A 51,106-nucleotide genomic window follows, 5' to 3' on the forward strand; every position below is an offset into this window, starting at 1 on the left:
CTCTTTTATCTAACACATTTATACACAACTAGTTTAAGATACGCCTCGTAACAATAATTATATTATTTAGTAAAAGAATTATATGGTTAATTTAAAAATATATTTTTTAAGTCCAAAAAACATGTATTCCATAGAAACTAAAAAAAAAAATTTGTATTTTGATTATTGATTTCTGGTTAAAAACACGCATGTTTTTTGGTGAAAATAAAAAAATATTTAATCAATGATATAATTTTTTTAAAAATAACATACTTATATGTTACAAAATTTATAAATGTTAAATTATTGTAAAAAAATTGTATAACTAAAACTAAAATGTTAAAAATATTTTATAAAAACACTTATAATTAAACGACATGTGAAAAAATAGAATTGAAATTAGTACATCCAAAGATATTGAAAATTTTGAATTAAAAAAATAAAAAAAATATAGTGAATGGACTAATTGACATTTAATTTTATGGACTAAAATGACTTACTTAGTGCAAAGTTAAAGACCAATTTAGTATATCTACAATGATAACATAGTGAATGACACGTGGACGAATAATGTTGTCTGAAACATGACACAAGCTAATACATGGCCAAATAATATTATGATACATGACACATTCGTCCACGTTAGTATGTTATGTGTCATTGTTCGACTTGTTATCATATCATTATACGTAGCTAAATTATGAAGTGACATATATTACTAATAGTCCACGTCATCAAACCACATCAGTATACCGATAACAAAACATGGATTAAAGATTAATGTACTGCATTTTTGTTAATCTCAAAGACATAATTAATATAACAATTAAAATCTCAAACAATTTTAACATGCAACACTACTTTTAAAAATCACCTTAGAACTTAATTTTACATGCATTCATCGCTACCAGGATGATGATGAGAATGGGAGGAAATAATCATTACATTTTCTTTTATATATATATATATATATAGGGAATGTCTTGATGGAAAAAGAATAATCTAATCCTTTAAGGATCAAATAAAAATATTTCTAATGTATGGCTCAGATTGAATCTGTATATAAATTATCCATAATTACATGTGATTCAATACTTATTCTAATTATAAATTGATACATTATGGTTTGGTTGAACCGATGACACGATAACTGATTAAATTTTTTTTTTTTTTGAAAGAAAACGTTGGTATTTGGTTTAATGGACGGAGTGACTTTTGAGCTTTAAAAAATTTTAATAATCTAAACATAATTTATTTGTTTTGGGTTTTAAACAGCCATAATAATAATAATAATAATAATAATAATAATAATAATAATAATTAAAAAAAAAAACTTAAGTTGCTAGTACCTGTTCCTAATTTTTTATCAGATACCCATTTCCAACTCGTATCTCCAATCTAGATCCTCAACACTCACTGGAACTCAAATACTTCATGATTGGGTTTACGAAACTTCTTTCAATTTCCTTTGGTGTGTTGAGCATATTGTCCATAAAATTCCTCTAGAATATCTTTTTCATATTTCCTTCCTAGATTTTGGGTCACTCAATTTTTATGAAGAGACACCGTAAAACTGCTACATGAAGGAGATGTTGGTATTGCATTTTCTTTCGCCTTCTTCGCTTTTCTGTTCAAGCTCCCGGTTAGCCCTATTCAATACCTTTGCTTTCGAAATCGGTGTTTGTCGGAAGTTTCTATTCAATATCTCATCGCCGCCACTAACACCGCCGAGTCGGACCCACTCTGGATTTTCCGGTAGTCATTCAAATCGCACTTTTCTTATAATTTTTCAATCGCAAAGGCTTTATCTTTACTACTAACCACACGTCAAAAGTGTTCCCTACTTCTTTGGCAACTATCTCCCATGGTGTTCCTATTATTTTTGCGATTAACTGGCATCAACTATTGCTGGTAGCAACATTTATATAGATCAATTTATAATTGCAAGAACTAAAAATATCTGCCGTAATAGAAGACTATGATCTCTAAAAAATTTACGAATTGACATGTTTAGCAGTAACATATGATAAATAATAAGGTTATTTTTCTTCAAATTTATCCAAATGTTACTTTTTATTATTTGTGAACCAATCCTATATTTTTTTATTAACTTCCTTTATTATCTGATCCTTTAAAATTCAGAAGATACTTTTTTCACCCAAAAGAACTTCATATATATATATATATATATATATATATATATATATATATTAATGGTAGTACTTGCTTGCTCAAGCTTGATAACTAATAGAAGCTGCTGTATGTCATATCATTGTATCAAAGGTATAGGCAAGAACCAACCTATCCCTAATATATTGGAGATTTGGAATGATAGATGCTTTTTCAATACTAATTTTAAATTCGAGTTTTGAGTATAAAAAATTGGTATTACAAAATTTATTTCTTAGGAAATCTCATATAAAAAGATATATGCCTATAATTTTACTAAAAAAGTTATTATCGTAATTAGTATCTTTAATATAAGAATATTTAGGCTAAAAAAAATATTATATGTGATCATATATTTATATATAAATATATATTATTTAACTCATTTTAATTTTAATATATTTTATATTTTAGTATGTATTTTATATAAATAATTAATTTATTAACTGATTTTTAGTATGCAAATATTATAATTGTTATTCAAATTAGTATGAACATTTAATTAATAAAGATAATCTAATAACATTATATATCGGATAGATTTTGATATATAATATTAACCTAATTTAATCGTAAAAGCTAACTAAAGAAATGAAGATTGTATGACACTTTTAATAGTATCTACTTCCTTCACCAAATGATTACTAATAAGTGTAGTTTTTCGCTAAGGATGTTTAATGCAAATTGGATAAGAATAGGGTTTGAAAGTTTTCTGACCATTCAGGCCTGCTACACATACAAGTTTTTTTGGCTTACAAGCTATACAAGTTGGTCCAAGTATAAGAAAAAAACATGCGCACCACTCTTTTAGAATCGAGCGTCTAATGCACGCGCCTTAATCACCCTTCCACAACACGTTTACTCTTCCTCTTCTTCCTCAATTAAAACACAAACCGTCAAGATTCAAGCGACATTCGAAACAAACTACAATTCTGCAGAAATGTTCCAACTCCTTGCGAAGAGTAGAAGAAATCAAGAAGAAAAGATACAAATCTCCATAAAAAATCACCAGAAAAAACGAAAAAACATTATTCAAGGTACTGTTTTACTGTTTTTCTAGGTTTTTTTTTCTAGATTGTCTCTGCCATGTGCCTCATCTTTAACCAGCAAAACATTAAAAGATTTCAAGAAGAAATATACTGTCTCCCCCATGTTTTGGGTGTATTTCTATAATCCTTTGGGTGTATTTCTATAACCATTTGGGTGTATTTCTGTAATCCTTTCTGTAACCATTTGGGTGTATTTCTGTAATCGTTTGGGTGTATTTCTAAAGTTCCATTATTTTCAAAACGATTTCAAAACTTGATTTCAGAAACCATAAAAATCGAAAAAAAAAACGAAGCAAGAATATAGAGAGAGAAAATGCATGTAAATGACGAAGAAGAAACCAGTGATAAACGTAGGTAAAACAACGAATGAAAAGGCAAAGAGAGAACGCACGAAGGAGATCCAACAAATTTGGCAAGAAACTCGAAAAAAGAAACGATATCTTTTGAAAAATGAAAGTTATATATTTGCGCGTTAATTGATTTGAATTGATTTAAAAGTCTGTTAAAGAGGCATGTAACATAAGCAGCGCGTTTAGTGAGTTTTGTTTTCTTCAGACTTGTAAAGCTTGTAATCGCAAAACACTTGTATGTAGAGATTATCTGTTCATTTGTGTGATTTCCATTCATGAACTACCAAATTATTGAGCCATAATCTAAAAGATATATCCTAGATGTCTAATTTAAATAAATTTCAAATGTAACATAGTCCTAAATTATGTATAAATTTCTAATTAATTACATATATGCGCATGATCGTTGTAATAATATTAGTTCTATTTTGTTTTACTAATCACAAATACATCTAATTAAATACAATAAAATATTAGTTCGTTAATCTACTTAAGTAAATATTGGAGGTTCAAATTCTATTTTGTGTATGCAACAACTTATTAGCTAATAACAAACTCTTAAATTAAGCTCTGATCTGCAATAATGAATCAGTTCTCGACCTGTTTGAATAATGTGAGAATACTATAAAAAAAAACGTTAAATACCGTAGGATTTACCAGCAGAATAACAAAAATAATCTGCCGGTAAACATATTACCGTTAGATTTATTGTCGAAAACAATTTGACGATATACCGACAGATTCTGCGGCGAATTTTTTGCCCAAAAACTATTTGTTTACGGGCAAAAAATTTCTCCCAGCAACTTCAGCGTCACACTATATTGTCTCTTGCCTATTTATCGTCAGATTTTTTTCCGATAAATCCGACAGTAAATTCATTTTTTTAAAATATTTTTTTTAACACAATTAGTAGTCAAATTTAATTTTTTTATTTTTAAATTTTTTTACATAATTACTAGTCAAATTCTAAATAATAGAAACCAAATAACGATTTTATTAAAGATCAAGTATACGTATAGAATAAAAAGTCAAAAAAATAAAATACAATCGAATAGTCTAAAACAAAACCCTAATCACTATGGATCCTGATAGTGGTCGTTGTCGTCATCCCATAGTTCTGCTGAGGCGGCGGACTAGACGGTGATGTCGGTGCCTCTCCAGCAGCGCTGCTGCCACCAGCGAGCATCTGCTCATGGTACACTACCATCTGTTGTTATATTCGCTGAATCTGTTCCAGCTCTTGCCTAAGCTCCAGCTTGATGGAATATGTGTCTGACACGCGTGCAAGTATCTCGTTATACCTCTCTTTAGATTGCTGCAGCTGTTGAGCTTGCTACTGAAGGCTTTGGATGAGAATCGGCACTAGCTCCCTCAAATTGACGTTGTCCTCAGCTTCAACAGGGCTGGTGGCAGAGGCGAATGAAGCCCTCAATGTGGAGGTGGGGAAATTGTTGGCAAAGAACGATCCCAGACCAACCAGTAGACGCAATTCTTGTACGGCTCAAATGCGGTCTCACACCTAACCATATCAAGATCGACGACTGAATTAGCGGAGTTGTTGCCGTCCTCTCCAGTGTGCAAAGATTGTTAGCTTGCGGCCTCCAATCTCTACGTGTAGGACTCTTATGTAACAAATGTTATGATTAGGACGATAGTTAATTAAAAACTTTATATCACATTATGTTTACTCACATAATGATCCGTAGACCACTAATCAACAAATCTCTCCTTGTTCTCCTTCAAGGTGTGAGTATACTTGAAGGTTTCTGCCATCACAATCTAACGACTTAGACTACACATATTGAAACAATATGTTAAATAAAGTAATAATGACGTTAAATGTCAAAGACAAAATGAACTAAATAACAAAAGGAAACAAGTTATATACCAGCATGGCCATTGTCTTTATGAAAGTCGCTGACCCGTCGGTATAGTTCGACGACCTGGCCGATACCCTGTTAGCTCTGTTCGTGAGAAGGTGATTCCTGAACCCGTCATTAATCTCCCAATGGACATACAGTACCTTCTTAATATCCGGACGGAGCCAAATAGTGAGGTGATCGCGTCTCTCATGTACGTCCTGCATCATCTGTTGAAGCCACCTAACCATCCGATGGTCAAAGATCTTCCTGAGCATCGCATCGTGAGTCTTCTCCCATATAAATTTTCCTGCACAAAGAAAAATTTAACAGTAGTTAATCGAAATTAAACATATAATTAAATAAAATATAAAACATAAACTAGCTAAGGTTTGAATATGTTGAGTTTTTACTGTCCACTTCTAAAACTATCGTTCTCTGGTCTCAGCAGGAATCTTCTGGTAGCTCGGCCATAGGTGGTCGTACATCAGCTTAATGACATTGGTACACTCTTATATACATGTATTATTATTTGGCGCAAACTTATTAATAAAAAACTTAAGATTAGCAAACACATATGTTAAATAAGAATATCAAAAAAATAGATTGCATTTAAAATACATTAAAATAGCACTTATGTCGTCAAACCATCAGGTCAAATCATCATATGTATCACGGATGGTGATAAAACGGCATCTGGTTGGGATCCGTGAGAAAATTCTGGCACTGCGGTGTCTATCGCGGGATGTGGCATCATCATCGAAGTAGTGGGTTATTGAGCAGATGGAGGTGGTGGAGGAGTCCACTCTAGTGAAGCAGCCGGACGACTTTTTGGTGGCGGGGGTGGCGCTGTAGAAGGAGCCATATAGCTGGGTTAGAGACCATGATAAACAGCTGATCTTGTGCACCCATTGCCTATGGCGTCCTAGGAATAGTCAGAGTAGAACAGGATGAATGAGAAGTCCTAGGGATACCAATAGACACCCTCCCTCTACCTCGATCACAAGGTCAATTTCGTGACACATCTGCCTGTTATCATATCTGCAGAAAACATACTAATTAACACCAATCATGAAAATAATATAATAGTAAAAATATGTGCACAAAACCATATACACAAAAGACACTTCAAAGATTAGTGACTCCAACTCATAATCTACAACTCAAATTCTACTATAAAAACACCCCAAGATAAAATACTAATACTTGCAAATATGAAGAATTTTCTAAATCTAAACCGCCTCTAACAAAATTAGATAGAATTAGTTCAAATTTATTTATGAATATATTTCTTATCTTTAGTAGTTTAAATCAAATTTGAACTAATCTATGAACTTTAAATTTGATTATATTTAGATTTTTTAAAAATTTCGGGAGAATTTCATCTATAATTAGAAGTTTTCTCCAAATTTATATATATTTTACAAACCAAATGAGGGTTTTAAAGAAAAATCAGTAGAGTTTTTCCTTAATTCAGAGACCTCAACAAAAAAAATTATAAAATTTTCACAATAAAAACAGTTGCAAGCATTAATTAAAACAAACACGCATTCAAGCAAATATCAATTCCTAATCGTTCTAGTGCGCAACCTCTTATTACTCCGCAATTTTTCAACAAACAAGGGTTACGAAAAAGTGCCACTAGGCAACCTTCTCTCACTTCCATCCTAAAATTCTATCCTAGGAAAAGTAAGTCCGACATAAAACTTAAACAATTCATTATATTCAGAGATAGAGAACTAACATGAGCACTGCACGAACAACCCACAAAATATAATTGTGAAAACTACAAAAGAAACAAACTCCAATGAATCTAAAATAAAAATAACAGTCCTAATAAAAAAGACGACTTATTAAATTTCCTAGGTGAAACTAATTCAAAAAGTTATTTAACTTAAGTAATCTAATGAACCTAATTGATAAAAATATATTAAGTTAAACTATAAAAACTAATTCACCTAAAATAATCTAATTGCTAAATGAAGTTAACCCTAACCACCAAAATTGATTGATTTAACCTTAATAAATCTAAATAAAAACACGAATTTTAAACACAAATTTTTAAAAAATTATAAATTTTAAACTTCAGTTTTAAAACCGATATATCCTAATCAATAAATTAAAAAAAATAGAATTTAAAATAAAAATTAAAAAAGTAAAATTTTAAGCAGATTTACATTTTAAAATAAAAAATCAAATACAAAATTAATAAAATACATATAAAATACAATAAAATTCAAGAAAATAAAAAAAAAACTAAACCTAAAACTTAACAAATTGAAGAATGGGATTCATACTAATCTAAAGGAGGAGCCCGAGGCAACGACAGTTGGAACCCAGCAGCGACAGCAACCCGCAACGTGGTAGCAGCGACGGCGAGGCAACAACAACAATGGCGAGGCAACAGCGATGATGGAACCTAAGGCAGCGACAATGACTCACGGAACTCGGCAATGACGGCGACCCACGAGGCGACACCAGCAACGGCGAGGCAGTAGCGACGGCGATGGAACCCGAGGTAGCGACGGTGACCCACAGAACCTGGCAACGACAGCGACTCACAAGGCAGCAGTGACGGCAACGTCTGGATCTCTGGTGAGAAAGGGAGAGGAGAGGGAGAACCAAGGTGAGAGAGAAGGAGAGAGGAGAGGGTGAAGTTGCATGCAGAAATGAGGGGGAAGGATTTCTGAATTTGAATTTCATTCAATTTTACCGTCGAATTTATCAGTGGATAATTACGACGGTAATGCACTGGTAATTGTCCAAAATGCCATGTTTTATTAATTCACATTACCGTCGGAAATTTTTAACGGCAAATCCCTCGATAGAATTAGCGCGTATAAAATAAATTTCCGCGCCCCTTGTTACCGTCGGAATTAGAGATGGATTATGGAATCCAACAATAATTTTTTTGGCGACGAATTTACACTTGTAACCGTAAAAAAATTCGTCGCTAAATTCGCTAATTACGATGCTCGCTAAATCCGTCGATAAATCCGATAGTATTCAATATTTTTTTTTAGTTAAAGTAAAAAATACAATAAAATATTATACATCGGAAACCGGTTAATTTTTTTGGATATTGGATAAAAATTGGTGTAATCCTTTAATATTGGAAGTTATGGTGTTTTACAAATTTCTGGGGGCTATAGAATTCGCAGAGTGCGAATTGCCAAATCAATTTATTTTTAATTTATAAAGACAATACACAGACTGCGTATTGTATTATTTTAATATTAAATTACAATACGCAGTTTACGTATTGTAAATACACAGTTTGCGTATTGTCAGTACAATACGTGTTCTGCGTATTGTGTTTTTTCAGAACAGCGCCCCCATAACACTGTAAAACTCTATTTTTTGTAACATTAACGTAAAACTCACTCTCCTCTTCCATATTAAAATAAAAAAATCCTCGGAAACCATCTATATCATGATAATAATGTTATTATTACGTACATTAGCAGCAAAATATATGGCACAATTAGAAAAGTATACATCGTTATAATCAGCACAAAATTATCATAAGCAATTAATAGTGAAAGTTGTCATGAATTTATAATGGTAAATTCTTTGTTATTGTCAATATCAAAAGAAAATGCAAAAATGGTACTAAAGATGCGAGATGATAAAATAAAAATTCAAAACTTTGAGTTACTTCAATTAATTGCAATAAATTTTGACCTAGCAAAAAAATAAAAAATAAAAGAATACCCAATAAATTATTGGAATGTAAATTCAAGTAAAACTGTAAAAGAGCTAGCTCTAGATAGATAAAAAGAAAATAGAAATTGTAGAGTGGTCTATGATACTGATCAAAATCAAATTAATTCATTACATTCGCCATATCCCATATATGCATCACTTGATGCCTTTTCACTCTCAACTTGGATGTCTGTTCAGATGTGACCACCTAATAAAGACCTACGGATCTTTGTTAAATACTTCTTTTCTATTTTAAAATGTTCATTTTGAAATTTGTATTTCTTTTATAAATAAGAACAATTATGAAGTAATCGGTGTTGTAGGGGTGTTCAAGATCCAGACACAGAGAATTTTTTTTCGGTCTGGATCCAAAGTATATTTTGGGCTTGTTTGAGTGAACTTTTAAGAAAAAATTTTATTTTGAGTTATTTTTTTAAAAAAAATCTTATGAAAAAGTAAAAGTAATTTTATGTTTGGGTATTTCATACAAAAAAATCTTTTTATTTATCAATTATGTTTGGGTATAATGATATAAAAGTACTTTTTTGTTTATTTATTACATGAAAAATATCTTTTTTTTAAGAAAAAAATCTTTTAAAAAAAGATGTAAATTACAGCTTCTCAAAAAAAAATTTTATTTTTCTAGTGTTTTATTTTTACTATTAGAAATTTGCCAAATACGCTAAAAAAAGATCTTTTTTTATTGAAAAAAGAATTTTTTTATCAAAATAATAGCGCCCAAACAAGCACTTTGTCGAATTTTAATTTGTCATTTTTATCTGGTATTATTTTTGGATCGAATTCAAATTATGCTGAGTCATCCAGTCCGATCTATATATATATATATATATTTTTTAGAGTAAAATTAATGATGTTATATTGTATTTTTATATGTACAGGATTATTTTTGTTTTAAAATATGATATAACAATTGTTAAATTTAATTTTTAAAAGTAAAATTTTATTACTTTAGTGTATAATAGTTACAAATTTGTATATACTAATTTTATATTATATCGATCTGGTTTAACCCGACTTATTTTGGACCACTTCGGGTCGGATCAAAATAGACCTATTGGCCTTTCCCGGCCCATGAACACTTCTAATAATACCTGTACTCTTTATTAGATCTCCAAAATGCTCAAATATAATTGCCTTTAGTAGATGATATTGACAAAGCATGCTTGCTAGAGGGGTTCTTTCATTTTAAGACTGAGAAACATGGAACATGAAGTGTATAACGGTAAAAAGGGCTTAGAATTAGAACCTTGACTCCATTTTATCATTCATCCTCTTTACCAAAATGTTCAAACTTATGCCAATCGCTTGGTGTAAAAACGACACTAGCAAATTTTGTTAAGAAGTTTGCTACTTAAACTCTTATCAAAACTTTAAATTAAACTCAATTTTCTTTAGTTTACACATACATACGGTTATTTTTTGGAGGTAAAAGAAATGTAATAGATATTTGATGGATATGAAGCTGAAATTCATTGCTTACTTTCTATTAGAAAGTCAGAATAGTACGAAAAAGGAAAAAGATCCTAAAGTGAAGAGATTTGTAAAATAAGACATTACTTACCATTTAATTTATAACTTCTATTATGTATTAGCCTTACAACTTCGATATAAAAAGTGAGTAAACTGTCACTTGCAAATGAATGCTTTACTCAGTGGAACAAGTAACAAAAAGCTTGAGGAGTTTAGTGAGCCTCAAGGCCAAGCTATTAAATTACAGAATAATCTATCAAACTCTACCAATATGCCTAGTATATGGAGGAGAATTGAACGAAAATTGAGGCTATTACATGCATAACTCCACCAATTACAAGCACATTAATGCAATCCTTGTGATGTTTTCAATGGCCAATATTATCATGCATGTACAGTTGGCGAAACAATGTCGACTAGCCGTTCGATTGTCTGCAGCTGATCATATGGCGCAATCTGCATTCACAATGCAGGAGTCAAAAAATTAATAACGGAACATAATTGCTTCATATGAAATAATTAAGAATGGTGGTATGTATTCAGAACTGTTTGGTTGCTAGTTGCTACATAATCCTAGTTTTCCACTGTTGAATAGATAAACATGGTGTATCAAAATAAATTCCATCGTATCTAGACATAGTTTATGTATGGATACATAAATTTTGATACACCAAATTAGTGGACAAATTCTTGTGCATAAGCCAGGAATTAAAGGCTCTAGTTACCAAATTAACCAGCAAAATGCAGAGTCAAAGCCTTAACAACTGATATGTTAACAGTATATAGTTCAAAGCTATCTTTTTATTTTCAATTCTAACATTTATATCACCTGACTAAATCCATCAGGCCAAGTTATTGAAACAGCGTAGTTTCCCATTGGTCGAATTTCTTCGGGTTCAATATCTTCAGGAACATCGGTGTATTGCAGTTTCTGCTCCCCAGTCCATTCATCCTGCAATCATTGCATACCAAAATTGAAATGACTTGCAAACCATGCAACATGAGTGTAGTAATGGTGTTGACTTTTCTTCTAAGAAAGCAACATTTTTTGTCTGCTTTATAGCTTAATTATCAGGTATTCAATGTAGCTGGTGTTGACTTTCTGTAACAACTATCTAGTCCCAATAACTAATCTCTTTGAATTCAAGATCAGCTCATATATATGTATAAGCTTCCGTTTTGAACTTTTCTCTTGACTTTGCAGGTCAAAAGGAAATAGCTTTTACTAACCGAATTGTTGTGGCAAAAATGCCACATAAGCATAAAGAAGTAAACTGCTCTAAATTTTATTTGCTTTATAACCATATTTTGTTTTCATTCTTTCTGACTTTATGCATCATCATCATGCATACTAATGTTAACAATACAGAATCCAAGTTATGCATTGTTAACTGTAACTCAATTTTAATCTTTGAATCAAACAAAACTCTTAAATATCCACATACCACACTCTGAGCAGATCGGTCGTTCCGTCTCACCGTCGCAGGATGCAGGAAGAATTCCTCATCTGAATCTGGTACCTTCACTTTGATTGCCTTGATTGATCCATCATAGGTGACAGCTGTTGAAACTGAATTCAAAATATAATGTTTTCAGCTAAGAGAAAGTAGAAATGCTTAATCAGAATTTAAAAATATAAAGGCAATCTTGCCACTCAAATATATATATCATATTTATATCTAAAAGTTCCTACATATCATACTTAACCAACAACTTTTTGAAATGCTCTAACACAGATACCTCACACAAACTATTTTAACTGCACCATATCAAACAGGGTTGGTTTATGTCAAGTTTCCAAAAATAAATGCATTATGTTCACTCATGCTTAAAGCGAAAAGTGCATAATGTTTCTGCGAAAATCATCAAAAGCAAGTGTTGGGAGTCACAAAAATTTGCATTTATATGCTCTATAACGTTGTCTAGTATCATAAAAGGTATTAAACATTTCAACTACCACAAACGGATCAGTGAACTTAGAGCCAGTTATATACAAGTGAACAAGACTTAGTAGTTGTTGTTATACTATAGACAAGCGAAGAATGGCTTTGGTATCTTGTAATTAACAGGTTCTATAAGATACATTTTCAGTCTTCAATTATTAAAAAGGAGTAATATAATACCTTGTTGGCGTATCTTAGCACATTGCTGCACTACACACACTCCTAGATCTTGGAATATCTTGGACGCTTCGCCTTGAGGATCAGCCACCACTTCGGGCATTCCACTATCTCCAGAAGCAGAAAGCTGTTACAGTCATTATTGTAATAAACAGCCTTAGTTTGCAGTAAACAATATACCATGTCTAATATATCATTATCAGTAATATCAATACCATATCTTAGAATATAAAGAAATATCAAAGTCAAGATAAGGTAGATATTCATTATAAAAGTTTAACATGGTCTTGGTATGTTTATTCTGATTACACTTGTACCACAACAGAACTTGTTGAAAAGTAGCAGCAGTAGGCATAATAACACAATTTATCATGCAGATGCAGAGAAGAATAATTTCAAGAGTGAACAATGGCGTAACATGAGACATACAGTTGGTCTAATAGGCATATCAAACAGATGAGGTATTCCAAACTGCTGAACAACCTGCATATATGACCAAACCATCAATATGTGCCACATACAAAAGGTAATTTTTAATGTTCTATATTGAAACAAATAAAGGATAAACAATTAAATAACGTTGTCCGTGCCTGAGAACCTGAACCTCTACCAAACGGGTAATATCGCTTTCCATCAGCATCAAAATGACACATGTTTTCCACAACAGCAACGCAAGGCACCTTATTTGTAAACATACAAAATATACATGTTAGTATCGCATTTTTTAAATTTAAAACAATCAGTTTCAAGCATGAGTAAGAAAATAACAAATTGGAACAGTTACGCCATTGAGTGATAGAAATATCACCTTTAGCTTTGAAAACATCCGAACTCCTTTTGCAACATCAATGAATGACAGCTTTTGAGGAGTGGTAACAATTACAGCAGCAGTTAATGGAACTATCTGGAGTGATACGACCAAAGTCAAATCAAATGATGATTGGAAATCACACATATTTTGGCAAATAACTATGGGGATATACACTATACAAGCTTCATAAGTCAAACATCGTTGGGCTGGTCGGATTTCAGCCCAAAGATCAAGCTGGCTCAAATGTCAACTCGATCTACAATCAAACCAGCTTCAAGCCGGTTCGGTGTAAGCCATGAGCAATGCAATGCAACATAAAATTAGATGGAAGAATCAATCTACTGATAAGAGAATGAAATATAACAAAGAATATCTTAGTCTAGAGCAGAACCTGGCATAAAGTGAGTTGAATATCTCCAGTTCCAGGAGGCATGTCAATAATAAGGTAATCGAGCTCGCCCCTATATTGTACAAAAATTAATATCACAAATCAAGCAGAACTCATTTAATGTTTAGCAGAATTTGTTTTCTGCCTTTTAGAAATGTATACCACTCCGTAGTAGTCAAAAGTTGGTTAATGACTCCAGAAACCATTGGGCCACGCATTATCGCACGTCCTTGTCCAGCAAATCCGAAAGAGACCAGCTTCACCCCCAAGTATTCAGTTGGAATTATGGTCCTCTTCTCCGGATTCTGCAGCAAAATGCTCAACAATTATGTGCGCAATAAATCAGTCAAACTATACTAACAACCAAACCAATTGATTCATCATATATTACCATTTCTAGCAATCGGTTTTCAGGAGAGACCATTGTTGGTAAGCTTGGACCATAAACATCAGCATCAAATATACCAACTCTAGCACCCATATCAGCCAAAGTGTAAGCAAGGTTTACAGCTACAGTTGATTTGCCAACTCCTCCCTACAAATTTTGACATGAAAGGTATTACTGATGCGAACCAAAAGTGAATAGATTCAATCATACTTCTAACTAACTAAAGTTCAGCTTCAAACCTATTTGAAACAGTATAATTGGTACTTGGTAGTATTTTTTTTAAATTTCTTCAGATACATTCAATAGAAACAATACTCATATGTTTAAAAAGAAAGGAAAAGTTTCAGGTGTCATATGTTAAACCAAACGTGAAGAATTACAAAAAGAAAATTGAAGGAAAAAGGTTGAGAAGAAAAAACCTCAACTATGGCAAATAATATAACAAGACCAACATATGATGAAGAAAAAACCTTCCAAAAAGATCAACCTTGCAACTGGACACAGCCACAATACTTGAAATTGTCTGTAGACCTGCGGGAAGTTGCTCTGCAAATAGAGGTCTTGCTGGCTGTGCGGACATTGTGACTTTTACATTTTTTACCCAAGGGAGATTCGTCACCACTTCGTTTGCTTTCTCCTCAAACTGCCATAAATATACAATCAATTAGTCCCTAAAAGAGACCAGACTTTAACATCACATTTAGGGAAAGAGAATGAGACAAAATCAGGTAGGAAACGTGTTACTTTTTTTTTCTTTTACAATGGAAATTCACGCGAATTCGTTTATTTTTATTAGTATTTAATGAGTTTTACAGAAAAAAAGTCCACCACTCTAACCTACATCAGCTGTAGCTCAAACAATGGCAATTGTGTCATTTACCATGTCCTTGATTGGACATGCCGGAGTAGTGAGCTCTAACCGAAAAGATACCTGAGATTCGAAGCAAAAGTAATTTAGTAAGAACATCATCATTTAAAAGTACATTGCAGAAAAGTTTTAGGCCTGTGGTTTTAAGACCTCTCCAAGAGCTTTATCGATCTGGAGATCTTTGACAAATCCGCATGTAACAATATCCGTTCCAAAGTCTGGATCAATAATCTGAGACAAGGCTTTCAACACATCATCCTCCGGTGTTCCAGTTGATACCGAAGAAGAGCCTACTGCACAGTGCAGATAAGGACTAAGTGAAATCAAAATAACATTTAAACACGAAATTTAGTTAACAAAGGCATGAAGTAAACGCATGTAGTCCAATAAATCATTTCTTTGTTTTCTGGTGGCTGAACAACTTAAGACATTAAACTGTAAACAACACTTTCAAATTCTGAACCAAGGCCAAAAGCTTTGGAAAATTCTTCAAATGATGCATGCATGAAACCAAGAACCTTGTCAAGTTTCAACCATGATTCATAAATTCCAAGAAAGGCAAGCCGATTTGGCTTTCCATAAACATTTCATTTCAAGCTCTGCACATTTACCAATCCAGTTAAGATTCTACAACCCCTATCACAGGCCTCATAAGTTCAAGTTTGTTCAAGCACTATATTTACATTCATACAGGCATAAAAACCGTAATTGACACTAGCAATTCCCTTGGCTTCTTCATCAACAAAACTTGCAGTAAATTCCAAACCTTTTTAACAAACAGTTGATGCCCATGAGTTGGAAATTAGCATCAAGGAAAAAAAAACATATAAAAACAAAAAATTACCTTCAACAGAAGTAGCTCTGGTAGCACCAGAACAACAGATGGCCCTTTTGTGATATCTCCATAATGAACTTTGGTTCCTTTGGGACTGAAGAGTTAAATGAATGGCAAACAAAGGTGAAGACTTCAGATGTGAAAACGAACCTGCAACAACAAAGACATAAAAAAATAATGAGAATTGTTAGTAAAGAGAAAGGAAATAATGAGAGAAAGTTGAAGTGGATACCCGATGTTAAGTGTTGTGGTTTTGAGGATCGGAATGAAAGGTTAAGGTATGGTGAAGAAGAAGAAGATGGAGCATGAAGGAGTTGCATTTTTCAGATAGAGAAAGAGGAAGAGAAAGTGGAAATGGAAGGGTGAGGTAAGTGACAGTTTCTGAGCCTCATGTTTTCAGTTGCTACTAGCTACTAATATATATTACTAATTTTATATTTTTAATTTATAATAAGTGTGAGGCATATTTAAATCAATTTTTTTATCAAGAAAATTATTTATAATACATGTAATTCAATTTTTTTAATTTAATTTGTTAACATGATTATACTTTTTTTTTTGTCTTATTACACAGCACACTCACACTGTATACTTATACACACTAAATTAATTCTTTAAATGTATTCTTATTCCACTTCTTACTTCATCCAAATTTAAATTCGGATGTGGCTATTTGAAAAACAGATCATGTGTCACTTAAACTAAGTTTTCAATTATAATGGTAGTATTTATTTGGAGATATTTAGACGAAAATTAGGGGACCTAGATTTAGTATTATATTTATTGACTTAGAGATTGGTATTAAAATTTTTGTTTTTATCTTTAAAATTTTAGTATTTTAATACCTCCAAAAAATAAAGATACTGGAACTAAAATTTTTGAGGACGGAAAATGAAATTTTAATAATATTTTATATCTAAAATATCCCATTCTAATTCATTAATTCTAATTTACCCTTTATACAAATCATGGCTTCAATATTAGCAACTCTCACTCCTTCATCTTCTCATTCTTCTTCCAAGAGTTCGTTGCAGCCTCTGCATCGCCAATGCCAGGACAGCCACTTCGTCGCCGTCGTCGTAGCTGAGTCGCCGTTGAAGTTCATCTTTCTAGTCCTTGTATTTTTTTTCTCCTCATTTTTTCCTTCACGAAACAACAATCGAAAAACTCAACTGCAACCTCTCTCCTATTGCTGTCGAGGTCAACCACCACTTTGTTATCGTCGTAGTTTCTGTGACCTAAGTTAGTTGTAGTCAAATTTTTTTTTACTGATTTCATTCATCTTTTTTATCGTGACCTAACTTATGTGAATTTGGTTATTTGTTCTAATATATAAATTAGTTTGTAATTCAATTGAAACTAAGTATCATGGTTTTCAATCAATTATTTATTTTATCTGGATCTTTTATATACACTTTTTAAATAATTTGAATGTTATTGATAAAATTTAAATCAAATACATAGTTACTTGTGTAAATAAAAAGAACAATATACTTTGTCATACTGAATGAATTTTTAGAAAATTATGTCATTTCTTTCTTTTTTCTTTCTGAAATTATTTTGCTAGAAAATTGACTTTTTTTACAAAAAGTTGATGGTTTACTCTTAAAAGAATAATAGTACGGGTTGACATTTTTCTATCAAAATAAATTATTTAATCATATACTGAAAGCAGGATTATAAAGAAAAAAGAAAAAGAAATTCGAAACATAAAAAAAAAAAACTGATAACATCTGAAGCACATATAGCGATTACAATTGTAATATAGATGCATAGATACATAGATAGCTAGTGTTGATAGGTTGCTTGATGGAAATTGTAAGAGTAGATATTATCCATATTTCTTGCCTCTCGGATTTTTATAATTTGGTTAAAGTTTGGTGAGAAAGCTATACTCTATGTGAATTAAATATTTTTTACCATAGCTGACTCAATCAATTACGATTGGCAACCTATTGTTCTGTTTCTATACCCAACTAGAATTAATAAAAGAAAAAAAATACGTATATCATCCTTTGTTCAAATCAAATCTGAAGTAATGGCTCTTTGGATATGAAAATCGAGTGCTATAAATTTATTATATTTTTTCATTTTTAGCACAATATCAACTATATTTTCTGATAAAAGGAATAATAAGAAAAAGAAAACTCAAGCAATTGACCGGACCTAAATTGATTTTCTTTTCCCACAACATATGTGTTTTCTTTTCTTTATTATTGAGATTTTTTTATCCAAAAATTCTTTTATTAGTATGATCACGAATTTTAAACAAACAAGTGTGGCACTGTGAAAACCTTCTTTTTTTTGAATAAATTGCAAACAGTAGTAATTAAAAGAAGTTAGAAATTTGTTATTCCCTTTTGTTTTTATGACTAAGTGTTAAATGTTAAAAATCGTAATGCTCTAAAACATAACACACAGAAAATTCTCTTCTTTTCTCTTCCGTTTTCTGTTTTGGTTTGGTATGCTTTTAGTTTTCCTGTGTTTAGGGGTGTTATCAGTTCGGTTTGGTTTGGTTTTGGACCAAAAATCAACCGAACCAATATGTTCGGTTCCTATAAATACACAACCGTTCGATTTGCTGCTTTTACAACCGAACCGAACCGAATCGAACCAATAGCGATTTGGTTCGGTCAGTTTTTTCGGTTTTTAATTCCTGATTAACAAAATAAGAATCACAATAACTAGAAGTTTAAAATAGTCAATAAACTGAAATAACAAGGTACATTACATCCAAATTCATTACATTTTCAATCCATTCTAATAACTAAACATAAAATAAACACACAAATAAACATAAAACAAACACACTTAAAAATGTCTAACAAATACAATCTTAAAACCAAACAAACTAACAAACACATTTAGCAACTAAATAACAACTAAACCAATCATAGTTCCTTGTTCATGCACAAGCACAGCAAGGTCTTTAAAAATTTCATTTACTTCACCAATTTGCTGCTGAATTGCTTGAATGCCATGCTCTCTTTCTTCAATGATAGTCTCATTGAAGACAATCTCATTATCTAAAAACAAGACCTCCTGCCAGCAGTAAGATAATGTAATAGATGAGATACTAAATATTACATCAGGTCAAATCTAAAATTGTCAAAATACATTTTGGTCAATGACAAAATTGGAATTCAATATTAGTCCCTAAAAGAATTTGCTAATACCTTCAACCCTAAAATAAAAAATGTTATAACAAGTTAGTACTTCCATTTGGTAGCTTGGGCATTCATTATATTATCATTGAAATGCAATGTGTTTCAATTAAGTATAGATTAGAATTTTGAAATAATTAAATTCTTACAACGTATCTTTACTTAGGAAAATAATAAAGAAAAAAGAAGCATTTTAGCATCAACGTGATTATAGCATAATTTTCGACGACAAATAGGTTACATTTAAGAAGTAATCTGATATACAAAAATTACCTTTTGAATTCCACAAGAAGGGCACACTGTTCTGGAGTCTTACCAGAATTAGCATCTGCTTCATTAGCTGTATAGCTGCAATTGCAAAAAGAAAATCCTAAATAATAAGTGTTATGTGCATAGATGACAGCCAGTAGAGAAGCAAAATTAATAATCAACAGTAACATATTCTTCTTTAAGAATGAGTTCAATATATAAATCGTATCAACATAAGCATTACGCCACACAAATAAACACAGTCTTCCACTGTTAGATTTCACTAATGGTTGATTAGTCACCTGAATGGAGCAGCTTGTGGAACAAATGGGGTTCGGTGTAAGCAGTTTCCCTCTCTACCGCAGGACGCTGTGCCTTCTGAAATTTTTTCAACACTGCCTGAAAATCTTTCGCGAGTTTAGCATCTGCTATCTTCTTGCTGTTAGGAAATTATTTTAATTTCCTAATTTATTTGTGGGCAATACATATATTAATTGTAATCACAAATTATGCTATTTCAAATTAAATGACTTATATAATGATGATCTCATTTATTGTTATAAATGCTAATTGAATAAGTCATTATTACTTTTGATTTGGAATTAAATGAGAATAAAACCAGATATTATCTTTTGTTCCTTAGATAATTATCTTTTTGGATTTTAGATATATTATCTTTTGGGCTTTAGATACTATTTTATTTGGGCTTAAGGGTTTAATGGGTGCCATGCTCAAATATAAATAGACCTTCAGGGTTTCGGTCCCCAATATACCAAAGCCGCCTTTGTTACTCTTTCTCCATCAAAAGAGTTGCAGTTCAGCCACCTAAGAATACAGAAGGCTTTGGTTGAGGAAGATTGAAAGAACCACAAGATCCAAACTCTTCCGATCGTATGATTCATATTTATGAATTCAGGTACGCTTCCGCATTATTTTATGTTATATTTTTGATGATTCGATATGGATGATCTGGATTAATAAAATTAATTTATTCCAACAAGTGGTATTGGTGCACGAATTGTAAATCATACTTTTTACAACTCGTACCACTAACCAGCAAGTGCACTGGGTCGTCCAAGTAATACCTTACGTGAGTAAGGGTCGAATCCCACGGAGATTGTTGGTTTTAAGCAATCTCTGGTTATCTTGTAAATCTCAGTTAGGAGGTCAATTATAATTATCAGTTGTCTTGCAAATGAACAAGGGAACATAAAATAAATACTTGGTATGCAGCAATGGAGAATATGTTGGAGTTTTGGAGATGCTTTGTCTTCTGAATCTCTACTTTCTCCCTGTCTTCTTCTTCACGCACGCAAGGTTCCTCCTATGGCAAGCTGTGTGTTGGTGGATCACCGTTGTCAATGGCTACCATCCGTCCTTTCAGTGAAAAAGGTCCAGGTGCGCTGTCACCGCATGGCTAATCATCTGCAGGTTCTCGATCATGTCAGAATAGGATCCATTGATCCTTTTGCGTTTGTCACTACGCCCAACACTCGCGAGTTTGAAGCTCGTCACAGTCATTCAATCCCTGAATCCTACTCGGAATACCACAGACAAGGTTTAGACTTTCCGGATTCTCTTGAATGCTGCCATCAGTCTAGCTTATACCACGAAGATTCTGATTAAGAGATCTAAGAGATATTCATTCATTCTATGGTGGAACGTAAGTGGTTGTCAGGCACGCGTTCGTGGAGGAATGATGATGATTGTCACGTTCATCACATTCATATTGAAGTGCGAATGAATATCTTAGATAGGAACACACATGTTTGAATGGAAAACATAAATACTTGCATTAATTCATTGAGACACAGCAGAGCTCCTCACCCCCAACAATGGAGTTTAGAGACTCATGCCGTCAAAAGGTACAAAGTTCAGATCTAAAATGTCATGAGATACAAAATAAATCTCTAAAAGTTGTTTAAATACTAAACTAGTAACCTAGGTTTACAGAAAATGAGTAAACTATGATAGATGGTGCAGAAATCCACTTCTGGGGCCCACTTAGTGTGTGCTGGGGCTGAGACTTAAGCTAATCACGTGCATAGGGCTGTTTTGAGCGTTCAACGCCAGCTTTGGATCCTTTTCTGGCGTTGAACTCCAACTTGTAACTTGTTTTTGGCGCTGGACGCCAGACAGCAACATGGAACTGGCGTTGAACGCCAGTTTACGTCGTCTATTCTTGAGCAAAGTATGGACTATTATATATTGTTGGAAAGCCCTGGATGTCTACTTTCCAACGCAATTAGAAGCGCGCCATTTGGAGTTCTGTAGCTCCAGAAAATCTACTTTGAGTGCAGGGAGGTCAGAATCCAACAGCATCAGCAGTCCTTTTTCAGCCTGAATCAAATTTTTGCTCAGCTCCCTCAATTTCAGCCAGAAAATATTTGAAATCACAGAAAAACACACAAACTCATAGTAAAGTCCAGAAATATGAATTTTGCCTAGAAACTACTGAAAATAAACTAAAAACTAACTAAAACACACTAAAAACTATATGAAATTAACCCCAAAAAGCGTATAAAATATCTGCTCATCACAACACCAAACTTAAACTGTTGCTTGTCCTCAAGCAACTAGATAAATAAAATAGAATATTAATAAGTCAAGAAGAAATAATGTCTCAGAGTTTTTGAGTGAAGCTCAGATTCTAATTAGATGAGCGGGACTAGTAGCTTTTTGCTTCCGAACAGTTTTGGCACCTCACTTTATCCATTGAAGCTCAGAGTGATTGGCATCTATAGGAACTTAAAATTCAGATAGTGTTATTGATTCTCCTATTGCAATATGATGATTCTTGAACACAGCTACTTTATGAGTCTTGGCCGTGGCCCTAAGCACTTTGTTTTCCAGTATTACCACCGGATACATAAATGCCACAGACACATAATTGGGTGAACCTTTTTAGATTGTGACTCAGCTTTGCTAAAGTCCCCAATTAGAGGTGTCCAGGGTTCTTAAGCACACTCTTCTTTTACTTTGGACCTTGACTTTAACCGCTCAGTCTCAAGTTTTCACTTGACACCTTCACGCCACAAGCACATGGTTAGGGACAGCTTGGTTTAGCCGCTTATGCCAGGATTTTATTCCTTTAGGCCCTCCTATCCACTGATGCTCAAAGTCTTAGGATCCTTTTTATTTACCCTTGCCTTTTGGTTTTAAGGGCTATTGGCTTTTTGCTCTTGCCTCTTAGTTTTAAGAGCTTTGGCTTTTTCTGCTTGCTTTTTCTCTTTTTTTTCGCTAATTTTTTTTTTCTGCAAGCTTTGTTCTTTGCTGCTTTTTCTTGCTTCAAGAATCATTTTTATGATTTTTTAGATTATCAATAACATGTCTCATGTTCATCATTCTTTCAAGAGCCAACATATTTAACAGTCTTAAACATCAAATTCAAAAGACATATGCACTGTTCAAGCATTCATTCAGAAGACAAAAAGCATTGCCACCACATGTAAATAATTAGAATTTTTCTTGTTAAAAACTCGAAATTTATTGCCTCTTATTCTAAAGATCTACTATTTTATTCATGTTTGCTGATGATGAGAAAAATAAATTATAACTTAATTAAAATTAAAATCAAAATAGGTATGCTAATTACTACTACTTATATCTACTTTCTAAGGTAAACTTCTATAATGACAACTATCACAGAGTTAAAGCAAAAATTAGAATTTAACAACCTTTGTTCTGGGAAGTGGATGTTCCTCTAATCTGCGGGGTGCTTGGTCCTTCAAGAGATAATTTCTGGCGCTTCAATTCCCTTAGATCACGCCCTTGCTCCTCTTGTTCTTTAAGCAAATAGCAAAGAATGCTACTTTGTTCCTTCTGTTCTTTCTGTATTTGTTCCATAGCTTCTTGCATCTTGGTAATGGATGTTTCAAGATACTCCTAGTATTCAGATTGAGGGATTTCTGGAAGAAATTCCTGTGCTTTCTTCTTGATGGGGTCGTCCTGTGCTTGTTTTTCCATTGATGCTTTGGTGATTGGCCGCTCAACTGAGATATACTCAGTTATTCCCATCCTTACTCCAGCATCCTTGCAGAGCATAGAAATCAAGCTTGGATAAGCCAACCTGGCATCTTTGGAATTTTTGTTTGCAATTTTGTAGAATTCAGTTGAAATCAGTTGATGAACTTCCACTTCTTTTCCCATCATGATGCAATGGATCATCACTGCTCTTCTAATAGTAACTTCAGAACGGTTGCTAGTGGGCAGCAGAGAATGCCCAATGAAGTCCAGCCATCCTCTGGCGACTGGTTTGGGATCTTCTCTTTTGAGTTGATTTGGGACACCCTTCGTGCTGGTGGTCCACCTGGCTCCAGGGATACATATATCCTCTAGAATCTTATCCAGGCCCTTGTCTGTTCTCATTATTCTCCTATTGAAGGAGTCTGGATCATCTTTCAGCTGAGGTAGCTTTAAGATCTCCCTGATCTTGTCAGGGTGGGTATGAACAATCTTTCCTCTGACCAAGGTCCGATAGTCATAGATAGCAGATCCAGATAGTCTTTGCCTGTCTGTATGCCACATATTAGCATAGAACTCATGGACCATATTCCTTCCCACTTTCATTTCAGGATTAGCTAGGATCTCCCAGTTCCTGATTCGAATTTGCTCCTGGATCTCCGGATATTCGTCTTCTTTCAGATCGAATCTAACTTCCGGGATCACTGATCTTAGACCCATTATTTTGTAATAATGGTCTGAATGTTCTTTAGTTAAGAACTTCCCTTGATTCCAAAGTGGTTTTGGAACGCTTTCTTTCTTGCCTCTTGGAGTGGGTTGTTTTCCTTTAGGAGCCATGATCTTAGTGATCACGGATAAGCACACCAAACTTAGAGGTTTACTTGTCCTCAAGCAAAAAGAAAAGAAAGGAGAGGGAGAGAAGGAGAGCTAGGTGCAATGGTGGATGGGAGGGGAGGGAGGCCGAACCCATATTTAAAGGGAGAGAGGGGTGGGTTTTCGAAAATAGGGGGAAGATAAGATAAAAGATATGATTTTTAAGAAAAATTTAAGTATGATAAGAAAAGATATAATTTAAAATTGAAGAGATATGAAAGATATTTGAAAAAGATAGATTTGGATTTTTGAAAAAGATAGTATAGAGATTTGAAAAAGATATTGATTAGTTGAAAAGATTTTTGAATGAAAAGAGATAGATTTGTTTTGAAAATTTTGAAAAAGAGTTGAATTGGATAAAAAGAGGATTTGTGCTTATGGATTAAGATACATTTGATGTTTTTAAAATAGAGTTTTTGGAAATTAGGGATTTTAGAAATCAGGGTTCTTAACATGTTTATGCAAGAAATCATGAATTGAAACATGAAAATTAAAATTAGAATGAAAAATATGAAGTAAAAACGAATTCACCTCCTCCCCACCATCCTGGCGTTTGAACGCCCAAACGCTGCATGTTTTGGGCGTTCAACGCCCAAATGCTGCCTCTCCTGGGCGTTCAACGCCCAGCTGTTGCTTCTTTCTGGCGTTGAACGCCAGGAACTCCTTTGTCACTGGGCGTTTTTCTGAACGCCCAGGACGCTGTAAATCTGGCGTTAAACGCCCAGAAGATGCTTCTTTCTGGCGTTTAACGCCCAGATTGCTATCCTTACTGGCGTTCAACGCCCAGTGGATGCTTCTTTTGGGCGTTGAACGCCCAAAACAGACTCTTACTGGCGTTTTCTTGCCAGTGAGCTCTTTTTCTCTGTTTTGTGTGCAGAATCCTTCTGTAACTCTGTGAACTTATACAATTGACTCTTTACCTTAGTATCAGTGAACTTTATATAAACAAATAAAGTCAAGAATAGGGAAAAATGCTTAGAGGAAGTGATGCCCCATGGCTGGGTTGCCTCCCAGCAAGCGCTTCTTTATTGTCTTTAGCTGGACCTTGCTGAGCTTTTAATCTAGCTTCAGCCTTGAGCATTCTTGCTCAACATTGCCTTCAAGATAGTGCTTGATTCTCTGTCCATTAACAATGAACTTCTTATCAGAATCAATATCTTGAAGCTCCATATAACCATATGGTGATACACTTGTAATCTCATATGGTCCCCTCCACCGGGACTTCAGTTTCCCGGGGAATAGCCTGAGCCTAGAGTTAAACAACAGAACCTTTTGTCCTGGTTCAAAGATTCTAGATGACAGCTTTCTGTCATGCCACTTTTTTTATTTTTCTTTATAAAGCTTGGCATTTTCGAAAGCAGTGAATCTGAATTCCTCTAGCTCATTTAGCTGGAGCAATCTTTTTTCTCCAGCTAATTTGGCATCAAAGTTTAGGAATCTGGTTGCCCAGTAGGCTTTATGTTCCAGTTCCATGGGCAGGTGGCATGCCTTACCATACACAAGTTGGTATGGAGAGGTCCCTATAGGAGTCTTGAATGCTGTTCTGTAAGCCCACAGAGCATCATCCAAGCTTCGTGCCCAATCCTTTCTATGGGTACTTACAGTCCGTTCCAGGATTCTTTTTAGTTCTCTGTTAGAGACTTCAGCTTGCCCATTTGTCTGTGGATGATATGGGGTCGCCACCTTGTGGCGAATCCCATACCGGACTATGGCAGAGTAAAGTTGTTTGTTGTAGAAGTGAGTGCCCCCATCACTGATTAGTACCCTGGGGACACCAAACCTGCTGAAGATATATTTCTGGAGGAACTTCAGCACTGTTTTAGTATCATTGGTGGGCGTGGCAATGACCTCTACCCATTTTGATACGTAGTCAACTGCCACCAGAATATAAGTGTTTGAGTATGATGGTGGGAAAGGTCCCATGAAGTCAATTCCCCATACGTCAAACAACTCAATCTCCAAGATTCCTTGTTGAGGCATGGCGTAACCATGGGGCAGATTAACTGTCACAGTTACATACAAACTCTCGGGAATCTCTATAGAGTGTGGGCCAATAGAAACCACATTGGAGGACCTTGGTGGCTGTCCGCTCACCTCCGAAATGGCCTCCATATTGTGATCCATGGCAATGCCATAGGATCCTCTGTGCTTCTTCTCTAGGCACACATCTCTGGATTATTCCGTCTGCATATCTCTTAAAGAGATAGGGTTCATCCCACAAGTAGTACTTTGCATCAGTAATTAATTTTTTCTTTTGTTGCCTGTTGTACTCTTTGGGTATAAACCTTGCAGCTTTATAGTTCGCAATGTCTGCAAACCATGGTGCTTCCTGAATGGCAAATAAATGCTCATCCAGAAAAGTCTCAAAGATCTCAAGAGAAGGGAGGGACGTCCCTTCTACTGGCTCTATCCGGGACAGATGATCAGCCACTTGGTTCTCTGTCCCTTTTCTGTCTCTTATTTCTATATCAAACTCTTGCAGAAGCAACACCCATCTTATGAGCCTGGGGTTTGAATCCTGCTTTGTGAGTAGATATTTAAGGGCAGCATGGTCAGTATACACAATCACCTTTGATCCTACTAAGTATGATCTTAACTTGTCAATGGCATAAACCACGGCAAGTAATTCTTTTTCTGTGGTTGTGTCATTTTTCTGGGCATCATTTAAAATGCGGCTAGCATAATAAATGACATGCAGAAGCTTGTCATGCCTCTGTCCCAGTACTGCACCAATGGCGTGATCACTGGCATCACACATTAGCTCAAATGGTAATGTCCAGTCTGGTGCAGAAATAACTGGTGCTGTGACCAGCTTGGCTTTCAGCGTTTCAAATGCCTACAAACACTCTGTGTCAAACACAAATGGCGTGTCAGCAGCTAGCAGATTGCTCAGAGGTTTTGCGATTTTTAAAAATCCTTTATAAACCTCCTATAGAATCCTGCATGCCCCAGAAAGCTTCTGATTGTCTTAACATTGGCAGGTGGTGGTAATTTTTCAATTACCTCTATTTTTGCTTGATCCACCTCTATTTCCTTGTTTGAAATTTTATGCCCAAGGACAATCCCTTCAGTCACCATAAAGTGACATTTTTCCCAGTTTAAAACCAGGTTGGTCTCTTGGCATCTTTTCAGAACTAGTTTCAGGTGATCAAGACAGGAGCTGAATGAGTCTCCATATACTGAGAAGTCATCCATGAAGACTTCCAGAAATTTTTCCACCATATCAGAGAAAATAGAGAGCATACATCTCTGGAAGATTGCAGGCGCATTACACAGCCCAAATGGCATCCTTCTATAGGCAAACACTCCGGATGGACATGTGAATGCTATTTTCTCTTGATCCTGGGGATCTACTGCAATATGGTTATAGCCTGAGTAGCCATCCAAAAAGCAGTAATAATCATGACCTGCCAATCTTTCTAGCATCTGGTCTATGAATGGCAAAGGAAAATGATCCTTTCTGGTGGCTGTATTGAGCCTTCTGTAGTCAATACACATGCGCCACCCTGTAACTGTTCTTGTAAGAACCAGTTCATTCTTTTCATTATAAACCACTGTCATGCCTCCCTTTTTGGGGACAACTTGAACAGGGCTCACCCAGGGGCTATCAGAAATAGGATAAATAATCCCAGCCTCCAGTAATTTGGTGACCTCTTTCTGCACCACTTCCTTCATGGCTGGATTTAGCTGCCTCTGTGGTTGAACCACTGGTTTAGCATTATCCTCCAATAAGATTTTGTGCATGCATCTAGCTGGGCTTATGCCCTTAAGGTCACCTATAGACCACCCAAGAGCTGTCTTGTGTGTCCTTAGCACTTGAATCAGTTCTTCCTCTTCCTGTAGATTTAAGGCAGAGCTTATGATCACTGAAAAAGTGTCACCTTCTCCCAGAAATGAATATTTCAGGGATGGTGGTAATGGTTTGAGCTCGGGTTTAGGAGGTTTTTCCTCTTCCAGAGGAAATTTCATAGGCTCTTTCATTTCCTCTGAATCCTCCAAATCAGGCTGAACATCTTTAAAGATGTCTTCCAACTCTGATTCGAGACTCTCAGCCATGTTGATCTCTTCTACCAAAGAGTCAATAAGATCAACTTTCATGCAGTCTTTTGATGTGTCTGGATGCTACATAGCTTTGACAGCATTCAACTTAAACTCATCATCATTGACTCTCAGGGTTATTTCCCCCTGTTGGACATCAATGAAAGTTCGTCCAGTTGCTAGGAAGGGTCTTCCTAGAATAAGAATAGCACTCTTGTGCTCCTCCATTTCCAGCACTACAAAGTCAGTGGGAAAGACGAATGGCCCAACTCTGACAATCATGTCTTCAATCACGCCTGATGGGTATTTAATGGAGCCATCAGCGAGTTGGAGACATATCCGGGTTGGTTTAACTTCTTCAGTTAAACCAAGCTCTCTGATAGTGGATGCAGGTATTAGGTTGATGCTTGCCCCAAGATCACATAAAGCTGTCTTGGTGCAATTACCTTCTAATGTGCATGGTATCAGAAAACTCCCAGGATCTTTAAGCTTTTCAGGAAAGCTTTTCAGAATGACTGCACTGCATTCTTCAGTGAGGAGAACTCTTTCAGTTTCTCTCCAATCCTTCTTATGACTCAAGATCTCTTTCATGAATTTGGCATAAGAAGGTATTTGCTCAAGTGCCTCTGCAAATGGAATCTTTATTTCAAGAGTCCTGAGATAATCTGCAAAGCGAGCAAATTGCTTATCCTGCTCCTCTTGGCGGAGTTTTTGAGGATAAGGTATCTTGGCTTTATATTCCTCAACCTTAGTTGCTGTAAGTTTATTTCCTATAGAAGTGGTTGAAGCAGCCTTTTTAGATGGGTTGTTATCAGCACTTGTGTGTGTCTGATCCCTCACTGGCAATTGAGTGCCAGAGTTAAAAGCTGGAGTGACGTTAGACGCCAGCTCCTCATCTGTTCTTGGCATTTGAACGCCAGAACTATGCTTCTTTTGGGCGTTCAACGCCAGATCCTTGCTTATTCCTGGCGTTGAACGCCAGTCCTGAGCATGGTCTGGGAGTTCAACGCCAGCCTTCCACCCAACTTCTGGCGTTTTAGCGCTAGAATTATTTTTCCCTGGGCTCTTACTGTCCTCAGATGGATTTTGGGTGGTTTGCTCATTTCTTAGTTTCCTGCTGCCTGGAAGTGGGGTATTTAGTGCTTTCCCACTTCTTAATTGAACTGCTTGGCATTCTTCTGTTATTTGTTTTGACAACTGCTGCTTTGTTTGCTTTAATTGTACTTCCATGTTTATATTATCCATCCTTGTCTCTTGTAGTTTATCCTTGAATTCAGCTAACTGCTTTGTTAGAAAATCCAATTGCTGATTGAATTCAGCAGCTTGCTCTGCAGGACTGAGTTCAGCAGTTACTGTTTTAGCCTCTTCTTTCATGGAAGGGTCACTGCTTAGGTACAGATGCTGATTTCTAGCAACTGTATCAATGAGCTCTTGAGCTTCTTCAATTGTCTTTCTCATGTGGATAGATCCACCAGCTGAGTAATCTAGAGAGATCTGAGCTCTTTTTGTAAGCCCATAATAGAAGATGTCTAACTAAACCCACTCTGAAAACATTTCAGAGGGGCATTTTTGTAGCATCTCTCTGTATCTCTCCCAGGCATCATAAAGAGATTCATTATCTCCTTGTTTAAAGCCTTGGATGTCCAGCCTTAGCTGTGTCATCCGTTTTGGAGGAAAGTATTGATTCAGGAATTTTTCTATCAGCTGTTTTCATGTCCTTATGCTAGCCTTAGGTTGGTTATTTAACCACCTCTTGGCTTGGTCTTTTACAGCAAATGGAAACAGTAATAATCTGTAGACATCCTGATCTATTTTCTTATCATGCACTATGTCAGCAATCTGTAGAAACTGTGCCAGAAACTCTGTAGGTTCTTCCTGTGGAAGACCGGAATAGTGGCAACTTTGCTGCACCATGATAATGAGCTGAGGATTCAACTCAAAGCTACTGACTCCAATGGAGGGTATGCAGATACTACTCCCATATGAAGCAGTAGAGGGGTTAGCATATGACCCCAGAGTCCTCCTGGACTGTTCATTTCCACTTAGATCCATGGTGGAGAAAGGGAGATGATGTAAAATAAAAAATTTATTTTTATTTATTTATTTATTTATTTATTTCGAAAATGAAATAAATTAAAATAAAATAAATAAAAATGGTTGAAAATTTTCGAAAAAATTGAGGAGAGAGAAAGTGGTTAGGAAGTTTTGAAAAGGATATGATGATTTTTGAAAAAGATTTTAAATTTTGAAATAAAAATCTGAATTTTAAAAGTAAATTTCGAAAATTTGCTTTAAAATAGAGAGAAAAGATATTTTTGAATTTAAAGAGGAGAGAGAAAAACAATAAGATAGCACAAGATTTAAAATTTTTAGATCTAATGCTCCTTGTTTTTGAAAATTTTGAGGCAAAACACCAAGGAACACCAAACTTAAAAATTTTAAGATCAAGACACAAGGAAAACTCAAGAACACTTTGAAGACTCACAAGAACACCAAACTTAAAATTTTTAGAAAACCAAACTAAAATTTTTGAAAACCAAAGGGAAATCAACAAGAAAACACCAAACTTAAAATTTGGCACAAAATTTAATAGAGAAATTATTATTTTTGAAAAATTTTTGAAAAGAAAATAAAAGACTCTGACTCAAAAGAAAAAAATTTCCTAATTTAAGCAACAAGATTCACCGTCAGTTGTTCAAACTCGAACAATCCCCGGTAACGGCGCCAAAAACTTGGTGCACGAAATGTAAATCACACTTTTTACAACTCGTACCACTAACCAGCAAGTGCACTGGGTCGTCCAAGTAATACCTTACGTGAGTAAGGGTCGAATCCCACGGAGATTGTTGGTTTGAAGCAATCTCTGGTTATCTTGTAAATCTCAGTTAGGAGGTCAATTATAATTATCAGTTGACTTGCAAATGAACAAGGTAACATAAAATAAATACTTGGTATGCAGCAATGGAGAATATGTTGGAGTTTTGGAGATGCTTTGTCTTCTGAATCTCTACTTTCTCCCTGTCTTCTTCTTCACGCACGCAAGGTTCCTCCTATGGCAAGCTGTGTGTTGGTGGATCACCGTTGTCAATGGCTACCATCCGTCCTCTCAGTGAAAAAGGTCCAGGTGCGCTGTCACCGCACGGCTAATCATCTGCAGGTTCTCGATCATGTCAGAATAGGATCCATTGATCCTTTTGCGTCTGTCACTACGCCCAACACTCGCGAGTTTGAAGCTCGTCACAGTCATTCAATCCCTGAATCCTACTCGGAATACCACAGACAAGGTTTAGACTTTCTGGATTCTCTTGAATGCTGTCATCAATCTAGCTTATACCACGAAGATTCCGATTAAGAGATCTAAGAGATATTCATTCATTCTATGGTGGAACGTAAGTGGTTGTCAGGCACGCGTTCGTGGAGGAATGATGATGATTGTCACGTTCATCACATTCATATTGAAGTGCGAATGAATATCTTAGATAGGAACACGCATGTTTGAATGGAAAATAGAAATACTTGCATTAATTCATTGAGACACAGCAGAGCTCCTCACCCCCAACAATGGAGTTTAGAGACTCATGCCATCAAAAGGTACAAAGTTCAGATCTAAAATATCATGAGATACAAAATAAATCTCTAAAAGTTGTTTAAATACTAAACTAGTAACCTAGGTTTACAGAAAATGAGTAAACTATGATAGATGGTGCAGAAATCCACTTCTGGGGCCCACTTGGTGTGTGTTGGGACTGAGACTTAAGCTAATCACGTACATAGGGCTGTTTTGAGCGTTCAACGCCAGCTTTGGATCCTTTTCTGGCGTTGAACTCCAACTTGTAACTTGTTTCTGGCGTTGGACGCCAGACAGCAACATGGAACTGGCGTTGAACGCCAGTTTACGTCGTATATTCTTGAGCAAAGTATGGACTATTATATATTGCTGGAAAGCCCTGGATGTCTACTTTCCAACGCAATTGAAAGCGCGCCATTTGGAGTTCTGTAGCTCCAGAAAATTCACTTTGAGTGAAGGGAGGTCAGAATCCAACAGCATCAGCAGTCCTTTTTCAGCCTGAATCAGATTTTTGCTAAGCTCCCTCAATTTCAGCCAGAAAATACCTGAAATCACAGAAAAACACACAAACTCATAGTAAAGTCCAGAAATATGAATTTTGCCTAAAAACTACTGAAAATAAACTAAAAACTAACTAAAACACACTAAAAACTATATGAAATTAACCCCAAAAAGCGTATAAAATATTTGCTCATCAGGTATCAGCGCCATCCATAATTTAATCACCAAAAATATTTAATTTTATTTTCTATTAAATCAATATATAGATCGATGTATACGTGTATTCCTTACATTATGATATTGGATATATAAAAATATACATATGTATGTATTATGTGAGCGACTGTGCGTGTGTATATATATATATATATATAAATAAATTTAGTATTCTTCCGATCCACAAGGCATATTATTGTGGCCAGTTGGATTGCTTCTAGAGTTTCGGCCGTTTGTAACTTTATATATATGCATTATTAATTTGTTCGATTACATACATATATATATATATATATATATATATATATATATATATATATATATATATATATATATATATATATATATATATATATATATATATTGTGTGCTTGTTACGGGGAAATATAAGCATGCTATGGTTGCTTTATTTGTATATATATAAATTGATACTCATAAAGTTATTGGAATCAGAGTACCTAATGATCTCCAAAATTTTCTAATCTCCAATAAATAAGCATGTAATCGTTTGTTCTCTTTAGATAACGCATTACGCGTTAAACAACTATCTAATGATTCATGCCTGGATTGCTCAAGTATTTACCCAACATTCCCACTATAAATGATATATCGGGACGTATGTAGACTTGAACATACATTAAACTCCCTAGTGCTGATGCATAAAGTTTATCATGCATTGTTGTTCTCTCAAGATCATTTTTAGGGCATTCTTTGAGACTGAACTTGTCTCCTTTAGCTACGGGTGTGTCCATTGGTCTACAATTTTTCATGCCATATCTACTTAAAATCTTTTCGATATAGTTCTTTTGTGATAATCCAAGAATACCTTGAGAACGATCTCTTAGTATCTCGATTCCTAATACAAAAGAGGCATCACCAAGATCTTTCATTTCGAATTTGTTCGATAGAAATTTCTTAGTTTCATGCAACAAGCCTATATCATTATTGGCAAGTAGAATGTCATCAACACATAAGACCAAAATATGTATTTACTCCCACTGAACTTGCGGTATACACACTCATCTATGATATTCACCTCAAAACCGTATGAGGTAATGACTTGATGAAACTTGTGATACCATTGATGGGAAGCTTGTTTGAGACCATAGATGGATTTTCTCCTTTTCTATTAGATCTCCTTAATGACACTTCTTGAGGTTGTTGAGCTTGTTGTATGGATTGGGATTGAGGAGGATTCTCATTATTTTCCTATACTGTAGCAGCATCTTGAGCAACAACGATATTCTCATTGTTTTCTTGTACTGTAACTGGATCTACAGTAGGATTCTTATTGTGCTCTTGTACTATAACTGTGTCTTGAACAATAATAGATACAAAGACCTAATCATTGTCAGTTACAGAATCCTTATCAAAAGCAACATTTCTAATATCTCCTTCCCCCCCAAACTCAACATCCTCAAGAAATCTCGCATTTTCCGTTTCAAAAATAGACCTTGATGCAGGATTGTAAAACTTGTACCCCGTGAGCACTCAGCGTAACCAACAAAGTAGCAACTAATTGTCCTTGAGTCCAATTTTCTTTCATGCGGCCTATAAGGTCGCGCCTCAGCTGGACATCCCTAAATATGCAAATGCTTTATACTGAGCTTTTTCCCAGTCTAAATTTCATATGGGGTTTTTTAACTGCTTTGCTTGGCACCCTATTAAGGATGTACACTGCGGTCTTTTAAGGCTTCTCCCCAGAGTGATTCAGGCAAGGAAGAATGACTAATCATACTTCTCACCATGTCCTTAAGAGCTCGGTTCATTCGCTCTGCAACACGATTCATGCTAGGTTTGCTGGCATGGTGTATTGCGGAACAATACCACACTCCTCTAGGAAAAGAGTAAAAGGCCTGGAACGTTGCTCACCTGAACCATCATATCTTCCGTAGTATTCACCACCACGATTAGATTTGACAGCTTTAATTTTCTTTCCAAGTTGAAGTTCAACTTCAGCTTTGAAAGACTTGAAAACATCCAAGGCTTAGGACTTTTCATGAATTAAATATAGATACCCGTAACGAGAGTAATTATCTATGAACGTAATAAAGTACCGTTGTCCATTCCAAGAGACAGTAGGGAATGGGCCACATATATCGGTATGTATCAGTTCTAAGACATCTTTAGCTCTCTCGGCACCTAATTTTCTTTCGTTTGTCCTTTTCCCCTTTATGCACTCAATGTAGACTTCAAAGTACGCCAAATTTAGGGGGTCCAAGAATTTCATCCGACACGAGCCTCTGAATTCTCTGTTTAGAGATGTGACCTAGGCGTTTGTGCCATAATGATGCCGAATTCTCATTTAGTTTTCGTTTTGTACCCGTTTGCAGTATTTCATTATTATAGGAATTTAAGTCAAGCCTATATAGATTATCCACCAAATGACCAGAGCAAATATTATTCGAATTATAGAAGAGACTGACTTTATTGTCTCTGAACGAACAAAAATAACCTGATTTGTCCAAACGAGAAATAGAAACCAAATTCCGTCTAAATGATGGTACATAAAATGTCTCTAATAAATCCAAGTAAAATCCACTCGTGGAACATAATCTAAAGGTTCCTATAGCTTCGACTGCAACTATATTGTCGTCTGCCACATAGATGTATCTTTCAGCATCACTTGGTGGTCGGCTCCACCGGCAACCCTGCATAGTAACACTTACATGAGTAGTAGCAGCAGAATCTACCCACCAAGTATCAACAGGTGCATAACTTAAACTAGCCTCAGAACAAACGAAAGTAAGAATTATACCCTTCTTTACATGCCATGTGGCATATTTGGTACAATCCTTCTTCATGTGTCCCACCTTCTTACAGAAGAAACAAGTTGAAACTTGATCTTGTTTCTTAGCCTTTTTCTGCTGAGAAGGCACATCCGCAGTAGTATCACGCTTTCTTTTATACTAAGAAGATGAAGCCATGTGAGCACTTTCAGTCTTATTTTGCTGTAGCCTCTCTTCTTCTTGCACACAGTGAGATATAAGCTCATTTAAGGACCAAGTGTCCTTCAGAGTGTTATAACTCACTTTGAATTGCCCAAAGTGTGCAGGAAGAGAAATCAAAATGAAATGCACGAGTAAATCTTCAGACAACTCTAACTTTAGTGCTTTCAATTTTGAAGCAAGATGAGACATTTCCATAATATACTCCCTTATGTTCCCTTTACCTTTATACCTCACGGAGACAAGTTTGCTCAAAAGGCTACTTGCCTCCGCCTTTTCATTCTTAGTAAAGAATTTTTCAACATCTTTCAGGAACTGTTTGGCATCTTTATCCTCAGTAATTGAGCCCCGAAACGCCTCAGGAATTGAGCGTTTCATGATCATAATGCTCATTCGATTGGATCTCTCCCACTTCTCTATTTTAACCTCATTGAGGTTTTCCGGAGTGGAAGTGGGTTTCTCCTCTCGAAGAGCTATATCTAGATCCATACAACCGAGGACAATCTCCATGGTATCCTTCCAAACTTTAAAGTTTGAACCATTCAGCATAGGAATACTGCTAATTTGTGCAAAAACATTGGTAGCTAAAGTCATAGTTTCTGGATTAGAACAAAAAAAAAAGAACATGCAGTAAATATTAGTTAATTAATGGGTAAAAATCCATATTGAGATATCTAGCACAACATTAATTTTCAATCTTTGGATAGAAAAATTAACTGTAAGTGATACTCTCATTGCAGTAATCAAATATTGTCAAAATTCCTGTCACACATTAAGCCTTTCTTTGGACCGACTTAATGCGCACATGGAAACTTAAACTTCGCAACCTATTTATTACCGCATATATTTTCTATTAATTGGCCAAACAATAACCTTCCTTTGGGCCGATTATTGACCGCATAATTAATAGAAAATAAACAGAAGTGTGCAATGCTTATTATTTGGCCAAACAATAAACTTCCTTTGGGCCGATTATTGTTTGCATAAATAATAAGTATTACTTTATTCTTAATCAGTTACCCAAATATTTATTTACCATCAATATGTGTATGTAATTTGGCCAAATATAGACCTTCCTTTGGGCTGACCAATATTCGCATGAATTACATATCATCATATTCCTAATGTTTTGAATAAATCAATTTTCACAAAAGAGGCTACTTTGGCAGCATAATGTTCAATCAATTTATTCCAAAATCAAATCTTTATAATAAATGGGTATAATAATCCAAATTGTTACTGGTTTGTAACAAAAAAATATTTAAATTTCAAAAGGAATTAAATCTTAATGGTGTCTTTCTCCGACCTTAAAAAAAACCATAGTTATAACATTGAAACAAAATTATGTGCCAAAAAAATTTTGATCCGTCAAAATTAAAATCAAACATTATAATTCAATAATACTCTATTAATGTTTTAAAAAATAAATCATTAACTTTATGAGTATCAATTTATATATATACAAATAAAGCAACCATAGCATGCTTATATTTCACCGTAACAAGCACACAATAATATATGTATGTAATCCAACAAATTAATAATGCATATATATAAAGTTACAAATGGCCGAAACTCTAGAAGCAATCCAACTGGCTACAATAATATGCCTTGTGGATCGGAAGAATACTAAATTCATGTATATATATATACGCACAGTCGCTCACATAATACATACATATGTATATTTTTATATATCCAATATCATAATGTAAGGAATACACGTATACATCGATCTATATATTGATTCAATAGAAAATAAAATTAAATATTTTTGGTGATCAAATTATGGATGGCTCTGATATCACTTGTTGGAATAAATTAATTTTATTAACCCAGATCATCCATATCGAATCATCAAAAATATAACATAACATAATGCGAAAGCGTACCTGAATTCATAAACATGAATCATACGATCAGAAGAGTTTGGATCTTGTGGTTCTTTCGATCTTCCTCAACCAAAGCCTTCTGTATTCCTAGGTGGCTGAACTGCAACTCTTTTGATGGAGAAAGAATAACAAAGGCGGCTTTGGTATATTGGGGACCAAAACCCTGAAGGTCTATTTATATTTGAGCATGGCACCCATTAAACCCTTAAGCCCAAATAAAATAGTATCTAAAGCCCAAAAGATAATATATCTAAAATCCAAAAAGATAATTATCTAAGGAACAAAAGATAATATCTGGTTTTATTCTCATTTAATTCCAAATCAAAAGTAATAATGACTTATTCAATTAGCATTTATAACAATAAATGAGATCATCATTATATAAGTCATTTAATTTGAAATAGCATAATTTGTGATTGCAATTAATATATGTATTGCCCACAAACAAATTAGGAAATTAAAATAATTTCCTAACACTTGCTTGCCTGCAAACACACACAATAAAGACATTAAATGCCTGTTTTATTTTATTCTGGTCAATGTAAAAGAACTCAAGGTCATAGCAACCAATACATTAACATATAATTATAACTAAAACTATCCCAAAAATTTCCAGCAAAAACATTCATTCAAAAACGATCTTTATACACAACAATTATTCAATTCAGCAAATAACAAGCGGATGAAAATGTGGGTCTTATAACCAAGGACAAATTCTAACCTTCGAAGAAGATATTGTTCAGTTGCTTTTTGCAGAAGTGGGCTCGGCGACTGGACTGCTGCTTGGTGACCAGAGTGTTGCTCCGCTTAGGGTTTGTTGCCACGGCTTATGACTGGATGGCGGCTTCAAGCGACGGTGGAGGGTGCGAACTGGATGATGCTTCTGGGCTTCTGGCTACACGACGGTGCTGCTCTTTGCTACGCCTGCGAGTCTGCGTCGGAGATGAATGGATGACTTGCGACGGCTTCAAGCGACGGTGGAGGGCTTCCTTGATGGTGGATGATGCTCTCTGGCTCTCTGGCTCTCTCAACCTCTCATTCTCTCAGTCATGGCCGCATGGAGGAGGAAGAATGGAAGATGGAAGGGAAAGTGGGTGTCTGTGTGAGTGAGGGCTGCGCGAGTGAAAGGGGAAGAGGGTGAAGGGGTTTCAGATTTAAGCTTTTATACCTAGGTTAAACTAAGGGTAAACCAGTAAAAATAGCCACTAGACCACATCTGCCTCGGTTCGGTTCAGTTCGGTTTCTACCAAACCAACCGAAAACCAAACCGAACCGATCGGTTTAATTCGAAAAAAACCAAAAAAATGGTTTTTCGGTTTTTCATTCGGTTGTTGTAATTTTTGGTTCGGTTTTGCGGTATTTTTCGGTCCAGTTCGGTAACTTACACCCCTACCTGTGTTGCTGTGCAATTTTATTATTTATTTGTTTTGAATTTTGGCTTGCTTCTTCATTTTGTCAAACCAATTGAAACTAAAATAAAATTAAGAAGTGAATAAAGTTATATGTTTTTTTCTAGTTTTTTATTCTTCTTTTTGGTTTTAAGAAGATAAAGAATAGTTTGCATGAGAAGTTTTAGATTAAATTGAATGTTTATGCTTTTTTTTAATGAATGACTCTGATAGGAAGAAATAGAACGGTCAGAAATTATTAAGCGATGCGTGTCTTTTAATGAAGAGATGAGATTCAGGCATGATGATTTGATATTTTTCTTTGTTCTTACATTATTTGTTTACTTTAGGGATAGAAGTAGTGGGCAAGTGTCGTTAGGCGGAATAATGAATAGTAGAATTAGACGTGATGCTTTAGAACATATTGTTGGCGAGGGTGATAGAAATTGTATTTGGGAGTTGAGAATGAGCACAAATACCATTGCTAATTTATGTGAGTTGCTCCAAGTTCAAGGACTTAAAGAGGATGGTCAAGTAAGCCTACCGGAGCAAGTTGCAACTTTTTAATTATCTTAGCGCATCACAAAAAAAAAAACGTAATCTACAGGTTAGATTTTGTAGGTCCGAAGAAACAGTTAGTATGTATTTCAATAAGGTTTTAAATGTTATAATACGTATCCAAAGCATCTGGTCGCCAAGGCCTTACCAGTTAAAGAGGATTGCATGGATCCCATATGGAGAAGGTTTAAGGTATAGCTTAGTGGATTATGTGTATAATTTGTTTTTCAGCCGGAAGGATTTTCTATATGAGTATCATAATTTTCTATGGATTATAAGATTTCTTGGGAGCATTAGATGGCACTTATATAGAGGTGACAGTCCCCGAGTATGAAAAATCAAGATATCAAACAAAAAAGGGTAAAATCTATACCAACGTCTTAGGAGTGTGTAACCGGGAGAGGGGCTTTGTTTATGTACTCAGTGGATGGGAGGGATCGGCATCTAATTCACGAATACTTCGAGATGCAATCACTTGTCGTAATAGTCTTAAGATACCCCACGGTAATTATGCCACTTTTAGATTTTGGCCTATAAAGATAGCTTAAGTTCACGATAGTTAAGCTTACGATGTTTGTATTACTTGTCTATAGGTAATTATTATTTAGTTGATGCTGGTTATACAAATGGTCCTGGATTTCTAGAACCGTATAAAGGCAATCGATATCATATTAGAGAGTGAGTCTAAGAAACACGTGCATCTCGCAATTACTAAGAATATTTTAATATGGTTCATTCTTCTGCTGGGAATATTATTGAGCGATATTTTGGTTTGCTCAAGAAAAGATGACCAGTCTTAAGAATTCCTAGCGTTTACCCTCTAAAGACATAAAGTCAAATAATTGTTGCTTGTTTTTTGTTGCAAAACTTTATTCGAAAGAATATAGATATAGATCCGGAGGAGCAAAGTAACATATTAGATGAATTTTTGCCTGATAGAGAGGAGGCACCGAATAAGATGATTGATGTGGTTGAAAATACGAACGAGTGAACACAATCGCGTGACAACATAGCAACTGGGATGTCTGAAGAATGGCGAACTAGTCGTACGGAGAAGTAATAGCTTAATTTGTGTTGTAATAGCTTAATTTGTGTTTATAAGTCTTGTTGTGAATCGAAACATTGTAATAGCAACTATTGTTTATGGTTATCGTAACTGTTTGTGGTTATTGTTTACACTTATTGTAACTGTTTTATGGTTGTTTTTTACACTTATTGTAACTGTTTATGGTTATTATTTACACTTATTGTAATTGTTTATAGTTATTATGTTAAACTTCTTCTTAGGTGATAATGGACAACAAACGTATATGGAGTGATGAAGAGACTGATGCATTTATTGGCTTTATGGAAGAGTTCGTTGTAGATGTTCAAAGGGTTGATTGTGGTCAATTCAAACCCGAAACTTTTAAGAAACTAGCTTTAAAGATGTTGGAGGCCTTCCTTACATGTACCCTAGCTGCCAAACATTGCAAGAATAAGCATAAGCGGTTGAAAGAGAAGTATCAGTACGCCTCTGAGATATTTGTATGCAGTGGATTTGGCTAAAATTTTGAAAAATAATGTGTCAAAGTTGATAGCAAAGATGTCCTTGATGTGTGGATGAAGGTCGTGTGTGATTTTATCCTTACTTGAATGACTTGTCACTTTTTTTTTATATACTCACTACAATCCTCTTTTTTTGTCGCAGTCACATCCAACCAAATTCTATACTCTTGGCAAGTCGTTCCCTTTGTTTTACCGGCTGGAGGGTACATTCGGTAAGGATAGAGCCATGGGAGTAGGTGCAATAAGTGGTTTTGACGCAAAGGAATAAGTTAATGAAGAGATTGAAGACTAGACTCAAGGTTTTGATGACTCTGAAATGTCTCCAAATCCAAACATCAACGAAGGGAAAACAATGCAAGGACAAACCTCATACTCTGAAGCTGGTGCAAGTAGAGGAAGCACAATGCGTTATGGGAAGAAGAGGAAGCAAGTTGATGTTTTAGAGAGCGTGGTTAAGCATATCCAGCAAGCCTCCGCTGACCAAAGGAAGAATGCCCAATTACTTGCTGATGCTATCGTTGGGGTGAATGAGAAGTTTAAGGTCGATGAAAAGCTTACACAATTTGGGTTCGGTGATAATGAGGTGGTAAAGCTTGTATTGAAGTTTTCTGAGAGTCTGAATGTGTGTGCTCACTTCTGTGACTTGTCAGATTCATAGAAGATTGCCCTTTGCGTTCCATTATTTAAAGTTTATAATGTGTGATCGAAACTTGTTGTGATTTAGTATATTATGTTGGAACTTAGTTATAATGTTTTGGTATGCATTAGATGGTTAAAACGGTATTGATTTTGCTTGTCATTTGGTATACATTTGGCTGGATAAGATGATATTGCTTGTCTTTTGGTATGTATTGAGTATGTGAATTGATGCTTAATATAATATTATGGTATTAATTGTGTTATTTAGCACAAAACATTTCAACATAATGAGTTTAAGCATTACTAAATTTAATGTATGTGTTATTTAGCATTTGTTTTTGTTGACGGAATCCAGGAGCCTGCAAGGAGGGAAAAAGGTTTGTTCTATTTACCAGGTTCCGCATGGGTTGCTTGCAAAGTTGTGTCTTTTGCACAACAGTATTTCTATGCAAGGGTTGCTCACAAAGTTTTTTCCTTTGCACAACAGTATTTGCCTATGTTGTTACCACCAAATGCATGGGTTGCTCACTATTTAAAACAAGTGACAATGACACAAATTATAATTCTGTTCATGAATTGCAATAGTAAGAAGGATAGAGCATTTCATTGCTTGCAAACTAATTTATACAATTTGTCCATATGCCTATCAATCCAAATTTCATACTAGAACTTAAAAAACAATACTATGATCAGAGCAATACAAACTACAAAACCAAAAAGTTGAAAGAACGCTAACAATTTAAAAAAATACAATTTTATTCTGCAGTTTTTCAACTCGTTCGATCAACTTCAAATTGGAACTAAAATCACAAGAGGGATCATTTGCAACTTTTTTAGAATGTTGGATACTTGGACATTGATTAGACAGACCTGCCCATCTAAACCATCCACATTATCTTACAGGACATGCATAATACTTTCTACCTGGGTTGGCAATAGTGTTTAAGACTTGTAACGAAGTTCTTAAACCACACTCGCAAAAATGTTCACCCATTACATTAGAACTGTCGCTACCGTAGGGAACCAATTATGAGTCTTCTACTTGTAGATGCCATTGTTAAATAGGCTACTGTACCCGTGAGAGTAATAAAAAATCAAAACAGCGATAAAAAAATCAAGTGTAACTTTAAAGTGAAGTTCAAATTCACAACATCTAAAATAAGGGATGTCTAAAGTCCAAACGGCATATTATATAATTAAGTCTTAAGATCAAGAATATAGATGCAATATTAGTATGAACCCAGGTAATGTTAAAAAACTTATATAAAAAAGCTTACCCTATATATATCATAGGCCACTGATTTGTGGCGAGCTAGCTATACAAACTACAAAGGGAAAAAAATTAAAGATGACCATGTAAATGAATTAGCTCATCAAATCAAAAGGCCCCTGTTTTATCCTCTGAAAGAGCCAATTGTAAATGCATGCTCATGAGTCATGGCATGTAAGCTAAACTAAGCCAGCAAGTTTGTGAACTAACAACACAAATAGCCATGCACTGCATCATAAGTGTAACTTTAAAGTGAAGTTCAAGTTCACAGCATCTAAAACACAAACAATGCAAACGAGGCATATTTAGAAATTTTAAACAAATGATCAAGCAGAAATAAAAAATTTAAAGCAAATATGGGAAATTAGAAATCAGCAATCACAACTTCAGAAATTTAAAAAAAATTACCAAGTAGAAATCAGAAATTTAAAGTAAATGAGGACAAATAAAAAATCAGCAATCACAAATTCAGAAATTTTAAACAAATGATGAAGCAGAAATCAGAAATTTTAAGCAAATGAGGGCAAATTAGAAAATGAGGAATTCTGAAAATTTTATCCATATGAGGCCAAATCAGTATAACAAAAAATATATTATCTGCAAAATTCTAAATAATTACTTAAAATCAGATTAATTTTTAAACAAATGCTATACCAAATTATCAACATTGAACTTCATAAAAGTAACAAGTAAATAAGGTAAAATGGAAAAATTTTGTACTTACCAGGATTGCACGGCATCCGTAAACAGAGGATGCCAGGTCCGTTGAGAGAGAAAGAGCGGAGACGAGAGAAACAGCTTCGAGACGGTGGTGATGGCGGTGACGCAGACCCAGAGGCGCACAAACCTCAGCAACAACACGACCCTGAGAGACTTGCAGACGTGATTGTGAACCGCTAAGACTTGCAGACGCGCCGTCGTCGCTCGGGATCCTCGGCATTGCTACCGGCGGCGGGGAAGACCGGAAGATTTAATTGGGCAAAAATTTCAGGGGAGAGGAGAAAGGAGCTGGATTGGGTTAGGGCACCACATTTGATTTTTGAAAAATTAAAATTGCATTCGAGTTAGGCTTGCATTTTAAATTTAAGGGTATTCTTGTAATTTCAAACATTTCAGTCTCTAGTTTTATTTCAAACCAAACAGGATACTGAGATATAATTAGGGGTGGCAACGGGTATAGTAGGGTTGGGTTAACCCTACCCGCGGGTTGAGAAATACCCAACCCTAACCTTACCTGCACTCAACCCACGGGTACCCGACCCTACCCGCGGGTTGACAAAAAGAAATATTATAATGACACAAGTATCTCATACACAACATAACCATCAAATAACACAAGTATTCAAACAACATAAATTATCCCACAAATAACACAAGTATCTCATACACAACATAACCATCAAATATTAAATTACACATAAAAGTCTTTGTCTAAGTAAATAACATAAACATAAATAAAATTATTTAATTTCATGTCTCCATGAGCATTCCGTTTGTTGCAACAACACCATCACTAGTCTATGACTTCAGATACAGCATCATAATCATCATCATTTGCAGTTTGATAATAAGGTTTTTCACCTAAAAATCAAAGATAATAATTTATTTATTAATCAATCTATATATAAATTTAATATTACCATAAACAAATAGAAAAGTTAAACCATAAATAACCTCTTTGACGATATGCTGCCCACAACCAGTTTTGATTACACATAAGAGCTTCCACAGTATCTTCATGAAGACTACCACGATGAGGAGCAATTACTCGACCACTTGTGCTAAAAGAAGACTCAGAAGCAACTGTAGATACATGGATAGCAAATATATCTCTCGCAATTCTTTGAAGTGTTGGAAATCTAGCTCCATTCACTTTCCACCAAGATAAAATATCAAAGTCGGCACTCAAAGGATGAACATCTTCCTCTATGTAATGATCAAATTCAGTCTTCACAAATGAACCCTTTTCCCTCTTCTTTTGTCTAATATACAAATGGTAAGCATCATCATCATCTTGCTCTGCATTCATCTGTAGCTCTTGTGTAGAATCCTCAAATGCATTACTTGAATTAGACGGATTCTGTTGGTATTCATGAAGCAAGTCATAGCATATCTGTTTGATCCTCTCAATCTTACTTAAGCACTCATCTTGATTTTGACATAACATTGAGAATTTATACTCAAGCCTAGCAAGCTTATACCTAGGATCTAGAATGACAGCAACACCCATCATGCCATGAATTTCTTCCCAATACTTATCAAATTTTACCCTCATACTACATGCCATATTACTAATAAGTGGATTTGGAGATGCAGACCATATTTTCAAGGCAACATTTATATCACATACTTTGTTAAAATAAATGTTGGCTGTTGGAACTTGAGTACCAGAAAATAATTGTGTCACATTATAAAACAACTTTAATTTACCACAAATTTCTTTAGCAAGGTCCCACTCCTCATTGCTTGGCAAACTTTTGTAATTAGGATCCTTTTGTCGAAACACATTTCGATACAACCATGCAATCTCTAACATCACATAAGTGGAGTTCCATCTAGTTGGACAATCAAGAGCTAATTTTTTTGTAAATTGAACATTTGACTTACTACACCAACTCACAAAGGTTTCATGTCTTTTAGGGGTTGAAGTCCAATACACCACACTGCCACGAATTTTTTCCACACTCTCCTTAACCAAATTTAGACCATCTTTCACAATTAGGTTCAAGATATGAGCACAACAACGCATATGCAACATGGAACCCCCCAACAACAAATATTTTGAATCTAAGCGCCCCAACAACTCATCAACCATAGCATCATTAGTAGAGCAATATCCAATGTAATAGTTGACAATTTTCTATCTATGTTCTACTCTAACAAAATTTTCATTAATGCATTCGAGAGCACTTCACTCGTATGAGGAGCGGGAACATAAGTAAAACTGAAAAGTGTTCAAAAATATATTTCAATTATTATCTAAAAGGAAAATTAATTTCAAGTAAAAAAATATTAAAAGTCATATCAATTACTAGAAGTATAATTTAGAAGATTACCTTAATACGCGCATTTGCAAAATCCATGAACTATCAATGTAGTGTGTCGTGACAACCATGTATCCTTTTTCTTGGTTGGAAGTCCACATGTCGATTGTAACTGCTACTCGACTATCATTTCCATCCATTAGCTTAGTCATGTTAAGCTTCTCCAACTCATACATTTCAAAAATGTCCTTCTTAATTGTTGTTTCGACTAGGCACCTTGAAAGTTGGTTGCATTGATGCATATACTTCCTTCATTCCAACATGTTCCACAAAAGATAAAGGGTACTCATGCATACATATGGCCTTGGCAATACACCTTCTTGTATAAGATGGATCAAATACAAAAGCATCCACAGCACTTCTTGCATGTTTAGATAATGAATTAGCAATTGTTGATTGCCTAGAGTTTGCTAATTTAATCCTTTTACAATAGTGGAGCACGTGATTCTTCAAATTTGTAGTTCCATTTCTTGGATTGGCTCCAATAATAGATTTGCAATGGTTTCATTTTGCCTTCCAATCTTTTTCCTCTTGAAATCGAGTAAAGTATTGCCAATAAACACTCTTCACACTCGATTTGTTGCTATTTTCAATCGAAGCGGACTCATCTGGAACAAAATTAGCAGTTGCTTCCACCGGAGGTTCTTGTTGTTGTTCTTCTGCAGCCACATCTTGTGCCACTACATCCATATTGGTACTTGACATTTCGAAGTGAATTCCCTACAAATATATATATATATGTGTGTGTGTGTGTGTGTGTGTGTGTGTGTGTGTGTGTGTGTGTGTGTGTGTGTGTGTGTGTGTGTGTGTGTGACATGTTTAAATACACTTTGTACAGATAATCAGATATACAATTTACACACACACATATAAAATAAAATAAAAAGAAAAAAGCAAGTTCCTTTCTATATCAACTTAACTTCCATTAGAAAAATAGCTAAGTCTATAACATAAAAAGCACAACTACAAAGTATCCAAATTAATCCTCCATAATTCAATTGCAGTCAACATTTTCCCATTTAATCCACAAGAAAAATGATAATAAAAAGGACTAGTACAACTCAGATTCAGTGAAGAAGATGCAGATACATAAATGGCGATAACATACAGGAAAAAACAAGCACGATGCAGCACATAACAACATGGTAAGCTACACAAAACAGCACATCACTATACAAAGCAGTTTAAGCATCTTTCACTAATTCAACCACTCAATTATGATGTAAGTCCATGTACCTTGATTTTTAATTGTGAAAGGTCAATTCAATTGGTAAATGGTATTAAATTATCCATAATTCAATGATTTAATTTGTGCATGATTTCCAGCTAGGGGCTAAAAAAACAAATAGATAGTTCCAAATTGACAGAAAAATCCAAAAGTATATTTAAAAAATTAAGTGGCAGTTAAATTCAACATTTCTTTAATACCCATATTTAACATATATAATATATTTGGAAAACTAAAAAATTTGAAAGAAGGAAACATGCATTCATGTCATATCGTTTCAAACTTTATTAATTATTTCTTAATGGAATAATCTCTTTAATTTTCAGATCTCTGCTGCCATTTTCAAACTAATAAACCTACAAAAGTGTTTATTCAAAGTCATTCTATTTTTTAATGCCACATTTAAATATATGACAGAATAAATTAAAGCTGGACCATCATTCATGTTGCAATGTTTATATTAATCTTAGTAAAACTTTCGATCTGAATGAAGAACCCAAAATAATCACACCCCACCCACAAAACAGTAGCACAGTAGAATACCAAGCAAAGCATTAACAAAATTAAAAAAGTGAAGAACAAGTGAGCAAGCACTGACCTTCGATTTGAGGCGGCCAGCAGAATCACCAGATGAATCTGCACAAACACAAACACAAAATCACAACACAGTTCAATAACAAGTAGCACAAACACAAAAACCCTAACACAACAAAACGAAGAACAGAGCAGTGAGCAGTTAAAAAAGAGAGAACAGAGCAGTGAGCAGAAACCCAGAAACAGAGCGCATGAAAAAATAAAAAAAATGAAGAACAGAAAGCAGTGAGCAGGCAGTGCTGACCTTCGGCGACCAAACAAAGACGACGACGCGAGCAGAGGACAGACGAGGACGACGGCGAGCAGAAGACAGGCAAAGACGACGAACACCCAAAGTGCAGACGAAGACGGTGAGTGAGACGAAGACGAAGCTGTTCGGCGAAGGGGCTAGGGCTTAGTGTGCGAAGGCTTCCATGGTTCGAAGAGGAGAAAGTGAAGGACTGAAGGCTGCTTCTTTTCTTTATTTCAACCCTAAACATACAACGACACCGTTTATTTGTTTGACTGAGGGTTGCTCTTGCTTTTGAATTGATCTCTCCTTCTTTTGTAAAGTTTTGATAAATTTAATAAGTAAAGTTTACAAATTTATAAATTTGGTTCAGTGGCCAGGAGCCTTTTGCACATGCTTAAGGTCCTTGGTTCAACTCCCATATGTAACATTTTTAAACATATATAATACATATTATGGAGGGTGCGGGTAGGGTTGAGGCTCAACCCGCACCCTACCCGCTCCGCAGCGGATCGGGTTGGCAACCCTACCCGACCGGGTTGGGTCGGGTTGGGTACCCACGGATAGGGTCCATGCTGCCAGGCCTAGATATAATTCAGTCTTGTACACTTCTACGCCAAACACAATACTGAAACTTATTTCAGTTTCTATCTCTACCAAACGCTACCAATATGATTTTTTTTGTCATTCAACATGAGTTTTGAATTCAAAATTTTTAGACGGAGAAGAGCAATAAATACCATACGAACTATGGCTCATTGGCCAACATGATTATATTTAAGGTGTTTTCTTCCAAATTTTATCAAATAGTAGGGGTTAGTTATCCGTAAAGAGTTATCACAATCTTTGTTATTAATCAAGTGAAATAGTAAAAGTTTTCTAAATATTTTTATACTATAATGTATTTTATGTTATTTGTCTTATCGTACCCAGCGTAAATATACTCCACTGTGAAAGAGTATAATCTACAAGTTATCTATTTTCAATTAAAAAAAATGTGTGATTGCCAACCGACAATATAATGTATGTAATAACTCAATTTCTAGCATATCATAATCACACTAGAAGTTAGGGATTACTAACTTGCTTTTCTATTTAGTAACTAATATTTATTATATGAGCCTTTTTCATTATTAAAGCACAGTTATTTTGTCGATAAATTTTTTTCTTGAAAATGTTTGGTTCGATAAGCAGAAACATTCAAAGATAAAATCACAGATAAAGCAGAATCAGAACTTTCATGTACATGCATCGCACATTGATTAACATCACTAGGAGTAGCTAGCTATTAACTATATATATATACATAAAAGCGAAAAAATAACACTCTAGGTCGTCAAAATGCATGATATCATCCATCACCCCTCCGCACAATCCTATGTCATTACTGGGCCACTAGAGCTCCATCTGAAGGGGGAAGGAAAGGGGTAAGAACTTGGGGGTTCTTGGTAAGTTCGGGATTGTTAGTTAAGTTCATTAGTTCTTTATTATTACCAAATATCTGTACTTGAACATAAAATACAGGAAATAGCAGATAAACAGATAATACAGGAAAATAATAAACAGAGAATACAAAAAAATAGTAAACAAATAGAGAATACAAAATATAGAATACAACAAGGAAAGCACACACATATAAAGAATGCACATCAAGTAATATATGCGGCAAACAAGTATGATGCATGTCTGTCCTATGCAGACCATGAGCTCACATGTTGGTTTACACCCTGCAACCCGACATTACCCGGGCACAAGTCTTATATATGGCTTTCCAGTTGTATTAGTTATATACAAGTCGTATGGCCAAAACCACATCAGTTAACTTGAAGTCGTATGGCCGAAGCTATAACAATTGACTTTTAACCCCCTTTTATACAGATATGCGTACCCCTAGGAAGCAGTTCTCAGTCGGTGGGCGTCCCCACTATACAATCGGCACCAAGGGCCAATCAACATTTACCTATCAGTTTTCCTTTCTATAAATTATTTTCAATTCCTTTCTCTGTTCTTTCTCTGTTCCTTTTTCCTTAACCGTTCCTTTCAACTATCAATTCTCAATCTTCTTTTATTTTCGTAACTTATGTTTTCATTCGTCTTGCTTAATCTTTTTTAGTTCTATAATCAAACATAACACTCTCCTCGAGCCTTTCCTAAGTGTTTTATGAAGAGATTCCTAGGGTTTCGACTATTAAATTATCTTTCTATATCTTTTACTTTAATTACCGTTATATTATTAAATTTTACGTTATTTGCCTCAATCTTTACATAACTTCTTTTTACATCTTTTAATTTTTAAATATTACACTTACAACTTAAGTTTAATCTCAAAATTTTAATTAATTATAATTTAGTTCATAAACTTTAATTAATTATACTTTAACTATCTAACTTTTTACAAATTACACTAACTTTTCTGCATTTAAAGTAGTTACGTTTTAATTCTGTAATTTTAATAAATTATATTCTTCTCTTATTATTTTTCAAAAAACCCCATTTCACTTTTTATTATATACAAAGCGTGGCTCTTAACCCTAATAGCTAATGCCCAACACCTTCGATTTATTATTATTTATTTTATTTGTTATTATTTTATTGTACCTATATATATATATATATATATATATATATATATATATACACACACATTAATAATTAGGGCAATATACTTAAATAAATTAAATGAGAGAAACCTTTACCTATATACAACATTTGGAAAGTCCTTACGTGAGTGTCTTGTTTTGTTTACTATGTAAACCGTAGGAGCTAGCAACGGTTTCGCATTTCTTCATAAATCGTGGGAGGCTTCAACGGATTTCAGTTGGAAAAGGTTGAGCAAAAAACCGTGGCTGCTCACTACAGATTATGAGAGAAAATAGCTATCTATAAACCGTACTTGGTCACCACGGTTTATGAAGAAAGAGCTCTGAACATAAACTCCTCTTGGCTACCACAGTTTACATGGAGAGTAGTATAAATACATAATCCGTGGATAGTCATTACAGATATCATTTGTGCCAAACCAAAATTGTTGCAGGTTGGTGGTTGAGAGAGTTTGAGGGAGAGGTTTGAAGGTTTTGGTGACATTTGGGTGGTGGAACCATGGAGGACGAAGCTCGCATGTACCGGCTAAATGGCGTTGCGCACATGGCTGGATACATCGACTAAGAGGTTAGTAGTTGTTGTT

The 51,106-nt window shown here is 34.8% G+C and overlaps 2 protein-coding genes across 3 annotated transcripts; both read right to left on the reverse strand.

The window, feature by feature from the left end:
* Positions 1-10,669: 10,669 nt before the first annotated feature.
* LOC112751162 (fe-S cluster assembly factor HCF101, chloroplastic) lies at positions 10,670-16,422 on the reverse strand. Of its 2 annotated transcripts, none has more exons than XM_025800216.2 (15): positions 16,245-16,422; positions 16,022-16,162; positions 15,328-15,470; positions 15,190-15,240; positions 14,797-14,952; positions 14,313-14,456; positions 14,084-14,226; positions 13,925-13,994; positions 13,531-13,626; positions 13,313-13,402; positions 13,152-13,205; positions 12,726-12,849; positions 12,048-12,172; positions 11,432-11,554; positions 10,670-11,058 (listed from the first exon to the last, which is right to left on the reverse strand). In XM_025800216.2, exons 1-15 carry the CDS (start codon positions 16,330-16,332, stop codon positions 10,987-10,989), a joined length of 1,620 nt encoding a protein of 539 aa, XP_025656001.1. In that variant the 5' UTR covers positions 16,333-16,422; the 3' UTR covers positions 10,670-10,986. The 2 variants fall into 2 exon arrangements, with proteins under 2 accessions (XP_025656001.1, XP_025656002.1); XM_025800217.2 differs by having other exon boundaries at positions 15,328-15,467; positions 16,245-16,418.
* A 2,461-nt stretch (positions 16,423-18,883) lies between these two features.
* Positions 18,884-34,374, reverse strand: LOC112749195 (syntaxin-21-like). The gene is made up of 6 exons (XM_025797456.1): positions 34,330-34,374; positions 33,800-33,925; positions 19,728-19,824; positions 19,450-19,524; positions 19,189-19,196; positions 18,884-19,054 (listed from the first exon to the last, which is right to left on the reverse strand). The coding sequence occupies exons 1-6, from the start codon at positions 34,372-34,374 to the stop codon at positions 18,884-18,886; spliced, it is 522 nt and encodes a 173-aa protein (XP_025653241.1).
* Positions 34,375-51,106: the final 16,732 nt, after the last annotated feature.

This window comes from Arachis hypogaea, chromosome 15 (genome assembly GCF_003086295.3).
Source record: "Arachis hypogaea cultivar Tifrunner chromosome 15, arahy.Tifrunner.gnm2.J5K5, whole genome shotgun sequence".
NCBI lineage: Eukaryota > Viridiplantae > Streptophyta > Magnoliopsida > Fabales > Fabaceae > Arachis > Arachis hypogaea.

Coding starts and splice junctions, on each gene's coding strand:
- LOC112749195 (XM_025797456.1), bottom strand. CDS start 34,374: ATGAATCGTGTTGCAGAGCGAATGAACCGAGCTCTTAAGGACATG. Junction 33,926..34,329: donor ACCGAGCTCTTAAGGACATG/GTGAGAAGTATG, acceptor GACAATGATTAG/GTCTTTGTATCTATTATTGT. Junction 19,525..19,727: donor CCACAAGCTGCTCCATTCAG/GTGACTAATCAA, acceptor TTGCAATTGCAG/CTATACAGCTAATGAAGCAG.
- LOC112751162 (XM_025800216.2), bottom strand. CDS start 16,332: ATGCAACTCCTTCATGCTCCATCTTCTTCTTCTTCACCATACCTTAAC. Junction 15,471..16,021: donor CAGAGCTACTTCTGTTGAAG/GTAATTTTTTGT, acceptor TGCACTGTGCAG/TAGGCTCTTCTTCGGTATCA. Junction 12,173..12,725: donor TGCTAAGATACGCCAACAAG/GTATTATATTAC, acceptor TTTTGAATTCAG/TTTCAACAGCTGTCACCTAT.